This window comes from Sebastes umbrosus, chromosome 10 (assembly GCF_015220745.1).
Source record: "Sebastes umbrosus isolate fSebUmb1 chromosome 10, fSebUmb1.pri, whole genome shotgun sequence".
NCBI lineage: Eukaryota > Metazoa > Chordata > Actinopteri > Perciformes > Sebastidae > Sebastes > Sebastes umbrosus.
The window spans coordinates 7,579,152-7,651,240 of NC_051278.1; the positions used below are offsets into that span (position 1 = coordinate 7,579,152).

The following is a 72,089-nucleotide window of genomic DNA, read 5'->3' on the forward strand; positions in this document are numbered from 1 at the left end:
CCCGTCTGCTTTCTGTGTTGTACAATAAAAGCAGTTTATCTCACGTGTTTGTCATCATGACTATGTCCACTTTTCATACACAGTCTGTGATTACAGGCTTATTATAACACAACAATTCCTAATACTAGTGAAATATAGCTCAAAATGAGTTATTCACTGCTAATTTCAAGATCTGTTTTTTTCTTGATAGGCCTAAATATTAAATGTTTTTTTCACGAAATCTTACCAAGCCAATTTTCACTTGTTCCATTGGCAGATTTCAACGTATTATGAGCAAAAACGCCTTGTATTCATTGTTTGTTTTTGTTTTCATGTAGGTTTTTTTTCATGAGATATTACAGTATGACTAGTGCTATTTGTTACATTACATTTTGGTTGCCTAAAAATATCTTATTCAGCGTTCGATTGTTCTTAGCTCCACCCTCTTGAGTCACTTCTGGTTGCAAAAAACCAAGCTGGCGACGGTCAAAAACCAAGATGGTGACGGCCGAATTGCCGAACTCGAGGCTTCAAAACGTCAGTCCACAAAGCAACCGGTGACCTCACAGTGACAACATCCACTTCTTCATTGTCCAGTCTATGGGCCAGACAGACTGTTTTCCATACAAACAAGATAATGATTTGAAAACGTCACACGCACACTCAAACATTGACTTTGACTGTGTAAGATTGTTGTTGTTTGGTCAACAATGTCTTTGACACCTGAGGCCGCTGTCTGTCCTGTCTCCTATACCTTTCTTTCAACCATGATCCCAAACCTTAAAGGAGTAGTTTCAGTTGCTTAAACTTGACAAACCTCTACCACAGAGGTGGCAGATCAGTTCACACTCATGTGAATCATTTTTGTAACTGTCATATGTGTCATTGTAGAGGTCAAACAACCTATTTTGTCATGTATATAGGAGGACTTGTTGATATTCCCACGTCTCCAGGAGAGGTTGATCAATCACATACTCCCTCCATCCCTGTCACGTTTACACACACACACAGAGAGTTGTGTTGTGCTGCAGCTGACCAGCTTCCAGAAGCTCTAAATCCTCCCATCAGGACCGGTGACGTTTCTCCTCTCAGCTGCACACACGGACTGTCTGCTGCCCTCGTTTCTTCCTCTCTCCCTCCTCCCCCTCACAGTCATTATTTCAGCCTGATCTCTTCAGCTCTGCAACCAGTTGACCCTCTGAGCTCTCAGCGGACTTGTCCTCCTCGTCTCTCCATCCACCACACCTCCTCTGAGCTCTCTCGGCCCCTGTAGCCCCTGGCTCCGGCTGGGCCTCAGAACCCTCCACCCGTCCACCATGCGGTCTCTGTTGGAGAGCAGCTGGACCAAGTTTGGACCGGCCGGCCGGGACTCTCTGGACTGGTCGCCTGGACCCTCAGCTCTGCCCTCCACTGACGGACTGGCACCGGTGAGTTTATGCAAATCTAATTGTGACTAGTGATTCCTATCATTGTCAATGAATCTGTTTTTTTGTTTTGTTTTAATCATTGTATCTGTAAAATAAAAAAAAAATTAAAAAGTACAAAATTAAAGTGATCCAACAAGAAGTTTCCAGAAACATTTATGAATCTCATAATTCTACATTATTTACAAAAATATTACTACTATTTATAGCATTTTACTAAACAAAGTTTGCACAAAAGAAATTATTAAAGACAGAAATCTGCAAGATCAAAATGTGGGCTTGCACAGTGGTGGAATGAAACTCAGTACATTTACTATTGGTATGTACAATTTTGAGGTATTTGTACTTTATTTGAGTATTTCCATTTTATGCTACTGTATACTTTTTACATAAAAACATATGATATGCTTTTATGATATGACGCAGCATGTAGGATTAGTGCAGCAAGTATCTAAATTGAGTCCAAATTTAAAAACTACAACATTAAAATGTATTTGTTAGTGATAAAAACAGAAAGATAATACTTTGAAAGGAGCCGTTCTGCATAATGAATACTTTTACTTCTTGATACTTTCAGTACATTTTTCTGCCAACACTTTTATACTTTTACTTAAGTAGCATTCTGAATTCAGGATTTTACTTTTTTAACAGAGTATTTTTAGACTGTGGTATTTGTACTTTTACCGAAGTAAAAGACCTGAGTACTTCTTCCACCACTGTGTTTGCACATGCAAGTGCCTCAGTGTATCAGCAAAACAATGGCATTTTGGCATCTAGGCCAGTGAGATTAGAGGTATGTCAGATAAAGTCTTTATCTGATAGTTGAATATTGTAGGTGATCAGGGCGATGGAGAGTAAAAAAAAAAAAAAGTCTCATTTTGAAGTTTTAATTTTTAACTTTAAAACCCAAATAAATGTGGCTTTTCTTTATTTTTTCTCCATTATTTTGTAACTGAGAGCTACATGGTTGAATATACTGTAATTGACATAATAAAATAAAAAATCTCTGCATCCAATCTACTTTGTAAGAACTAAAGAGCGTTATAATCAAAGATATCCGGCTGCGTTGAAAGCAAACTGTTGATCATCTAAAACTAAAAAGAAAAAAATATTTATTTATTAAATCAAAATTTGTATTGCTTTAATCTTCAGCATATGAGAGTACAGTCTTTCAAATTGTAATAGTATAATTACAAAATAATAATTTCTTATTGTTTGCAATACATGTAATACCAGTGGTATCGGAAGCCACAACAAAACGTACAAATTTCAAAAATATGAAAAAAATTTTAATAAAAAAAAATCAAGCATGACTAGGAAGAACATCCATGCACGTTATGATAATATTAATTACTATCAGGGAACAACAATTATATTATACAGACGTACCAAACAGTGTTATATAAGTCCAAAAAGGATCAAATATTTATTTTACGTATTACTTCTATTAATCCAGATGTGATGCTCATGCTCCAAAGTCTACAGCAAAATGTAACACTACTATTTTATCAGATATTTATCTTGCATTCAGAGCGTTACCAACATTTATGACGTATTTACTGTAAATTAAACGCAAGTATGCAACATATTCAGTTGTGTGCTCACAGTAACGCTCAGCAGTGTTGATGGTACAGATTAATTCATGTAAAGAGGCCAACCAGATGTTTGTTTGTGACTGACAGCACCCTCTGTTGGCCAGATGTTATCTGAATACAATGCACAGTACATCAAATATAGATCTATTCCAAGCAAGTAAAGGCTAACTTGAAAATTTGCACACGATGTGAATATCTTGTTTATTTTCCTCACTTTGACCTTTGACATAACATGATGCCAGTTTTCATTTCATATATTAACATTAATTGTGAAATTTAATTGATTAATGCACAAAAAAAGAAGAATTGTGATGCAATGATCATGTATTAATCCATTCTCAGGAAATATAATCTGATGTTTTTGTGCTTGTCTCGCAGAGCTCAGGCGGGGCCAACATCAGTGCAGGATCCATCGCCTACATCACCATAGCAACCGTCTCCTTCCTCCTCCTCTTCAGCGTCCTCGGCTTCCTATTCTGGCGCCGCAGGCACGTCTTCAGCCTCAACGGCAAACTGGGCCTGGCCAACGTGATCGCCCTGGAGGACCTGCAGGACCCGGAGAGGAACTGCGAGCTGCTGTCCTCCATCCGGCGCAGCAGGGGGCAGCACCAGGTCCCCAGCTCCAGCTCCGAGCAGGACGTGAATGACGGCGTGTTCCTCATGGTCTACCTGCCGTCGCCGTACGAGCACACGCTCACCAGGATCGCCAGAGCCGCCAGCACGAGCAGTAGCTGCAAGGACATGGAGCTGCTCCCGCCGAGTCCTGGACCGGAAACGGGCAGCAGAGATGGAGAGGAAAGGACGAATGACAAGATAATGATAGAGGAAGAAATCAAGGACTGAATCGAGGCAGAAAAGGATTTCCTGTTGAGGAAAACATCAACAAACCTTCCTTCCTACCAAGACTGGACATCAATCTATCTCTCATCAATCTCTTTCGTACATATGTACAGATTTTTTGGATGACTGGGATCCAGAACACATTTTCTGTCTCAAAACCTCCCATTGGATGATATCCAGTGATTCAAGAGACAAGTTCAATGCTGCTGAGACTTTGATACAGAATCACTTTTTTTCATTTTTTTAGGCGTCTTTTATAGGATTCAAACCTCTAATATTCCAGTTCACTACCCTGCTGCCGCTGTACCATCCTTGATGTGGAAATTCTTCAGTTCAATCTTCACTAAGCCTCAGTTGTCCTTATTGAATATAGAAGTTCATCCATCCATCCATTTTCTTCCGCTTATCCGGGGCAGCAGGCTTAGTAGGGAATTCCAGACATCCCTCTCCCCAGCAACGTTTTCCAGCTCTTCCTGGGGGACCCCGAGGCGTTCCCAGGCCAGACGAGATATATAATCTCTCCAGCGTGTTCTGGGTCTACCCCGGGGCCTCTTACCAGTTAGACATGCCCGGAAAACCTCCAAAGGGAGGCGTCCAGTAGGATCCTGATCAGATGTTGAACCACCTCAGCTGGCCCCCTTTTGACGCAAAGGAGCAGCGGCTCTTCTCCGACCTCCCTCCGGATGTCAGAGCTACTCATCCTATATCTCTAAGGCTGAGCCCAGCCACCCTGCGAAGGAAGCTCCTTCTTGTATCCGCGATCTCATTCTTTTGGCCACTACCCAAAGCTCATGATCATAGTAAATGGACCTGTAAATCAAGAGCTCTGCCTTCTGGCTCTGCTCCCTCTTCACCACAATAGCGTCAGACTCCGCAACAAACGCTTGCCCTTGGCGAGGGAGTTTAAGTATGTAAGTTTAGCACAAAACAAATCTGATATAAGAGAAGATAGTCATACCAAAAAGATGAACTCAGCCTTATACAGTACGTCCCACGTCATACAGAATAATCACACTGTTACCTTGGAGGAAGCAAAACAAAGTTGGTCCAGACTGTTGGAGGCAGGAACGTCCTCATCTTATCTTGACCTCCAGACACCCAGACAGCCTCCTCACATGAAGCAGGCCATGTGTGAAGGCCTTTCAAAATACCAACCAACCAGATGACAATAAACAAATAATGGCAACATTCAAATGGCTTCATGTCAACAATTTTACAACAACCCTGCAGCATGTACAGTATAAAACCCTTTTGACATCATTCCTCATAACCTGGAAAGGAGATGTGCTTGTTTTGTTTGCACCCAGGATTGTAAAAAATGTACATCTGGATTGAAATCATTCTATTTTCTACTCTTACAATGTGTATCTAACACAGCTGTAGCAGCATGTAGCAGCATGCATTTTGTAATATTGATATTTATTTTTGCTGTGTGATATTCACAGTATTGTTTGTACTTCTGGATATAATGACAATAAAGTGGATCATTCTGACAGTCTTCTCTCTCTGTTAGTTGTTCTACAGTACTTTGCAGTATTTCCTCTCTCACATGTTGCACATTATGTTATAAATACATTTAAATATCACCCGAAAATCTCATGTAATCATATTTGCGGGAGTGATTTGGTCTGAGTCTAGATGCCAAACTCTACCTACGCTCTGCGTTGCAATAAACATTTGAAATGTGAATTGTCTGACTGAACTAAACTAGAACATCTTAAACGCGACAATATCAAAGCCACAAAGACAAAGGCCATGGAAGTTAATTTTTCGGTGCATACTAAGTTAATATATTGTAATTTTAGTCGTATATTGTTTTTCTTTGTAATTTTATAATATGTCTGAGGAAAATGTTGATATTTCCAACAACATCATCTTTCTCCTCTGTCATTATGTCTTTGCATTTCCTGCATTATGTTACCCGCTTGCTAACTTGCTAAATTGTTACGCCGACGGTAACGTTTATATTGCCGTTGCTTAGCAACGGTGTTCTCACGACTTAACCGCTTGAACGCCAAGCATATCGTGTACACGACTTCCCATGTTGTTAACACCAGCTCTAGGGATTTCATTTGAAGGCACCAATGATACTGAAGCAGACTGATCACTAACTCTCCTCATCCACCAATCACAGCCTGCACAGCTTTCCAGAAACACATCAGGTGAATCTAATTAGGCTAATTAAACCCTAAACACACGTATCACGTGCCCTCCTACTGTAAGACAGAAGATACTGAATACTGATACTACTCACCATTTTGGCTCTTTGCCAACACTGAGCTGCTGTGATCTGTGATGTTATTTATGTCTCTATATACTTTGTAGTTGTATATGGTGAATATATAAATATGTTCTATTTTTAGTTTCACGCTTCATTATTTAAATAGTAGATATCAGCACACTGAGTCTAACCTTTGTTACAGCGGCAACAGAAAGTTTGCTCAGCAAACGTTTAAAGTTTGCTTTTTGGTTAGCAAACTTTCAGTTGCTGCCATTGCACATAGACTCAGCCCTGTAATCCAGCCAGGAACACAATGGAATCAAATTGCTTTGCAGAAATACATTGATATAAATTATGCAGGTATTATAGAGGAGCCAACTGCCAACACAAGGAGTGGCAGCTCGCTGTTTCTGCTGCTAAGCCCTACCAGTAACTAATGTTGCCAAATAAATGTATGAAGTAAAAAGTACAATATGTCCTTCTGAAATGGAGTAGAAGTACAAAGTAGCAAAAAATAGAAATACTCAAGTAATGTGCATGTGACTCAAAATTGCACTTAAAGCTGAAGTAGGCGAGATTGGAGCAAATATGATTAAAAAAAGTTATTTTTGTAAAACATGACAGTAATACATGAAACAGGTAACCTGAAAAAAAATCAGGTGCCTCTGTGTCCTCCGGTGATCCTAACGGCATCTGCAAGGCTGTCAATCACTCGCAAACTCCGACCAAACGGTCAAACTAGGCAGCGCTGAGCAAATATGAATCAATATTATGTTACGTTAATGCCTATTTCTCGCCTCAAATGTTTTCAGGATCATCTTGTAGTGCACGGTCTAGCTGAAAAATGAGAAAGCTTGTGACGCCGCCGCCGCCGCATTGTGAAATCTGGTGAAGGAACGCCAAGTTCCCGTCACATGTGACCGGTGCACAGCCAAAAGGAACAATAGAAGGAAGGACTTTTTAAAAACCTGAAAATGCAGGCATTTCAGGCATGAAGAGGTGCGGAAGTCTAGTTTTCTCTCAGAACACTTGAAATACAATATGCTGAAAGGTTATTATGGAATTTTTAGACCAATGATGCCAAAAATATATACTGCCTACTCTAGCTTTAAGTACAGTACTTGAATAAATGCACTTAGTTACTTTCCACCACTGGTGTGCTGCAACAAAATCTGAGAATTTATGATGATTATGATAATATATGATGCCTTTTTGCTCTCTGTTTTTCACTAAAAGATGCATTTTCTGCACAGTTTAATAGTTTTTTAAAACATAAAGGGACCCACAGCTGCATAAGATCTGCTATATGTCTTTGTCTTGTGTGTGCATGAGTGTATACTGTCTGTCTACTGAAGTCTACTTTCCACCACTGGTGTGCTGCAGCAAAATCAGAGAATTTATGATGTTTATGATAATTTATGCTGCTTTTTTTGCTCTCTGTTTTTCACTAAATGGTGCATTTTCTGCAGGATTTAATAGCTTACTTAAACATGAAGAGACCCACATGCAGCTGCACATGATCTGCTATGGGCTACACCTTATTTGTCTTGTGATTGCTGGAGTCTACACTGTCTGTCTACTGATGTCACTCCTCCAGCCTGCGGCTCCTACTGTATGGCAGCCCCACCCATCAGACCCTATGAAACGCAGTCAGTGGATCAGGTTTAACCAGTCCATTGCCCGAGGACGCAACCATAAGCAGGCTGCAGCAGCTGTGCATTGCTCCTCGTCGGTGGTCAGTCAGTCAGCATGGCTCTCAACGTCCCAGGTCTGGTCGCCACCATCGTCTTCTACGCGCTGGTCCTCGGGATCGGCATCTGGGCGTCCTTCAGGTCCAAGAGGGATGAAAGCAGGACGCAGGCGAACCATGCGGACATGGCCCTGCTGGGGAACAGAGACATCAGCCTGGTCATGGGGATCTTCACCACTACCGGTGAGTGCGGTTCTGTGCAGCATGCATGCTCATAAAAACTGCATTTTAGATGCATGATCACTGGATGGTTGCTGAAGACAGAATATGTTGAAGAATTTAACATTTTTGTGTTGTATTTGGTGATCCCTGTGGACAAAAGCAGTAGTGTTTCTGAGCACCAGAGACCCTTAAGAGAAGTGGGTCTCAACCTTTTCCCTGCCAGGGACCCCTAAATTAATCAGATTTGGCTTTAGGGACCTCCATTTGAAAATATTTGGTTGTTAGATATGATTAAGATCAGTTGTCAACTACAGTTGAATCTTCACCACAACCGGTGAGTGTGTTTTTGTGCAGCATGCATGTTCATACAGTAAAATGTGCATTTTATATGCATGATCACTGGATGGTTTTGATAAAGTCTCTGAAGACAGAATATGTTTAAGTTAACTTTATATTTTTGTGTTGGTTTTGGTGGTCCCTGTGGACAAAAGCAGTAGTGTTTCTGAGCACCAGAGACCCTTTAGAGCAGTGGGTCTCAACCTTTTCCCTGTCAGGGACCCCTATATTAAGTACACTGTTCAGAATTTCCCAGTAAAATAACAGTAAAGAGCTGGCAGCAGGGTTGCCTTTATATTACTGTAAAATTAACATTATTATAATGTCGCTGAAATTTACAGCTTTGTACTGTTAATGAAAAATACAGTTTGAACTGTTTTTTTTAATTAATTTCACAGTATTTTACAGTTAATTTACTGTTTAAAGATACATTATATAGCTGTTTTTCACCTTTCTTTTACATTATCTTACTGATTTGTTTTAATGCACTATTTAGGTTTTTACATACATTTTAATAAACATTATTTTTTGCCTAGATGAATAGACTTAGCAGGTTACAGACATAGGAATAGTCACACTAAATACAATTAAAGGCACTTGTTAGGAAAAACACTATAATAGACTTGTTGACACTTTTCCCAGAATGTCTGTCTCTAGCTGGCTACAAGCACAGAATGCAAACCAGAACAACATGTGAGTGAAGAACAGTAAAGCTAATTCACTGATTTTACAATCATGTACAATGTACAAGCCTCACATGAGCAGATCAGGTCCCAGAATTAAAAAAATACTGCATGAAACTGTTACTGATGATACTTTAGACAGTTGATCAGCAGTAAAGTGATGTTTTTTAAGAATGCATTATAGTTCAGTTAAAAAACGGCCTATGAGCGTAATTTAACAGGTTTTCTTTTGTATTAACACAGTAGTATTGTTTTTAGCAATAACAGGTTAATACTGTTGAAATCCTGCTGCAAATTAACAGCACTTGTCTACAGTGTAGATTTATCTTCAGGGACCTCCATCTGAAAATATTTAGGTTGTTAGATATGATGATGGAAGTGAGACATATGATCACAATAGTCACTCTTTCTTATGATTCTTACTCACATTGGACTCACTTGAATTAAATAGTGAAAATAAATAATTCCCCATTTTTCTGGGGCCCACTTGAAACTCCCTCAAGGACCCCTGGGGGTCCCCGGGACCTCTGGTTCAGAACTACTAGCTTTAGAAAACCCATATAAAATATAAAATGAATACCAATAGAAGAGCAACTATATAGGGGATCAACAAATGGTAACTGCAGAGTGGCACAGCGCAAAACAACCTTCGGTCAGTCATCTTTTTCAGTAAAAGGAGGACATTTCTGGATGGAAATAAATATACAACCTGACCTGAAGACGTTTAATGAAACATTGGCTGAAACTAAACCAAACCTGTGATCACTGACTACTGATTGGGAACAAACATATGCAAATTGATCGTAATGTACGATGCTGTATTATGTGATTTTATGTATAATATGGTATTATGTATTTTTTATTTATTTATTAAAAGCCTAACCAGGGACAACGTCTGCAAATTAGCTAGAATTCCTATATACATTGCATCGGTTGCACTTTAATTAAGTGTAACAATGCCTACATGTATTGTCCCTGTCAAATAAATAAATAAATATGGCTTAGGCCAGATGCCTGTACTACGAAGCGAGTTCAACATACCCAGGGTATCTTCTCGTTATCTGGCTTCACTAACCCTAACAAACGAGATCCCGCTAAACTGTACTACGAAGCTGGTTATCAACTCGGTAAGTCAACCCAGGGTTTCTCCATCTGGTTATGAGCGCGTTCACATGAACGAGGCGGTGTTTGCAGCATCTGACCAATCACAGACATGAACAAGTCTACTGACGAACAGGCAGACAGGCAGATTTAACAAAGGACGAGCAAACTATATTAGACAAATACGAAGTAAAAGTAACACAGTTGAAGCTGCTAAATGCAGAAAGAACAGCTGGAAAAAGAAAAAACGTCCGATGTGTGAATGCGTAAATTAACAGACTTATTAATTTAACGGAACACTCAAAAGTCGAATATACTCGTCTAAATATAAATAGCATTTCAGAGTTTAAAAGATGAATGTATAACTTATCTTTTTACCCTGAATACGATAGTGAGTCAATGTGATGATGTTTATTAAAACAATAAAACAACGCCTGAAATGAGATACTCGATACTCCAGTTACTCCAAACACAGTTACTGTATATAACTAATGATTAAATCATAAAATGCATTTTAATCTGGCGTTTAATGTTTGTAAATAGGACTTCTAGTGTATAAAATGTTTGCTCCATAGATAAGACTGAAGCATAGACTGTAAGAAATGGACGTAGTCACTGTGGCGTCACCCGTTGGTTTGCCATTTTGTCCGTAGCCATCTTGGTTATGTGCAACCAGAAGTGACACGAGCGTGTGGAGCTAAGCACAGGCGAACTCTGAATAACTTGTAAGCGACCGGATAAACACCGTGGTAGCGACCTGTCAATCACAAGGTAGCCACGCCCTACAGCATCCCCTGCTTTATGGTCATTTAACTCTAAATGGGACCATAATTTACTGAATGAACATCATGCTGTATTGAAGAAGACTTGAAACTAGCGACTGAGACCATAAACTCATGTTAACGTTTACTGAGGTAATAAATCAGGTGAAAGTAGGCTCATTTTCTCATAGACTTCTATACAACCAGACTTCTTTTTGCAACCAGAGGAGTCGCCCCCTGCTGGCTGTTAGAATGAATGCAAGTTTAAGACACTTCAGCATTGGCTTCACTTCTCAGACCCAGAGGTGAAGGTCTGAAGACACAAACTGCAGCTGTGATCACAGTCTTATCAGTTAACACACAACATTGATTATCTTTGGGGTGTAACATTTTCTTTACTTCAAGGACATTTACAAGGACTACCGCAATAACAATTTGTAATACGTTTGTTCTGTGTGTGGGCATCATGCAGCTACCTGGGTTGGCGGGACCTTCATCATCGGCACAGCTGAGACGGTGTACGATCCAAAGTTTGGGCTGATTTGGGCCGTGATGCCGCTGGCAGCAACGTTGGCCTTCACTGTTGGTAAGATTCTCTGTTTCAACTCGTGGTTTTGACGTTTCCTTACACTTTAACTGACACTTCAGCTGCTTACTGGACTTTCAACCAACACTTCAGCTGCTTTCATTTCATCTCGTCTTTAAATGCTTCAACTTCAGCTGTTACTCTCAATAGATAATCTATGGGGAAAAAATCAATGCAATCCATGATAGATTACATCAATTTATTAAATTTTAAAGGTTTCAATTAATCAACATTTTTAAACAATTAAGCTGTTTCCATTCACAACGTGAGTAAGCGCATCCATTTACCCTTTACTTTATAGTACTTTGAATCAACTGTGTTGGGCTTTAAATGCGTTACTACAAGGTTCAGTTGGGTTGCATCAATTTCCTGAAAAACTTGACTGACTCAATCAGGCCACAAGTCAGATGTGTTAGTTGAATTAAATCCAAAACCACCAGGATCATGAAACACTGAAGGAAACTAAACACTAGAATCCAGCCAAGGCTGGAACAATGAAACAAGCAACTATTGTTGTCCCCAGTTCACACAGGACTAGTGTTACCTGGGGACATCTAGTAATTTGTAATAATTGCGGAGGTCGTCTGTGATCTTAAACCTGTGCGAATCAGCCATTTCGATAATTTGTCATGTAAAAATTCCGCCCCAAATTACACAGAGGTTATGTGTTAATATTATTCCTGTGTCACTCTGTGATTTAAGTTCGTATTGTTTGATTTTGCAATGTTTTTTGCTTTCTCCGTTCCTTTTTTCTGCCTCTTTCCGGTCGCGAATTATGGAGGCTGCGTTGGCAATTATAGATGAATATTTTGGTGCAAATTCAGGAGGCTCATCTCGCTACACAGCATGGAGACTTATTCATAAGAGCACCAGAACAAGAGGTCTTTGTAAATTTTATGTGAACATAAATAGGCCTGCATAATATAATAATATTTACTATATAAATATAAATATGTTACGGAAAGCCTTGACATCATATCCGGGGGAAAATGTCAGTATATCTTTTTTTTTTCTTTTTTTTTTTTATATTATTTTTATTGACAAATTTTAATGACAACACATACATCAAACAAAAATCAAAACCCGCAACCCAACCCGAAAGTTCACGCACCTGCACTCGCACACTCATACAAACACCCACACACTTTTACACCCGGGGAGGAGTAATACAAATACCTGTCAGATAAATGTCAGTATATCTGAGTAAAATACAGACTTCGCTTGTCCCTTGTGAATGCGCCACACGAATCACAAATATGGGGGGGGTAATTTCTGAATCTCATGAGGTTCCTTGGTAATACTAGTCTGACCTGAAAAAGGTAAAACACACAGACTAAATACACAAGGAACTAGTTAACTAATGGATCACACGTGTGATAGAAAACAGGCGGGAAAAAGACAAAGGCAGGAAGTAAAATCAAACATGACACGAGGAGAGTCAAGATAAAACCGGAAACAGACTATAGGAAAATACAGGAAATACACTTGACTAAGGGTACACCGAGTTCTTTTTCAAAATGAAAAACGGATGTTGTTCTTCTGGCTTTTGTCCAGCTAAGCAGGAGGACTTTATTTTTGGTTCAATGAAGCCTTAACAGATTATTAAGAACTCCCGTCTGTGCCCATTATTTCAAATCAATTTCTCTTGTTAACAAATGTGACAGGAATCCATCACATTAAGGACCAAAAGTGACCTTTTCAAGGAGCCTTTAAACCTCCAAAACCAATTGAGGATTGTGGCTTAATTTTTGTTGGTTTGAAAGAATGAAGAGATGAAACTTTTAACGGTGCAACTTTTGTTTTCCAGGTGGTCTTTTCTTTGCTGAGCCGATGAGAGACAGGAAGTACGTGACCATGATGGACCCTTTCCAGATCAAGTACGGAACCAGACTGAGTGGACTTCTCTCTGTGGCACCATTGCTGTCAGAAATCATTTGGGTGACATCAACTCTGATCAGCTTGGGTAACAATTTTTCTTGATCTGTTGAAACACGTGTGTCTCTGTGTGCATACTGTGCTTTTATGTACATGTGTACCTTTACAACATCTGTGATTGTGTAGCCAAAATGCTGCAGTGCCTTTTTATTTGCTCTCTGTGTTTGTTTGTATTGTTGTATCTGTTTGTCTACTATGTGTGTATTTCAAGTGTGCATGGCAACTGCATGTGTGTTTCGTAGGCGTAACCATGAGCGTGATCCTGGATTTGTCCTACGCTGTGTGCATCTGGATCTCTGCTGCTGTGGCCATCACCTACACGCTGCTGGGAGGTCTCTACTCTGTGGCCTACACAGACGTCATACAGCTCACTCTCATATTTTTCACCTCGGTAATTTGGTGTTCTGTTAATTTGGATTCACAGCAGTTGGTGACCCAAAAATAGTGGATCCTAAATTTCCCATAATGCAAATCAATAGCATCTTTTTATTATACCTTCCCTGTCTTCTAAATGCCAGTTTCTCCCGTTACCTCCCGTTTGTAAAAGAGGCTCTCTGTTAAAAATGTATGTCTTAAGGCCGGGTTGAGATATCCCTGGTGACATCACTATGACATCACCCGGGGTTATTTGCTCAGACTTTAGAAGTCTGCCTCCGCTGCTAGGGGACATTGCATGCTTTAATATTTAAACTTTTGTTTATTGAGATAAGTAGAAATGCAACGATTAATGGATTAGTTGTAAACTATTAAATACATCGTCAGCTATTTTGATAATTGATTAATCTGTTTGAGTCTTTTTTAAAGAAAAAAAAGTCAAAATTCTCTGATATTGAATATGAATATTTTCTGGTTTCTTTACTTCTCTATAACAGTAAACGGAATATATTTTAGTCATGGACAAAACAAGACATTTGAGGACACTGATCAACATTTTTCACCATTTTCTGACATTGTATAGACCAAACAACTAATGGATTGATCGAGAAAATAATCGCCAGATTAATTGACAATGAAAATAATCGTTAGTTGCTATGTACCTAAGGTGTACCTCTCTCTCCTCAGTGGCTGTGCGTCCCGTTCCTCCTCATGAGTCCCACCTCCGTTGACATCACCACCACATCCTTCAACCACACCTACCAGGCTCCCTGGGTCGGCACGCTGACTGCAGACAGAGCCTGGCTGTGGATCGATATCTTCCTGCTACTGGTAAGGTAATGAAAAGCATTTGATGCTTTGAGACTAATCGAGACTGATGAGCTCGATTTCACGTGTGACGTGCAGAAGTCGAAAAATGTGACTCACAAAATGGCAAAGTGTCGAATGACGCAGCACGGAGAAGGATCCAAATGCAGACATGAACAGTTCAGAGATTTATTAGTGAAATGAGGATACGTACATAAACTTACAAGTAAGATTAGATTCGATTAGATTCAACTTTATTGTCATTGCACATACTACAAGTACAACGAAATGCAGTTTTGCATATAACCAGATAAGACAATATATACAAATGAGGATATGTTGGTGTATGTACATAGGCATATACATATATACAGATTGTAATTAAAGTGCAAGTGATCGACATGTGTTATATTTGGATGAATAATAGCTTAACTATGTTTATATCTAAACACAGAGAGATTATGGGGTGTCTGCCGCCTTTGGTCTTCCGATAGTCCACAATGAGTCCTTTTTTCTTCTGTGTGTTGTTCCGTATTAGCAAGCCAAAACTGGCAGGCAGGTGCAGATCAGGGTTCAGGTTCAGGCTGCAGATTCTAGTTTCAGAGGCTGGAAAGCAAAGACACGAAGCAACAATGACCATCTGACTGCTGACTGTGGGAACTGGGGAATGAGGAACAGATGAAGCAGGTGCATGTGGGAGTCAGGTAACTTGGACAGGTTGGAACGGCTTAGGGTTCCTAAGAAATGCACAGGCCTGGGTGGAGTGGGCAGTGGCTGGAGGCAAAGAGAGTAAAATACAAACGACAGAGGCAGACGTTGTGACTGGAAGCACTGAAAGCACGCTAGTAAAACCCAGGATAATTGTTGTGTTCTCATTAATTGTGACATGTTTGGGCGATGTTTTGTGTAAATTGAAGTTACATTACGATGCAGCAAAAGATCAGGTTGGAACAGGTTCAGCTTTCTGCCAAGCGCATCATGTTTTTTGCCAGGCAGCACAGCAACGCTGCTATTGTTTTCACCTTGTCAGTCTGTTTGCGTCATCTTCGCAAAATCGGGAGACACCTTCTTTTGTGGGAACTACCACAGAGGCGGTGTTGTGTACTTTGCCAGGTTTCAGTTGAAATAACAAGGAACTGGACTCATTACACCGAGAGAGGAGTGTGATCCAAAAAAACATGGCTGCGTTCCAAATTGCATACTTTTTCTTTTTACTATTAGTACGTACTGCAGCTGCCCTTACAAAGCACATGCTGATGCATGCAGTATGCATTCAATAGAGTGCTGCAGGAATGAGTCCTAAAACCCAGAAATGAGTTAGCATTTTAGCACTTCTGGGTCCTTCGTCTGGAAGCCAATGGGTCTTCAGTTAGATGCCTGAAATAAGTTCTGTCGTTAACACAAGCTGAAGAGATTTTAACGTTTTGTTCTCTGATATAAAACACATCAATAAATATCACACTTGTGAACTTTGAAACTTTTACGTGTCTTAAAAAAGGTGGTTGCTAACAAGTGGCTGAATGAGACTACTAAACGTCATCACGCCGACTCGTCCGCCTTTACAGCCGCGTTGTCTTCTGGCGATTGCATTCACACTTCAAAAATCATAAAAGTGGTGTTCATTTTTGAAGATTATCTTATCTATCTCTAAGTATCATAAACGCGTGTTTGGGCCGTACTACTTCCTCATAATATGCGCATTGAACTTTGACCTAGTTGCTGATATATCTGCTGCACAGAGAATTGTGGGGTCAGAATAGCCAGAATAGCATGCTTGCTTGTATGCTGCAAAATGCGACTGGATGAAGTAGGACATCCTGGTATTTTTGGCATACTGCATTTGACATACAATGTATTGCGACATCATTATAGTTATTAATTACACCTGTGCTTTTCCTGCTTTGACATGTCAAAATGTCTACTGTGAAATGATTTTATGATATTTCCCTAAAGGCCCATTTTTATTTAACAATATATTTAAAAAACAAACACATTATCATTATTTTTGACTAAATGTGGACTAAACCTCTATTATTGTAATATTTCTCTTTCCCTCCAAGAGTATAGGAGACCTGGGTTTCCAGGACTTCCACCAGAGGACGTTGTCAGCCTCTTCATCAGCCACAGCTAAGTTGAGATGTTACGCTGCAGCGTTTCTCATCCCCACGTTTGGGATTCCTCCTGTGCTCATCGGGGCAGTGGCTGCATCTACAGGTAAATACCCGTTCAAACTTGATCCAAAATAAACTACATGGAAATAGGTGCCACTAGAAGAACTAGTACATTGAGCGTGTTGTATGTAGGCAGCTGTTACCATCATCACATCCATCATATCCTCACATGCTTGCTCTTCCAACATGGTATTATTTTAGAAATACATCACAGTGTGTTACAGTAATTACTCCTGACAACACCTAACGTACCATCCTGAACCTCTTCTGTTTCCCAGACTGGAACCTGACCTCGTACGGTTCTCCGCCTCCGTTTGAACGAGGTCAGACCGGTTTGATTTTACCCCTCTCCCTGCAGCACCTGACCCCGCCCGCCGTCTCCGTCATCGGCATCGGAGCGGTGGCTGCCGCCGTGATGTCGTCCACCGACTCCGCCCTGCTGTCTGCAGCCTCCATCTTCACCTCAAATATCTACACGAAGATCCTGAGGACCAAGGTAAAGGTGGAGAGGAGAACGGTGGACAGATAATCAAATCGGTGTACATTTGCTTTCTTTTTTATTTTATTTTTTTATTGACAAGATGATAATATAAAAAGAATTCAAGTAAATAGAAGCAGCTCATACAGAAGAGATACGAATGGTAAAATACAAATACACATGAGACATATTAAAGCATAATTACATACTAAATAGATATAATAAAATAAAATAAAAAAACAGGAATACATACTGTATATACATAGATATAAACAAATTCAATCAGAGGTTTCAGGGGAAAATTTTCTATAATAATTTTATTATCTAAGAGGCTATTACTTTTTTTATTGCTTAGTAAATTGAGTGATTTGAGTAGAGAGTTCAATTCTAAAAGAAAAAGTAAAAATTTAGGAAGTGATTTTGTGAATGAAGACTTTTGTATAGAGAATAATGAAATGAATCAGATGTTCAAGAGTGCCATCATCTGGATTATTATGGTATCAAGGAGTAGATAAAATCAGTGGCTTCTAAAAAGTGACACCAGCGGCCGTTTGGATTGTCAGGTGAAGCCACATTAATCCATCATTCAGCAGATGGAAATGTTGCTGTCAGTCCCACTTTGTTTAGCATTTGAATTTCTTTTAAACAAGCAGCATGAGTGGAAACATCTGCCTGTTCCCAAAATGACTGTCAATTCTTGAAAAGATGGATGGGGATGTAGAATAAAGATTGAAATGGAAACGGAAACACAGACCAGATTCTAATATTCATGGGAGGTCAATGTGGTTACGAAACTTAAAGCTCTGAATGCAGGCATAAAAAATCAGAAAGATTTTGGGACAAACACAAAATATTTAGAAACAAGGGAGTGAATAAGCAACACAGTTTCATGGCACTTTGATTTCGTGTACATAGACATGAATTTCCTTTTTTTTTGTGACACTCAGCACGACTTTCACCAACGTATTTTTTGTGCGTTTTCCTACAAATGTCCAGCAACACGTGACGCACGTGTCACTTTCTGCTCCAGTCCTTTCAAAATAGAACTACTTAGTTAGGCTTAGGAAAAGATTGACTTAGCTAGGTTTAGGCAACAAAACGACTTAGTTAGGTTTAGGAAAAGATTGTGGTTTGGTGCCGTAACTTAAGTATGGAAATTACGTGACAAATAAATCAGCGTTGACTTCTGGTTTCACACAGGACATGAACATCGGTGTCCTGGGCGAAAGTGCGGTGTTTTTTTAACCAAACATCCACCCCGACCTCCTCCCTACAAGGTGTTCGCCGCTCTTCATACTTCCCGGTTCACAGTTACGTGGATTACATGAGAATTGATATTGTGCTGACCATCATGACAAAAGTGCAATTCGTGTCTATGTACACGGATCAATACATACAATTGTGTGACTATTTCAAGAACTGCTCTGCGATTGGGCCGTAACAAAGGTTTGAAAAGATATAAAAACGAATTCCTCAGTCTGCTGCTGCTCACCTTACGGTTTCCCTCTTTCTATTCCTTTTCATTGTAGGCGTCAGAGAATGAGATCAAATGGGTGATTCGTATCGCCGTGGTTTTCTTCGGCCTGGCCGGTACGTCGCTCACCTTCCTGCACACGGGCGTCATGGCCTTCTGGGTCCTGGGTGGAGAAATTGCCTACATTATGATGTTCCCGCAGCTGGTCTGCGTGCTTTTCTTCGACATATCCAACGGTTACGGCGCCACCGTGGGCTTCCTGTTTGGGTTCCTTTTAAGACTTTTGTGCGGGGAGCCCCTGCTAACGCTGCCACCTGCCATCCATTTCCCAGGATGCACCCTTGAAGACGGTGTTTACGTTCAGTATTCCCCTATCAGGACCATCTGTATGCTGGTGGCTTTTGTCACCATATTGCTGGTCTCCTACCTGGCGTCTCTGCTCTTCAACAAAGGACTCATACCTGAGAAGTGGGACGTGTTTCAAGTTAAAGTTCTGCCGCAAACACAAACAACAGCAGATGGCGCCAGCATCAATGAAAACCACAACACAAAACCTCTGTGTGAGGACGGTGGAGTCTCAGATCCAATGTTGGAATCAACATGTTGATTAATATTAACTGAACACTAAACACGGTATTACCTCTCCTACCAACATAAAGCTCTTTAAGATAGTTTTTTTAAATGACATGATGAAACAAATGATTCCATGTTTCTCTGAATCAATTGGAGGAACCAGAGGATTAACTTATTTGTGTCTTGTGGAGAATAATAAAGGTGCAGCAACCTCTGAAAAGTGAAGCCAATGCTGAAGTGCCTTAAACGTGTATTCTTTCTAATAGCCAGCAGGGGGCGACTCCTCTGGTTCCAAAAAGAAGTCTGATTATATAGAAGTCTATGAGAAAATGACCCTCCTTCTCACTTGATTTATTACCTCAGTAAACATTGTAAACATGAGTTTATGGTCTCAATCGCTAGTTTCAAGTCTTCTTCAATACAGCATGATGTTCATTTAGTAAATTATGGACCCATTTAGAATCAGATAGACCATAAAGCAGGGGATGCTTTAGGACGTGGCTACCTTGTGATTGACAGGTCGCTACCACAGCGTTATCTGGTCTGGGAGTTGTCACTTTTTTAAATTCATTTTGCCAAATAAATCCTGTTTGATTAGAATAAACATGTCATGGAAGCGGCAGTTTTGATGGTAACTTCACATCTGCATTTGTCAAACCATCTATACATTTGGCAAAAAAAAAATCCCACTATTAGCTTCCGGAGCTTTTGATCATGATCGTCATCAGCCAGTTATCATAGAATTATAGATGTTCCAGTTTTTCTGAGCACTTTAAGAATTGATTGTGGCATTATTTCCAGTCATTCTTGAGACATTTCACACAAAACTACAAACCTCATGTGGGTGCTGCCAGAAAAGTCAGGTGATCAACAACGTTATTAGGATAGATGCTCTGGGACCCTTCAATGTCTGAACCAAATTTAGTGTAAAGGTACCAAATTCAGGTACAACAAAGTCTCTATTTCCTCATGGTACATATCAACATACTATACTGTACAACCCAGACCTACTGTTACCAGCGAGGGGTTTGAAGTTTCTTATTTATTTGCAGTTACCAAATTATGTTTTCTCTCTAGTTTTCGTACATATATATTTATTTGGCAGAGTCTTAGTCTTAAGTGACACGTTGGTACATTGAGGAGTTTGACCTTACTTGCTTTTGTCTGTCTGTATTTTAAGAAGCAGACAGGAAGCTGCTGCGGCGGCTGCAGGGGATCACTGATACCATCTCTGCATTGACATTTAAAAGCTGTCATCCAACAGCTTTCAATCACTAAAGTTATACACTAAAGTTTATGCGTTTACGTCTTAAACCATGTGTTAAGGTAAATTGATTATGCTCCTTTTCAGGGTCTAATTTGACTTGAAATTTAACTTATATTTTTGTAGATGCAGATTAACTTACTTGTCACTGTTAGATTGTCATGATGATATTTACATGCATGATTGTGCTAATACAGTCAGTGCTGACTGTACAGCAGTAAATCGACATGTGACATGTGACATGTTTCAGGACATATTGTTCTCAACTTTCAGACTCAGAATTGTGGTCCATATGTCACACTTTTTGCAGAGAACTACAACTTCCTGTAATGAGGTCAATACCTGCCTACATGTCATCAGTGCAGAGGTCTCTATGTATAGAGACTTCTTTACATTGGGTAAAATTAACCACCCTTTTTGGTTTGACCGATGACCCAAATAAAAACTTTAAAAACAACATTATACTGGGTAAAAGTAATCACCCCTTTTGGTTTAATTTTTAACCCAACAAGAATGTAAACATGACTTTGTTACTGGGTCAAAATAACCCAGTGTTTGGGAATTATTGTTGACCCAGTGTTCTTTATACCCATTGGTACTGGGTAAACTTTACCCAGTACTGGGTCGGTGCTGGTTTGACCCAGTACTGGGTACCACGATTGACTCAAATTGGGTTAAAATTGACACAGTATTTTTTAGTGTGGCGTAAATTAGCTTCATAATCTGTTTTAGTAATTCATCGACTTTACACAAGATATGGTAGGCTCAAAAAAAGCAACAAGCACCTTTAATGTTTAGATATATAATAAACAATTGACAATAGTGCATTTTCTATAGGTACATCTGAAACTTGCATGGAAATAATATTACAGCAGGATAGATAAAATGATCCATATGATCGAGTACATTTAAACCTGCAACAAGCTGAACTACTGCTGGCCAATCAAAACGGAAAGAAATCTTGAAGATATAACATGCTGGGCTGATCACTACGTGCTTTGTGGCTTTTTATCTACCCATCAAACCCCCGCCCCCTTCTCACACATGCTATATCTGGGCCTTACTAATTTCTTTTCTCTTCCTGAGGAGATTATCATCAACCCACTGCATGTAATAACTTACTATACTTATTATAGACTGTTTGAACACACAGGACAAAACATCAGACATTGGTGTCCGGAGCTCATCCAGGAAATCAAAGGTACATTTCTATGAAATTATATAGATTATTTAAAAAAGATAAAGGCACTGCAAACAGTCATGAAAATGAATATGCAACAAGCCGACAGCATTGGACTGTGTAGGTGTACAGACTGCTTTGTTTAAACAAACTATATTTTATTTATTTGGATTTTATTCACTCTCTCTCTCTCTCTCTCAAGTTCACTCTCACCAGAACTTATTGTACTATCTGAAACTGTATTATTTGAATATTAGCATTAGATTATTATTAATGTAACACATTTTGAGTAATATCAATAGAAACAGAGCATTTTTTTAATTTGCTTTGATTGTGGGTATAGGTGTACTGTATTTGTGTGAACTTTTAAATTATATTATTATTATTATAAGAATGTGTTCCCTTTTTATAACCTGATCTCTTAAACAGGGTTTCACTCTGAAGAATGGAACATTTCTGCAGCTCATCACAGGACAAAAGCTATAATTCCAGCAACGTCACCGTCAACGACAACGGTTCTAATGAAGAAGTTGAATTCATGTATGTGGTGACATGCATAATCGTTTGTATCGGCCTTCCTTTGACCGTCGTGGCCATCTATGCTGTTTATTCTCTGGTATGTACATTATGACTGAGATCTATTTATTCACTGTATGTTTCATGTGTCTGTCTGTAAAGGATCTTGATCTGTGTTGGGGGTCCAGGTGTCAGGGGGGTGGGATGAATTGTTGTAATGACCTATACGTTAAAGGGCTGCAGGAATGAGTCCTAAAACCCAGAAATGAGTTAGCATTCCCTTGTCTAGAAGTCAATGTTTTTTTTTAATGAAATAAGGTCTGTGGTTAACACAAGCGTAAGAGATTTTAACATTTTGTTCTACGACATAAAATACGTCTGTAAATATCCCACTCGTCAGTTTTGAATCTTTTACGCGGTTGCAAACAAGGGGCTAAATTAGACTACTAAACGTCATCACACCAACAACTAGTCCGCCTTTAGCTTAGTGGTGGGGACATGAAGTCATGTGACCGTGGTGTGGTTCGTTTATAGCCTAATGTTAGCTTTTTGATTCTGGCGATCACATTTACGCTTCAAAGATCATAGAAGTGGTGTTCGTTTGTGAAGATTTTGTTGCTGAACAAAACGTATAAGTATCATAAACATCTGTTTGCCACAGAGATTATTTTATGCAAAATCCAATGGAAAAATCTCATATATTTTTGTCAATGGAACCTGTGTGATGCTAACTCCCAAAAATACGGGTCATGTCTTGAACTGCATTGCGAAAGCTTGCAAAAAACTCACGCAAGAATCGTTGCCCAACGACCTTTCCTTACCGTAATCATTTCAGGTCAATGCCTAACCATCTTGCGAGAGTTTCCCAAATTGTGGGTTACCTTCCCTGCAGCACTCTATTTACTCCATAATTAAAATGTACATAAAACTGATTGGACCCCGCAGACATATTTGGGAGGAGGTGGAGTTCAGAACATGTAGCAACACAACTGCTTTCTTTACTTTTACCAATGTTTTTTCTGCAGGTGCGAAAAGATCATGTTGCTCCGATCTATGTCATCAACCTTCTCGTTTCCGACCTCATTCAGCTCAGCTGCATGATGGTTTCGGTAGCATTTCCTGAGGATTCGAAGGCGTGTCCCGTCTTTATTATTTACTACTTTGGTCTGGTGGCCAGTGTTTGCTTCATGGTGTTTGTCGCCCTGGAAAGGTAGCTATCTGTCTATCCACCTCTGTGTCTGAACCCCATAGACTGTAAATAAAGATGGACGACATGACAGCTCCCCATAAGTGAAGCCAAAACATCTTGACCACCTCCTGGTGGCTGGCTGCAGTATAGGTCATAAAGCCCGCCTCCTCCATGTTAGCGGACGGGTCATGGGCCAAATAAAAAGGTCAAACTACACGTTAAATACATTTTCCCCAAAGATGGTTTCTGTCATTTTAAGAAGTTCTTATCACGACTTTTCTGAAAAGTTTGGTTTTAATTAGTTACTTGATGCTATAAAAAGGGAGTGAGACGTCATGATTGACAGCTGTGAGTCTCTCTCGCTGACAAGCTGCGGCCGTGCTCGGCTCACGATTGGTTTGGGCGGGTGTGTGGGTGGCTCCACTACTTCACTACTACGCAGAAATTATGTAAAAATCTCAAGATGGCAGTTCCCGTATCCGGGATATTTTGGCTTCACTTTTGTACAGTGGGTGGAAGTGGAGACGCGTCATCCATCTTTATATACAGTTCATGGTCTGACCATTGCATTACTATAGAACTCTGAATATGTGTCTGTCTTGTTTTACAGGTACTTGGTCATCGCCTACCCGCTGTGGTACCGCTTCAGACGAAACATAAAGATCGCTGTGGTGGTCTGTGTTGTGGTCTGGGCCCTTCCTCTTGTCTATCTCCTCACTCTCTTTTTCTGGTATATTTCAAGGGTCTCAGAAATCCTCTCCTTCATCTTTTTCCTCCTTCCACTCCCACTGCTCACATTCTTCCTGGGTGGCACCCTCAAAGCACTGTCTTCCTCCATCTCAGTGACCTCTGACGAAAAACGACGAATTGTAGGAATGCTGGTCCTGGTGCTGCTTACTTACACGCTGTTGTTCCTGCCCAACATCATTTGGCTCATGGCAAAGGGAGCCAGACATAACGATACCTTTGACAACCTGTCGTCTGTGTTTCTTAGGTTGAGTCCTCTTGCAGACTTAGTTCTGTATGTGTTCTTGAGGAAAGGGATCATAGACAAGCTTTTGGCCTCTGTGTGTTGTTGCAGAATGGACAGCAATGATTTCAGCACTTCAACAATATGAATGATGACAACACGTCCACGGTCAGCTTCATGTAGGCAGAGAAATACGGAGAGAGAGAGAAAGGGGAGAAAACAGAAGGTGAAATGTCGGCAAATAGAAAGGAGACGAGACAGATTCTGTCATACATGGTTTCCAATACGAAACCTGACTGTACAGTAAATACCAGGAGGAAACGTCTTGACTGTGCTGTGGGAGTTCTAGTTGCTTTGGTTCACTGCGATGGCTTCAACAAATGTGTTTTTATTAGTTTGTAAGCTGTAAATTGATGTCTCATTTCATCACAAAAGCAAATCAGATATAACTTTTTGATTAACTGAGCTCATTATAGCCGCCACACTGGTCTTAATGCTCTTTTTTCCCAGTTAACTAATATATAAAACTGTGTTTGTTTGGCTTTTTTAGTTACTGATAATAAACTAAACTAAGATTTATCTTTGGCGTTTGACTAGATTTTTAGGATGTGATTCAAAGCATATTCTGCAACAGCTGTTGTGTGCTTGGCAGTATGGATAACGTCCTATATCACAGTATATGTCATTTTATATGCAATTAAACATTTTCTGAAAATGCAATTAAAAATCTGTTTCTAGACAAAAAATGGGGAATGTCTACCTTTGGCTAACTCACTGCATTAAGGCAGGGCATGGCAGCTTTATTTATACAGCACATCTCAAACAGGCAATTCCAAATGCTTTAAGCAATGAAGTACAGCATCACTTCCTTGAATATCTCTTAAATCTTCCATTAAAACTAAACTTAACGTGAAGGCAGTCAATCTCAACTGTCTTTCTTCAATATTAGACTTAATAAATTTAATTTCAAACAAAATCCATGTACAGAATAATATCCCAATCAGACAAAGCAATAGCCTTCCCTTCAATAAAATGGGAACATGTTTTATTCAACACTCCCAATGATGATTTCTGGAACCAAATCTGTAAGAACAGCTTCCCTATGAGCAACAATACTAACATGCAGTTTATACAATACAAGATCATCTACGGAGTACACCTCACCTATACACCTATATATGTATATATATATATATATATATATATATTTTCTGTATATATATTCTGTATATATACTGTATATATGTATGTCACAGCAATGTCACTCCTCATGGCACTAATAAGCAATAATGACCAGGCTATTTTTTAATTAGATGAAATGAAATAAAATACATAAAATGAAATTCACAAATGGGGTAGACCAGTAATACGGTTAAAGTGCAGTAATAAGTTGCACCAAATTCAAAAAAGGAAATAAAAGTGCATTAGATAAACCGATCACAAGACTCAGGAAAAAAAATTAATCTAGATTTGAAAGTATTTTTATTCTGTTCTTGATTTTATTTTATATACTTCTATGTATTTATTTATTTAATTTATGTGTACCTTTCTCTATGTTATAATATAATATAATGTTACGTAACACAACATAAATAACAAACATAGAAGAACAGGTTTCCAATTTTTTTTTCATTTTGTCTTTTAATATTTTTGACTGTTCTTTTAATGTACTATAACTCCTGAGTTTGTTAAGTTCTTCAGTTTTATATCCCATACTATATCATAATTTGCCATTTTATATTATATTATATCATATTATATTATGTTATGTTTAGTTATGTTATGTTATGTTATGTTATGTTGAAAAAACATAACATCAGCCAAAATGAAAAAAAAAACTCCACATTTTTTTTGAAAATCCAGACCGGAAGTACGAACACGCCCACTTCATGTGTCTTACTCTGAAAGGTCTGACCGGATGTGGTGTTGTTATGGATCTGTCTCTAACTTGACGGTTGGTCCTCCACTCTGTGTCTCTGAATGAATGACATCATGCGGGCTGCTGTTGGTCTCCATCTGCGACATGACACCTCCAGACACTAACGGTGAGACGGTCATTACAACATCTACCCGTTAAACCGGTAAAGAGCGGCTCGTTAACGGTTAGACGTTTAATAACGATCCAGCGACTGTTTCTCTGTTAGCTAGCAAGCTAACATTAGCATCAGAGCTAGCAGCCAGGTAGAGCTAACGATGCTAATAATGCTAATAATGCTAACGATGCTAATAATGCTAAAGATGCTGATGATGCTAACGATGCTAATGATGCTGATGATGCTAACGATGCTAACGATGCTGATGATGCTAAAGATGGTGAAGATGGAGAAGATGGAGAGAGGGATATTTACCTGTTACTTGGTTTATTAAATGGACTGTGAAGAGGAAACATGTTTGTTTAATGTTTGTGTGGAGAAACACCTGCTCAGGTAACCTGCTGGCAATACAAGTTGTCCTCTTTGGCTTAATAATCAAATCAATGTGCTGCTACATGATGTTATCTTTGATTATACAGTAATATATACCAACTAATTTATACACAAGTTTGTTATGTTGATGTTTTTCTTCTTTCCTTCAATAATGGCTATTTTAACAGACATAAAACAGTATAATTCAGACACCAAATTAACATTTGAGGTAGTTTTGGCCCCAAAAGAAGTAGAATTAAATGATTATTTAGTCGATGTCCCAACTGTGTTGCATGACAGGGAATGAAATTACCACCTTTCATTCACGTTGGGAAATCAAATCAAATCAATGTGCTGCTACATGATGTTATCTTTGATTACACTGTAGGGAATATTATACCAACTAATGTATACACACAACCAAAAGTTTGTAATCAGCTGTTGTATTGATGTTTTTCTTCTTTCCTTCAATAATGGCTATTTTAACAGACATAAAACAGTATAATTCAGTGCAAATGTACTACGGAGTATTAGGGCCACATTGAGGGAAAAAAATCTGAGATTTCCAGATTAAAGTCATAATATTACGAGAAAAAAGTTGTATTATTACGAGAATAAAGTCCTAACTTTACGAGAAAAAAAGTCGTAATATTACGAGAATAATGTCATAATTTTACGAGAAAAAAAGTCAATATTACAAGAATAAAGTCATAACTTTACGAGAAAAAAGTCGTAATATTACGAGAATAAAGTCATAACTTTATGAGAAAAAAGTCATAATATTACAAGAATAAAGTCATAACTTTACGAGAAAAAAGTCGTAATATTACGAGAATAAAGTCATAACTTTATGAGAAAAAAGTCATAATATTACAAGAATAAAGTCATAACTTTACGAGAAAAAAGTCGTAACATTACGAGAATAAGTCATAACTTTACAAGAAAAAAAGAAAATAACACGTGAAATTACTACTTTATAATATTATGACTTTTTTTCTCGTAAATCTATGACTTTATTCACAATATCTCAAATTTTTTTTTTTTTCCTCAATGTGGCCCTTATACTCCGTCGTACCGTCGTACCATAGACCTACAACAATGATCAATAAAAATTAAAATGTAAACAAAAAACAGTTATTCATTTCCATTTTTTTAAATCCCCAGGGAGCAACTGGAGAGAGGCTAAAGAGCCGCATGAGGTTAAGGTTGCTGACCCCTGCTCTAGACTAACCTTCTGTTTCTATTGTGAAGTTTGGAGAAGAGCTTTTCTAAAGCAACACACCTGTTAATTCCAGTTTGTTATAGACTACATTATTGTGCTCTTGACACTGAAACAGGAAGCTGTTCTAATTTAATTCTGCCCACATTTTGATGCTCCAGTTTCTTTCACCAATGACTGGTGATGTCTTCTATTCTTATTGAACTGTTGCTCAGAGGGATCTGTGTCTCTCTCTGCCCTTTCAGTTGTCAGTCTGGTTCAACCACTGTACAGTGTTTTGTTCTCCATGTACAAAACAAATCCTTCATACAAAACGGCATCTAGGCTATTTGGAAAGGGGACTTTTTACATCCTAAAAGATCAAAAGATGCTCAGAAATATAAAGTAACTTTCTCAGCCATCCGACTGGACCGAATCAAGCTGTTGTGGCAGCAGATTTCATGTGAGAAAATGATACGGGGGAATATTTGGCATTTTTTGCTCGATAAATGACTTAAATGATTAATGGATTGTCAAAATAGTTGCCAATTATATTTCTGTTAATTGACAAATTGATTAATCAACTTATTTTTCTTTACTAATCAATCAGTTAATTGTTTAGTCTATAACAATTCAGAAAAATGTCAGTTCCCAGAGCTCAAGAAGACGTGTTTCAATTGACAGTCTGAAACCCAAACAGTTTACAATGATATAAAGAATAAACTTAGATATACATTTTTGCTTTTAAAAAAATTAAAGGAATAATAAATTCTCAAAATATTTTTTTGTGTATTGACTAATTGCTTCGTTGAGTAATTGTTTCTTCTCTATGTTCCAGGTGTAGAGTGATGCAGCAGAAGTTGTGTTCCAGAGGTTCTGGTTCTTTCCTCTTGGAGAGGAACGGCCAGGCCTGCGGCGCCGTCACCGTCACCTCCTGCGACCTCCCCTTCCGCTGCCCCCGCTGTGGCGAACAGGAGCGCTTCCGCAGCCTGGCCTCGCTCCGCGCCCACCTGGAGTACCGCCACTCGTACCGCTCTCCGGACGTGACTACCGGTGGCTTCAGCATCACCGGCAAGCTCCCTGACCCGTTGACGGCGGCGATCCCCTGGCACGACATGAGCCTCCCGACCCGCAGGGGCCTGCAGGGCGTGGGGCGGCCACCTCACGTCCGCTCCCTCAGTGACAGCAGAGACAGTGGGTACCTCCACTCCTACAGCTCTGTGAGGAGACGCACCCAGAGTGTTGGGGTGGGGACGCAGGCTGAGGAAGAGGAGGATGACGATGAGGAAGAAGATGAGGAGGAATTTGGGACAGATGATGAAGGAGAAGAGGAGGAGGACGAAGGTGAAGAGAGAGATGGAGGTAGAAATGAGGAGGACATCAAAATGGCTATCAAAAAGTCAGACGCATGCTGCCATCACCTCAACCACCATCACCTCCCGTTCCCTCTTCCAGCCCCTCTTGGTCCCCCGCCAGACCCGGACCTGGACTTAGACCTGGACCTGGTCGGTGCGTTCAGATTTACGTACTTACTTTACTTTTCAGAACAGAGTTATATTGTTATAAAACTGTGAGAGGAAATGAACATATTGTATGGGGACATTTCAAACATAGTTCAGGAAGTGGTTCCGAGATCAATAATCATGATTACAGTATCAGTAACAGTAGTCATGGTTACCGCCGCAGTAACTCGTCTCCTTTGCTGTAACCACCAGAGCAGAACGCGTACTCTGGTTTGGAGACGGCAGCAGCCTCGGCCGCGGTGCGCCGACGACTGGCCAGCATCCTGCGGGCGGCCGACAGCACCATGCAGCGCCGGCTGGCCAAGGTGAGCACGGAGCTCGCCCAGACCGACACGGAGCTCCTGTGTGAGCGTGCCCACTCGCAGCACCTGGCCCAGGAGAGGCAGGAAGTTGCAGACAGGGAGAGGTCGCTGAGCCGGCAAGTCGACGTGGCTGTTATGGTGATCGCCGCGCTGAGGGAGCAGCTCAACGCCTCAGAGAACGAGCTGGAGAGACGAGAGAGGTAAACAGGCAACACAGGTGTCTGCATATGTATTAACAGTAGTTCAAAGCCTTTAGTGTCTCCAGAGGGAGCTGTATGAAGTCTGATAAATGTCCTCAAGTGATGTCACTTGGGTCAGCGGCGGTTGGGACTGAAGACTACAAGTTTGAAAATGAAAAATATCTGGAGTTGTGGAATTAGAGAGAAGTGAGATGACCAGACCTCTGTAGTCCGCTTCTCATCTCTGCTGCAGGTTAAAGGCTCCAGGCTACATAGCTGCTCTCTGGACCAGCCCGAGGTGAAAAGCACATTCATTCGAGTGCTGTACTTAAATATAATTTTTATTTTCCAGGGAGGTGATAACCATCCAGAAGTTTCTGGAAGCAGCGGCTCGACAGGAGACGTGCGGTAAAGTTCGAATCCAGCGCTTCATCGAGAATCTGCTGAGACGCATCGCTCTGGCCGAGAGACTGGTGGAGTATTACCAGGTCAACGGCAGCCCGCAGCAGTGCAACCACTACAAGGTACAACACCAGTGGTGGAATGTCAAACAAGTACATTTACTCAAGTAATTTGCACATGTATTTCCATGTTATGCTACTTTATACTTCTACTCCACTACATTGCTACAGTAAATAAATACGTACCATTGACAGGGTTTGTTCTATATGAGTACTTTTACTTTTGATACTTTTAAGTACGTTTTTCTGATGGTACTTAATATTTTGAATGCATATGAATACTACGTATTTTCTGCTTGTTAATGCTCAGTGACTTAAACTTTGACTTTTTTGTGTCCTCATCAGTACCAGCAGCCAAATGATAATGGTCCTCACAGAATCACTAAAAGCAGGTGAGTACCTGCACACTGGCTCATATGATGTTGTACACACTGTTGTAACTCAAACATGGGTCAAAGGTAGATTTAATAATAACAGTTAGGGCCGGGTCACACCACAATTTTTGACAGTCAAATTCTGTGGAAAACTAAAGTGTTCATAATGTATTTATTCATTCTAGAAGCCAAGCATGTAATATTATACTATGAAAACAAAAAACAGAAAGTTCAGCAGACTGTCAATTTATTAATTTATTAATTCCACTAATTCACATCCATATAGCCAAGTTCTTGAGGTCTCGCTCATCGTTTTAACCTTTCAGGTTTGAATTTAGCGAGTAGTCTGTCCGAATTATAAACAATAAGAAATGTGCTTATATAGCTAATATGTTTCAGGATTTTTTTTAAAGAAATCTATTGCCTACCTTTTCTGTTAAGATTTTATTTTTATTATTGTCTTTTCTTTACCATAATGTCCTGCTACCATGAGAGTGAAGTCATGCCTGTGGTGTTAACCTTATTTTATCCATGTTTGTTTTGTCTTAATGTCACATATTGCAAGTGTTGACTGCTATAATAAAGACATGAACTATAATAATAATAATATAATAATAATAATGATAATTAAGACACTCATCGGAAGCTCTTTTGCAACTTTGGTTAAACCTTTTTTTGTATATCTAGTCTTGTTTGCATTCACCACAACCTCCTTCCCACCTCCTGTGCTCATTTGTTCATAAATGACTTTTCCAGGTCAGCGGGAGGTCAGCTGTCCTCGTCTGGTCTCCATGACAACAGAAGCCGCTCCTCCTCGCAGTTCAGCGGCCGTCCTCTGTTCTCCAAAGCGGGCGGCGGGGAGCGAGACCGGGAGCGGGAGCACCGGGAACGTCTGGCCCAGTCGTCCAGGCTTTTCTGCCGACCCGAACACAGAGACGACATCTGGAACCACCAGCGCCGCAGGTCCGCCGGGTACGAGGCGTAGAACTGTAGAGAAACACCGGGGGAGAGGGGCTGTCAGCCGGTAAAACTTAATTTAACAATGACTTTATTCCAGTGTGTTAACCTATGGAAAAGTACAGCAAGGTCACGTTCACACCAAGCTTCTGTGGAGCAGTTGATCTTAACGCTCCTTCAGTATAATTCTTCCTTTAAAGGTGCAATGTGTAAGATGAACTACCGTCATCAGCAGAATGTGAAGAGGTTACAGTGCTGACGTTATGTTAAAGATGACTGTGTGTTGTGTTGCAGAGATATCCACTGAAATGAGCATGCTAACCAGCTAGCCCCGGCCCGTCCTGTCTCGTAATAGAGAGGCGATAGTGAGTCAGTGTAGCGTCCAGTCTGCCCTCATGAGAGGACGGAGAAGTAGAGCTGTCCCGAGAGCTTGTCAGTCACGTTGAAGGTACGTTTTGATAGTTTGTTTATAGGATTGAATCCAAATGGCGTCGATATGTGGTTTTTGATGGGGCAGTTTTCTTGCTACTATGGTCTCGCTAAAACTGAGCTAAGCAAGCTATAACGTAAACTATAGGCCGACGCCACACTTGAAGATTATGTGTGTGGACCCAGTAGTAGGGTTGTCACGGTGAGGACATTTTCCCACCGGTTAATAAACTCATGACAGCACCGGTGTTACCGATTACACCTGACATTTTACAAGAAAAGATGACGCTAAATATCTGCTTACTTGAGTGCTTACTTTGATCTTTAATGTTGGATGTCTGTGTGTCTCCGGTCCAGCTTTAGCTGCGAGGCCGCAGGTTTCCACCTGATGTTGCTGCGCCACGCATACCAGCTGTGGCCGCTCCATCCTTAACATTATGGTTCCTTTATAGCATTGAGTTTAAATCTGAAATATTGCCAAATAGGTTCTTTTGCTTTTCGCTTCGACACCGAATCCTCCGCCATCGTCTTATCTGTCAACTCTCTCTCGTCCCGTGTGTGAAATCTGACTCCTGCTACTCTGAGCTGAGACTCCGTACGGAGCAGACACTTTCACTTTCACTTTCAGTCTGTAGCGTCTGTCGTCCGTCTATGTATTGATAACAAGGCGCTGATCCTGGCGCTGGTTTTTATTTCTATGAAAAAAGCGGTGGAAGGCAAGTAATGTAATCAGTGTATGCCCGAACACCGTGTAACACCAGTAACACCAGTAACACCGCGGCAAGCCTACCCAGTAGTAGAGGTGAAATGCTGCCCCCTATGTGGCTACATGTTACACATTGCACCTTTAAAACAATACACTTACACTTCAGTAAATGTAATTACATCTGGACTGATGCCCTTATTAAGCTAGAAGGGCACAGACGGGTCTTTATGCTAAATAAATATTATATATATATATATATATTAAAATATTATTTTGACATGTAAATGTTTGCAAATTTAGACAAAATGTAAGTGACTTTCCTGCATTCATTTTACAGGATGTTCAAAAACGGGGAAAAGTTATCAGTTATTGGTATAAGGATTTAAAAAAAACAACTAATTTTAAGTTAAAAAAAAAAGAGGGTACAATATGTATTTTTCCTTCCAAATGTTATCAGTCTGATTAACAACTCCCAGAAAAACATATTTTCTTTTTCCTTTACCACTTTACTTTAGTATTATGTAAAGTCATTTTGCATATATTACATTAAATGTTTGTATAGCGTGATTGGATACAATTGCTCCTCCTGAATGATGCAATTTATATTAAATTATTTTTTATAAATCAAGAGATAAGATTACACTAAAGTGTAAATCAAGAACTCTTTTGTAGATGTCAGCTGCTCGGCTTCAGGCAGTCTGATCCCTAATGAGAGAATAAATACAAAATGCACATCACAGGAACTATTACTGCGTAACAGGGTTTAAGAACATAATGCAATAATTAATATTACTGCATGACCACATTGCCATCACATTGCATTCAAGTATTTCCAGCTCTGTGTTATTGAATATTTTGTACTTTTCCATAGATTATCATACTGAAATAGACGATTGTGAAGTGTTACACTGGGTGCTTTTTCAGCGGGACGTAAGAGTGGGTGAACTTTCAGTATTCAAACGTATCAATTAATGACAGCTTCTAGTCTTTTGTCTCATTTGTCAGCACAAATCACAATAATTAATGCAGTATAATTAACCTCGGTCTTTAGTGATACCTACTTTCTGAATCCTCTCCTCCGTATTTTAGAGAAACTTCAGGTAAAAACGTGCTTTTGTATTCATCTACTGATTTTAAGATTTAATTACAGTTGATCGTGGAAACAAGTTGTTGAATTGTGAAGAAGGTGGAATGAGGATGAATAGTTCCCGGTGACGTCGATGACACGTCCTCTCCTCTGGTTGAACCTTTACATCCCGGCCTGGTTCCCCCCTAAAGTAACTGCCCTTCAGTCCAGTTATCTGATCTCTGTCTGTGCTTTTGAGGCCAAATGGTAGCGTTGAATCCCTCCACATGTTGAAGCAGTGCACACGGGGCTGTAGTAAAGGGAGATACTGGAGTTTATTAAGAGTTTGGATGATGCAAAAGCTTATGGAATGGATAGAAACAAGGTCTTCTAATATAAACTGCAAATGTTAGCATGTCTGGCTAGCTCATTACCTACAGTAATAACCTCGAGATCTTTCCAACGCCAAGGAGCATTTCATACTAAGTTAGTTTGTGTTGTTGCAGGTCAAAAACATCCACTTTGTGGGAGCCGGCCCCGGATGCTGTCAGAGTTTAGGCTTTTTGTTGGCTTTTGGAATCGTTTACATACTAAGATTGTTATCCGAGATAGTGTTTACTCTCGTAATGTTATGAGTGAAAACATACAGTTTGAAAATAAGTTGTAAGCTAAGCAGCCGGTACAAACTTGAATTAATTTTTTCATCATAATTACACCACTACGACTAAGCTACGCGACTGTTTTAAAGGTGCTCTATACTATGTCCAGAGCATTAATATAGCAGCAAACAACTATTTGCTATGTAAAGATATAGATGAGTAAAGTCTCCCTGAGCAGAGAATGAAGTCACTCTCCCTCTGTGTGTGTTGTAATCAGAGCCTCTCCATGCTTTATTGACAGTGCATGTGAGCATGCCCCACCGGCTAGCTCACAGCCGCCGCTCTGCACTGCTCTCATACGGCGGTTACAGGTGATAACGTCGTTACGACCGACGGCGCCGTTGCGGGTTAACACTGTTAGCTCTATCAGCAGTGTTGCCATTGTTTTCACTGTTAGCTACGAGACGCCGGCGACATGTTTAGAGCCATGCAGAGGCAATAGAAATGCTCCGTTTAGCACCTTTAACTGGTTAACTGGCACCTTTTACCTGGGAGCTGTTAGCTTTAGCCACAGTCTTTTCATATGGTATCATGTATGTAGCCGTCAAGTGCATATTTAAGACCCCTTTTACAAGATTCTCATTTTAAAACAAGAAAAACAGTTTAGTTAGATTTGATTCAGTTTTGAATGTGTGCCTCTTTTTTCAACATTTCATAACAGATACAATTGTCAGCTGTACCTATTCATCTTTAAAAAGATTTTAAAAACGTATACCTAATTGTTAGCTGTATATATACTGGTACTTAATAATCTAATCTGTACAGGAACATTATTTTGTAATTGAGCTGTCGTTACGTACCGCCCCTTGCAGCACTGATTTGGTTTGTAAAGCACAGACAGGAGTTTGATGACACCAGACCTGGGTCAAATCTACTCTGCATTTCATTATTGGCTTTTGTTTTGAAGAGGCTTCAAACAGCAGATGGGTGGTTCACTACATCAGGACCCAGTTCAGACACTGTCTGATAACTGTACATAGAGAGAAAAAAAGTTTGATATGTTGACTTGGAAATACTTTATTGTGATATTTATTTAGTTTCTGGCAGTCGTGGTCCTGTGTAGCCAATCACACCCATCAACCTGTTATATCACTTTTTGTTTTGTATATATTCCGCCTTCCCTCTTTGTGCGTCCACTATGTGTTAGCCTAGCTTAGCATAAAGACTGGAGAGCTCCATCAAAGGTGAAAACAAACACGACTTTCAAGCAAAGCTATCTGATCGAGCCACCAATTAATTAATTAAGGGGACAGCTGGTCAATTAGTTTTGTTGTTAAAAAAAAAACATTTTTGGGGGGACTTCAGGGGCCCACCCAGAGATGTGGGCCTTTAATATATTATCATATTTGCTGATATATATCATATTTAATAAGTCGATCATATGTTTTGTTTGTAAAATCAAATTAACTAACGCATTAAAATAAATGTAGTGAAGTAAAGAATACAATATTTCCCTCTGAGATGTAGTGGAGTCAAAGTATAAAGTGGAATAAAATGGAAATACTCAAGTAAAGTACCTCAAAATTGTACTTATATTAACTGAGTAAATAGTTACTTTCCACCACTGATAACATCAGATTTATTCTTTTGTTATACAAAGTAGAGCATGTCAATAAAATGTGTTTGGAAGGTGTTTTTGTGACTCTTGGTGGAGCTAATCAGTTCCAGTCTTTGAGCTGAAAGCTTTGGAAAACTGCATATTTTTCCCTCCAAGAGAAGCCATGTACATGCAGGTAGAGTTTGTCCCAGTGTCTGGAGGACACCACACATATAACGAATGTACTCCTGAGTTAATGTATAGCTCACGCTGAAGAGATGCCGTGTTTTAAGACCTGACTTTTGTCTCGCCGTTCAGGGCTTAAACTCGCACTCATTCACACAGAAACGGGTGGAGATTCTCCGATCACAAAATGAATGACGTCGTATCAACGCTTTCATCCAAAGTGACTTACAGTGCCGTGAATGCATACAGTACATTTGCAGTATACTAAAAAATTCCTTTTCTCTGCATCATCCTGTACGATCTGTTTACACGTCATTTTTGCACTCATCCAATGATAAGAATGTAAATGTAAAAGACGGTATTCGGTGTAAAATGTATCCTTGCTGTCGTTGGTTTAGGTTTTGTTGACGGTGTTAATAGATATTTTGTATACAAAGCTATTATGTGTCGTCGAGTGGGAGTAGTAGTCCTACAGAACTTTAACTTGGCAGAACATTTATCTGGGTCACAAACCTGGACCCGTCTTTTTTTCCCTGAAATTATGTTTGACTCTCTTCTGATGTTTTTATTTTCTTGTTGTTTCAAGTTAGTTTGTCTTATTTGAATTTGTAATTTGCATTCATGCAAAGTCTTACATTTTTTGGATCGTGGATCGAGCTTACAGGCATCCTTTTCAAAGACCCGACTAGAAGTTGTGTTAATCATAATTTAATCCAAATTTATTGGAAGTTGCCAGTTTTTCTAAGCCAAATAATGTACTGTGTTTTTCCATCAGTTTAACAAACCAGTCAGCCAGATTGATCTATTACAGTTTCAGTAATACCTGATACCATATCTTGAATATTACTGTTTAACGGTCTAAAAGACATTATAGCCATCAGCTGTTTTAATGGCTTCATGGGCCCTAAACGCTGAGAGTAAACCTGAGTTTTGTCAGGTTTACTCTCCACTGCTTCTTACCGCATTAAAACCTGATACATTTGGACAAATTGTATTCCAGAGATCCATCGTGTGATCAGACTTCTGAGTCCTTTAGCCCCTTTGTGAATTAAGGCACTGATGAGCTAAGCCCAAATGTTACTGCTGCTGTCAATTAAAAACACAACAATTCTTAGTTTCATGTGATTATGCACTAATGAAAACACAGGCTGTGTCCAAAATCATTCACTCATTCACTACTCACTATCCAGGGAGTTCTATGTAGAGTTATATTTAGAGGACTACAGTATATAGTGAGCTCATTGGCAAAATGAAACAACACTTTCCGCACACTACTACTGGTAGGCCATCCATAATAAACACCGGCATGTATTTTTGTGTGTTATAAATACATATTTAAACCATTTTGTTGAGTTGTCTCTTAGCAAAATCCTCTGAGTGAATTTAAGTTAAGAGTAAAGCGGTGATGCGCTGCCATCTGCCGTTGTGGCAAGCGTATGTTCTCAAATTAATAAACACAAAGTACTTTGTGGCCGTTTGTGTTGTGATGATCTGCTCACATTAAATACATTTTATTGGCGCCACAGCTTATGGATTTGTCTAGAATCACGCTGCTCTCTCTCCTCTCGTCCATCTGCCAATTTTTTTACTTCAGCGCAACGCATGATGGTATATAGTGCTCGGTTAGTGACCATCGTTGTCCACTACTTTTCACAATACATTGTGGGATATACTTTGAGTCCACTATATGGGGTATAATAATTCTCACTATGCCGTTGGACAGCACTATAATACGGCAAACTCACTATATAGTGAGTAGTGAGTGATTTGGACACAGCCTACAGTTATGAATATTATATGTCATTTCTGCTAATAGATCCCCTACACACTGTACCTTTAAATGCATCTGTGAGGTCACTTCACTTCTGATTGCAGCGGTTCTATTAACATGACCTGAAACATTTTTAGTCCTGTAAAACCTTGAATAATCACTGAAACTGAACTTGTGTTTTTTTTTATGCAAACAGCAGAATAACTCTTGAAAGACGTGTGTGTAAAGGAGCATGCGCAGTGCTTCAGGTGTGTACTGCTTCCTGTTGTAGCGCTCAGTCATTGGAAAGGTGGTGGAAGATGCATGAGGCAGCCCAACTACTACTACTACTACTACTACTACTACTACTACTATAACTACATATGTAGCTATTGTGTTACTGTGAAAGCATGCTTCATATGTAGCAAAAAAAAGCAAAGTACTTATACTGTTATCTTGTACTACTATGTGTACTTTTGTAGCAGAGCGAGGTCTATTTTAATGGTACAGTATTCGAAGGAAAGTTGCACTAAACCAACCGAGAGCACTTAGCTTGGAGCTGTTGGTTTCATATGAAGGGAGTGTCGTAAACTGGACAATCAGCAGGAAAAGTCTGGAAAATAAATTTTATTACTTCTGTGTTTTGAAATGTTTTTTGGGGAAAATGTGCTCTGAAACGAGAGAGAGAGAGAGAGAGAGAGAGAGAGAGAGAGAGAGAGAGAGAGAGAGAGAAAGAGAAAGAAGCTTGAGAAAGTGGATGAAAACATAACCGAACAAGTATTATAACTGCAGTTAATGTTAGTTTGACACTACTACCTTTCTTGCCGTGCGTCGGTAGAGATTAAAGTTAGTTTTATGTTGTGTAAAAAAACTGTTTCCGCGCCAAGTTGGATATCCTTGAGTTCATCACGTTTGTCTGTAGGGATTTCGTTTGCAGAAGTAATCTCTAGTTTTGTGCCTTCACTGAGAAACTCTGTTGTCTGTATAACACTGTGCAAAATGCAATACTGTGAAGAACTGGAATACTTTTTATGTTGAAACTTGTCGGTCTGTAACCATCGAAGATTAAAGAACAAACATGACACCGAGATTATTAACGTTTTTATTCAAGTGTTTTGGATTTTGTTGCAAAATTATCACTAAAAATAAAAGTCATCTTTACATGTCATTGGTAAAGTCTAACACAATGAATACAAAAAAACGAAAAAGATTTGTGTAGTTTAACCTTTAATTTGTTATTTATGTGTGTTTTGTAGTTGTGTAACTGACACAGTCTTCTGTATATTGTTGAATTTCATTCAAGGCAGTTTAATTTTCAATTTGGATCAGATTTTAAGATCTGCAAAAATAAAACGTTGTCGTATGAACCTGATTCGCTTACCCAAACTAAACAGTTCTCATGCGACTAAAGGTTACTGAACTTTATTCAGCGATATCTCTGTGAATTTTACTGCTAATGAAAAGATAAATGCAGCGATTGAAAGGTGTAGATCTTACAGGTGGTTGTCATTATCATGAAGGCAAGGGGGTGAAGTTTGACCCTGAAGTGACCATGCTCCTTTTATTTGATTTTCACATTTTTCTCAGATTAAAAGATTAAAGATTAAACATTGAACATACTTTGGAAATCATCAAGAGTCATAAAATCATATTTCTGCAACATTTTGGAATATTTAGCACCTATTTGGCAGCCGTTTTGAAAAATGGGGCCAAATTTATATCTATATCTTTTCATAACATATAAACCTACATCTGGGCCAAATGTGTTGCTGTTATTGCAAAATGCACAGTTGTTATGAATATTTCAGCTTAGCCGCCCCACTAATGTTGAAGTCCTAATGTTAGTGATCGTCTATAATTTGTAAATTTTTTATCCAATGTTTTATTTTATGGTAAAATAGTAGATACATTTATATAACCGCTGATTCCAGAAGAGTATTATAATACTGTTTGTTGTTTTTGAGTGTGATGTTGGGATTAGATTGATTTTCTTGGCCTCAAATTGAATTTGAAGAAACTTTGCTCAACAAAGAAACTGTTAAGAATTTATCACAACATCAACAACAACATGGAAAAGGAAAACACTGAAGTACTATTTGCTGTAACTTAGACCTGTATTCAATTGCTTTGTTGCAGTACTCACAAATGGCCACTTGATGTCACTCTCCTGCTAAAGGAAGGCAGAGGCTTCTCTGCTCACTGAGTGGGTTGCATCAGGATTGCCTCAACATGACTTCTTCTTATATAATTGATTTCCAACATTTCCCAGAATGCCCTTTTGTGCCCATCTGTTGTGAATACTTTACATTATGTTGACCACTTTACAAAGCACATCATCGGTTCTTATCCATGCTAGCGGTGTGGCTCTTAGGAGGGCAATGTTGGGCTGTTGGTCGGGCTGTTGGTTCATCACTTTGGTCCAAACATTCACACCCACTTTACGCTGTGATTGTTCAGATGTGTGGAGGTGAGAAAGGAGCCAGAGTTTGAGCTTCTCTCTCAGCTCTCTTTTTTTATTCTTTACACAACTATTTCTGTCACTTTTCCTGTGAACAACCAAGTGCAACAGTATGAATGTCTTCCAGGAGAGACGCTCTGAAAACGTGCTCTGTTATCCCCACATTTAAACTATCTGGCATCTGATGAGAAATGTGGTCTTTAATTTAGGGAATGCACAGCAGTTATGTTTACAGTGATAAAAAATGTTGTTTCTATGAGTCAAAGGTATCATGTGGTGCGTAACGGCGTGAGGGCAACCACATTTTTCATTTGTGATGATGATGAAAAAGCACAAACAAACAAACAAACACACCCACACACACAGACATACACAGAAACCCACATGATGATGATGATGATGATGACGGCAATAATGTCTCCACAATAGGCTATACTTACCATCAGCTGATAATATGACACATGCACATATGTTTGCATCGTTTGTATTTGTGAACTAATAAATAACTTTAAAATTAAATTTTTTTAACATTCCTGTGTACAAATATCTTGGTTTAATTTGATTTATTGCAGTTAAATGTTTTATAATATTTTGAGTGTAAAAATGTGGTTTTATTTCACTTCCTGTTAGAATTAGAGCCCAACAAATACTGATATATATAAAAAACATATAATAGCTCATAATTAACATAAACACATTACAAACCTTTTTGATAAGAATTCCTAAAATGTTATTCAAGAGTTTTGACTAAGATACGTACAAAGCGAGACATTGACATTTTTTTATTGTAAAACAAACTAATAAATATAATACTAACAGCAAATATAGCTTTTATATATATATTTTAAACAGTAAACATAACTGGAAATTAAATCTAAATTAAATGTAAATTTAAAAAAACTATAAAGAACTCAAATATAAGACAATATTATTAAAGTTGACATAAGGAAAATAAGCTTATTTTAATCAGAACTAAAATAAACTATAATAAATATTAAATTATGTTGTGTATTGGGAGAAGCCTTTATTAAAACATTAAATTCATTTTTTGTTTTTTTTCTTCAAACAGCCTTTATGATTTATCTCCATGTACCACTACCTTTATTTATTTATTTATTTTTACATTATTCTGGTTTAATTAGTATAATATAATAACACATTTTATTATTTATTTATTTGCTTTTTTGGTGCATACTCCCAAATATGGAAGGAACCAGGGATCAGCCACAGCTCAGTTTGCCTCCTGGTTAATCTCACCACGCTTGTTGGTGGGTTTGTGTGTGTGGATGCTGCGCGAGAACATAAGGAAGCGATCACCATGACAACAGTGTTTCTTTCCCTCCCTGGCGTTGGTGACTGTTTCTCAAGTCCAAACTCTCCGAAGCTCGAGGGAAAACACAAATATGTTGAAGTGGTTAAACTCAAGTTTTTATTACAGTCTGGACTTCACTAACACAGCTGCTTTTTCTTTATGTTGGAGCATCCGTCCATCATGATTCATCCTGAGGGGAACATGAATGTCTGAATCACATTTCATCACAATCCATCCAATAGTTGTTGAAGGACATTTAATTTCTATTATATGCTATTATTCAACTATATTATGAAGCTGAAGTGTTCTGATTAAAATGTATTCCTAAAGATGAGTTTTGCTTTCATGCCAGCAAGCCAGATGTCGATTTGTCCACCAAATGGTTCATTTTCTCAATATTCAAATGCATGATTTTATTTATGTCTTGTTTTCTTCTAGTTCAGCAGACCATCTGTGTATTGGGAAAAGTAGGTGGGAGATGAACTGGAGGGCACGGCAGAATGTTAAATGTCTTGTTATGTTATGGTTCCTAACTGCATAACAGCGTGTCAATAAATACTGCAGGCTGCTGTTGATCTTTCATGGAGAGAGTCAACACGATAACACAACGCTTTGACGTCACACGCCGCTCTCGGTCCACACGCTTTGGCCGTGAAATCATCGCTTTGACGTCGGACAATCTCACGCAGCCGTTATCAGTCAGAGCATCTACAGATTGTCACCCTGCAGGCCCGCCACCGTCCGAGGCCATGTGGGCCGCAGATAACAGATTTCTGTAAGCAGAGACACACAGCTGACATGAAAATCAGACACTGAGCCGAGTTGTTGTTATGCAGGGAGAGGGGAGAGAATGCAAAAGGCTGAGGAAGCAGTTTATAAAAGCTTTTTAGCATTATTTGGACTGTACTGTTCACAGTATTTGTTGCAGGATTACAGTATCAGTATCATAGTTTTATTAGGATACAATAAAGCCACTAATGCTGTTGTAATTAATGGCCCAACATTTGTGAATTTGTTTCTGGGGTAAACCCCACTTCATTGTCCACTTCCAAAGTACCTCCCCAGGGTTATAAGTGATGTCAGTGGCCGCAAGTGAAGCTTCCCTGTGGGACTCTTTGGCCTCCGGATCCAGTTTCCTGTCTATCCCTTGCGGACCAAAGCCTCTGTCACGAAACACATTTGGATCCACTCAAATTGAAGTGTCTGATGGGACAATGGCACGCAAACCGAGTAGCCTTATTTAGCTACAAAAACAGATCTTTGATCAGCACGGCGCCGTGGTTATCAGGAGAAACAAGACTGTTGCGTAAAGTAGAAAACCGGTGGAAAAAGAAGACCTTTAGCTGATGTGATTGAACAATCATTTATTACAAATCAACTAAACAATATAATGTTGCAAACTGTGTTGCATTGGTAGGTTTTGTGACTAATTGTTGATGATTTGTTAGATGTGGGAAGTTCTGTGAACTCTTCATTCAATCTTAATTTCCCACGATCACTTTCACATGCAAATTAGTTTTCATCACACGATGGAAGAAACCGCCCTGCGTCCGTAAAAAAGAGAACCTCACGCCCAAAGGCTGCAGGTCAGCAGGCCAATGAGAAGACAGTAGAGTCCTCAGTGTTGAGATGCGCGGGAGAATGCTGTTTGCATGATCCTTTTTAAATTGATTTAAAATAAAAAACATAATAGCAAAAGCATTCATTCTTTTTGCAGCAGAAACCTATAAGGCTTCGGCCTTTCACAGCATCACATTGTACACATTGTGCTCATAATGACGTCATTACGCTACGTCACGGGCAGAACGGAACGAAACTATCAAAACGCCCTTGCATGTGATCTGCTCATAAAAAAAAGGCTCAAAACTAAAAAATGTGCATAGCCCCAATAACTTCTGGAGTTTTAAGAAATATTTTGTTCATGTTTCTACTTGAGTGTATTTTTGTGAAAAAACATGTCAGATTTTTTTATTTTTTTATTTATTTATCACACAATTTCAATACCTTTGTCAATTATTATGGTTTATTGGCTTTATTGACCTTTTAGCTTAGGTTGTAGAGATTTTAAGGATATGAAGTATTTGAATATTCTCCAAGAAATGACATCACAATAACAAGAAATACCAATGTAGGCACTGGTGGACCATTTCTATTGCAGAGTTCAAAGGGTTAAATTATCCAGGTGACTTCAGGTGTTTCTGTGTGGTGGAGATCATTAAAATAAAACTTTAAAGTGAGGAAAAACACTGCTCCAACTACACAACTTTTAACTTCTTTGACAGGTCTGTCTAAAACAATAATCAGGTGCCCGTATGAACATATAAACAGGTGTTGCTTGCTGTAATCATTCCCCCTGTTCATACTGGACATTGAGAGATCTTTTTGGTATAAAATTCCCTCTTTGTGTTTGAGCTGCAGTGGAAGGATCGTAACAACAAGATGTCTCTAATTTTGGAAAACCCTCACTTGACCGTTGAAGCCTCATATAAACTTCAGATGCTCTTTTGAATGCACTTTCATATGGGAACCTGACCTTTGTTTTTAAGACAGAGTCAACATCAAAGTGACATTAAGACCACTTACATGACGGCAAACCTCAAAAGAGTCTGTCGCCTACACACAGCAACATGCATAGCTTCTGCTGTTTACTGTTGTGTTATAAATATACAAGGGTGTGTGTGTGTGTGTGTGTGTGTGTGTGTTTGGCCCACAGCCTGTTGCGGCACAATAATTCATCATGTTTATTTGATTTGGAGGACGACCTACGCAGGGCTTCCACAGTTTGGCTCGACATCAGGTCTAAAACCGTCCGAGGTCTGAATCACTCCGTCTATTTTCAGCCCGCCTTCACTTCACAGTAATAAAAACAACATGTTGCTTCAGTAGAACTGCGACGTCACGCGCAACACTGCACGCACACACACACACACACAAATAAACACACACGAGGCCCCCGTGTCACATTGTGAGTAGGTGGGTATCAAGCTGCAGATTGAAGAGGAAGTGAGGAGGTGATCTGTGTGGGAGCGGGTGACATCTCCATGGACGGATGGAGCTGTCTGTGTCCTCATGATCAGTAAAAACGTCTTCATTAAGTTCTACTTTTAATGTTGCGGGTATTAAAAAGCGGGGGCGTCCTGGTGGCTCAGTGGACGAGAGGAAGTAACACATTCTGGATTCAAATCCGGCTCCGTTCACACTTCAACATGTTGTAAGTGTAAATGATTTGTGCCCTCAAATTTAGTGATTCACACGCTTAGATTACATAAAGGGCCACTCTGCTGATTTTCAGTGGTGGAAAGTAACTAAGTACATTTACTCAAGTGTTGCAGACTACTTTTGAGATACTTGTACTTTACTTGAGTATTCACATTTTCTTTATACTTCCACTCCACAACATTTTAGAGGCAAATATTGTACTTTTTACTCCACTACATTTATTTGACAGCTGGAGTTACCAGTTACTTTTCAATTGAAAATTTCACAGAAAAAAAACATTTGATACGCTTATAGAATTCAACACATTGTTAAAGATGAAACCTTTTTGGTTTGTGACCTCTTACATAAAAGTGTGTAGCCTACAGTAGTTGTATCTCCCTGTCATGTCATTTACCCTCTAAACTTTTCAGATATTTTCATTTAGATAACTGTTTGAGACTTTTACTTTTGATACTTTAAAGGTTCTCATTCAGAGCATTGATATAGCTTCAAACAACTATTTGCTGTGTACAGATATAGAGGAGTAATGTCTACCTGAGCAGAGGATGAAGTCGCTCTCTCTCTCTCTCTGCGTGTTGTAATCAGAGCTTCTCCGTGCTGTGTTGACATTAGCCTGCCTTAGCCATAGTGTGCCTTTTAGTGCATGTTTAGTGCATGTGAGAGTGCCCCACTGGCTAGCTCACGGCCGCCGCTCGGCACTGCTCTCATACGGTGGTCACAGCTGATAACGCCATGCAGAGCGACGGCGTCGTTGCAGAAGCGTACCCGCCCAAACCTCTGGTTCAGCTCTGTCAGCAATGTTGCCGTTGTTTGCGCTGTTAGCACCGTTAGCTGCGAGCTGCTGGCTCAACCGTTGCCATGTTGAGAGGCAATGGAAATGCTCTCAGTTTTGCATTTAGCACCTTTAATTACATTTTGCTGATATAATTTTAGTAGGAATTTGAATGCAATACTTTAACTTGTAATGGAGTATTTTTTACATTGTTGTATTGGTACTTTTACTTAAGTAAAGGATCTGAATACTTCTTCCTCCACTGCAGAATTAACACATCAACCATGTTTACCTGTCATGTTGAGTACTACTGTGCCTATATAAACAGTTGTGTGATGTCCTCTGAGGCTCTAAGGCTGCATTCACACCAGATCACCGATTTGCCGCAGGGTTGTGCGGAGGTATGGGAGTGTCACTGATGACCCATTGACTGCACGACGATTAACGTCTTTTGCTCACTCATGACTGGGTTGTACAGCTCTGGATTGACGGTTACATGATTGCCCACCACAGAGTGACGCTGCGTTGCTTTTCTCCAAAAGTTGATTCTGTTTCATCTTTCCTGCAGCAGGTCGCTGTGCTTTTTCAAACGCACTACCCACATTTAAAATGAAAGGGAGGACTGGCGGTTTTGCTGCACTGCCAGATCTGGTCTGAATGCAGCCTAATAAAGGAGCTTTGGTCAAGTCTGTGAAAATTACCCTAATGATGTCATAGTGGTGTTGCATTATGGGAAGTGTGGGATCCAGTGCTTTGGGCGCTTGACCCCTTCTAGGGATGAAAAGGCAATCAATTTAGACCTTTTTTTTTAATATGTCTCACTAAATCACTCTTTTAATGGGTTTCCTCAAGTTAATATTTTTGCCCTCAAATTAATTAATCCCCTAAATTCATTCAATTTGTTAAATTTTGAATTAGCCCACTAATTCGATTGAAGAACTGAACAGTTACCACACATATCCTAACCTCCAACCAAGCGTTTCAGTTGCCTTCCTGTTACCATACCTTAAACTTTGTTTTTTCTGCAATAACCATGACCTTTTCCTAACCGTAACCATGTCGTTGTTGCCAGTTTTAAAAACGTTAAGATTAGACATGTTCCAAGGTTTTGCAGAGTCCTCCATATAGGCTACTGGGAACAAATGCAAGATCTGATCACTTGGATCTGAAGACAAAACACCAGATCTGAATAGGGTCCCCGTCACATCAGTCCTCCCCCTCCCACTGCTTCCTGTTTCTCTCTGCTTTGATCGCAGTAATAAACACAAATAACTCAAAATAGGCCGACAAATTCCACCAAACAAATCTCTTTCTCAGGTTGAATTTCCATAAAGTGGGCTGTCATTGCTGTCTTTTTATGAGTATGTGTGTGGGTGGGTGTTTCCCAGTAGAAAGACGTCCAAATTAACTGCCTACGTCTAATGAAATGCCAAACACGGATGCCACAACAAGTGAGTCACGCTCACAAACATGAGTCACTGTTGATCTTGTGGGGACTAAAGTGTGGTTCTTCTTACCCACAAGGAAGGAAAAAAATCATACTTTTTTTTTATCTTACTGATCTTCCAGTTGGATCAGCGTGATGGAAAAGCAGTCATGCGACCGACCTTTTGACCCCAAACAGCTGAACATTTTCATAAAGATGACATCCACTTCTGGGTGGGATTATTTTAGTGTGCCTTCGTGCACTTCTTTATCAACATCACCTGTCATCAGCCCTCACATCCTAAATATGTTCATTTGAATTAATTTATAACTGGAAGTTTGGAAATTTACGAAAGCGAATTTTGTAACAATATATTTTATGCAACTGAACTGTCAACGTTGGTTGTTTTGGTCAAGTTTGCATTTGTAGCCAACTAGTCAGACCTGCAAACTGTAGAGTGGAGAAAAAGGTGACATAGAAGATGCAAAACTGAAAAAAAGAGGACATTTTAGTGATTTTAATACGTAAAGGAAGCCTTCTGAATCTTTTTGTTATTCGAATACGAGAAAAAAAACATCTTGTTTTGATAAACAAATATGTTTTATTACATAATATTATATTATTGGATAATAATTATTGATGCATTAATGTGTTCACCACTTTAATGTTGCAACTGGGTAGGTGGAGGTAATTTAAATGTATTTATATATATTTGATATATTAGGCTGCTGGGTAGCTTGTGAATTTCCCCCTGGGGACCAATAAAGCTTAATGATATAATAGTATCATAATTTATTTATTGATTATATTTTGTAGGCCTATTGTTAATCTGAGTCTGCAAAGTAACTAGTAACTAAAGATGTCAGATAATTATAGTAGCTGTTTATCCATTGCTTTTAGCTAACTATTTCAATTGTTAATCCAAATAGCTAACTATTTTAACAGTTTATTCATTACTTTTAGCCAACTATTTCAACTGTTAATCAACAACAAATTGTGGCTACCATGTTAGCAAACAACTGCCTACATTTAGTGTAACTTTATGTTGTTGTACTGTAAACATCAATGTTTGGTAATGTTAATCCCACCAGGGATGGACCATGAGATGGCAGGACATTTAAATAAATATAAATTATTTATCTGTGCAGTTGAGACATTACATGTTGAATTTGGCATTTAGTTGGATTTATTTATAATAATTATAATAATTTATTTTTATTCATTCACATGGAGACCATCCTTGGTTATATCAAGCAATGTGACAAAAATAACAACTATTATTTTGTCAATATTTGAATATTATATTATATTATATTGTATTATATTATATTATATTATATTATATTGTATCATATTATATTGTATTATATTATATTATATTGTATTATATTATATTATATTATATTGTATTATATTATATTATATTATATTATATTATATTATATTGTATCATATTATATTGTATCATATTATATTATATTATATTATATTATGTTATACTATATTATACTATACTATATTATATTATATTATATTGTATTATATTATATTATATTATATTATATTGTATTGTATTATATTATATTATATTATATTGTATTATATTATATTATATTATATTATATTATATTATATTATATTATATTATATTGTATTATATTATATTATATTATATTATATTGTATTATATTATATTATATTATATTATATTATATTGTATCATATTATATTGTATCATATTATATTATATTATATTATATTATATTATGTTATACTATATTATACTATACTATATTATATTATATTATATTATATTATATTGTATTGTATTGTATTGTATTATATTATATTATATTATATTATATTATATTATATTATATTATATCATATCATATCATATCATAGCATATCATATCATATCATATTATATTATATTATATTATATTATATATATTTGTGTGTCAGTGACCACAGTGTTGATGGCCGACTACATGTCCCACAATGCAATAGGTGTAAACTGGTAACGGCTACCTGGTGGCTAAATAACTAATGACCCGCCCTCCTCTGCCTCTGATTGGCTAGTAGTCCTTACCGTCGTTGGTTTGATTGGTTCGATTTTGGCAGGAGACGTGTGATTGGTTAAAATCAGGTTAAGCATATCCAGGACAGCCAATCAGAGGCCGAGTAGGGCGGGTCATGTCTTCCTAATCCCAGGAGGACGTGCGGACGTGTTTGACAGTTATCCAAAAATGGGGCTCTGAAGTTGATGAACTGACCTCTCAGGAGTCAAATCCTGTCTGAAAACCACCCCCACAGATTAATATCAATTTATAGTAGTTGTGTTGTTGTTCTAACGTGTCCATAAAATAGAAAAACACGAATGAATGAACACGTGAAGGAGCAGAAAGCAGACAGACAGACAGACAGAGAGCAATGAACGTGGTGCTGAGCTGAGCAAAGAGGAGGACAAAGAGGTGAGGTCTCACTCCTGTCAGATTTGGACAGACAACAGAAAAGCGTGAAGCCTGTGTTGGATTGTAGTTTCCACGCATTATTTGTGTTGTAGGGAAAAAAACAGTAGACCTAAAATATCAAATATTTGATTAACTCACTCTATTTTTTGTTTTATATATATATACTCTGATTTTACATTGTGGTGTGTTCCAATTTCTGTGGTTACAATTCCAGAAATTTGTACATGTATTTTTAAATTCATAGAAGTTTTTTTGTTTTTGTTTTACCGCGTCAGTCCTTTTCCTCACTGTGTGCAATTCACTGGGATCATTCTCTTATTTGTAAAGCAACATCAAACTTGACATAAACATTGCTTTTCTAACTTTATAAAACAAAATGTAACAAATACATACATAGATTTAATTTAATTTATTTTAATTTAATTTAATTTATTTTAATTTGATTTAATTCAATTCAATTGACAATAAAAGGCCAGATGTGCATCTCAACTTGTGTACCAAAAATAACACACCGTTCAGGATTTATAAAAAAAAAAAAGAAATTGTAAGAAAGATCTGTACCACCTTTAAAGACACTGCAGCCACAATTATTTATTTACACTTGGGCTCCGATTTGAGGGAATAAACGTTATTTTTTAATTTATTTTTATTTTGTATTTATATATATTTTGTATTTATATATATTATATATATATATACATATATATATATATAATATATATAATATATATAGCTCCTCCTTCATATATGATGGTTGTAGTATGAACCGTTTGTTATGAGATTGATTTAACCAAAGAACAAAAATATTTGTCACGAAATGAAAACAATAAAATAACTTAAACTTACAATATATATATATATATATATATCTTTTTTTTTGTTTAAGTTATTTTATTGTTTTTCATTGTTTTAAAAAAAAAAAAAAATAAAAAAAAAAATATATATATATATATTTTTTTATATATATACATATATATATAAGTTTAAGTTATTTTATTGTTTTATTGTTTTCATTTCGTGACGAATATTTTTATTCTTTGGTTAAATCAGTCTCATAACAAACGGTTCATACTACAACCATCCAAACGCCCGAAGAAGAATCTCTGCGGAGTGAGTCATCCTGTTATAACAGACGATCTTCGCCTGCTAGCTGCAGAGCTACTGCTAAAGCAGCAGCGACTAGAGAGACCAGAAGGTTCAGACCGGGTCTCGTCCTCAGCTCCTCAGCTCCTCTGCTCCTCTGCTCCTCTGCTCCGGTATGATGCCCAGTGACACCATCATGACCTCCATCGTTCAGAGAATCGCCCGCCAGGCTCTCGTCACCTTCAGGAGCAGCGAGGAGGCCGGTAAAACCTTCCTGGAGAACCAGAGCAAGCTGCGGAGCCTGATGACGGAGGTGCGCGCGGCCGACCTGAAGCTGTCCCCGAGGAGAGCAGCCTCAGACGGCCACCAGCAGCTGCAGCTCCACGGGCCTCCGGTCACCTACATGCACATCTGCGAGATGGACCACTTCAGCATGGGGGTGTTCCTCCTGAAGAGCGGAGCCTCCATCCCGCTGCACGACCACCCGGGGATGCACGGCATGCTCAAAGTCATGTACGGGACGGTCCGGATCAGCTGCTTCGACCGGCTGGATCCTCCTCCTCCACCGGGCTCACCTCCTCCACCGGGCTCCCTGCGGCGCTCCCTGCTGCGCTCCACCGAGGTGTACACGGAGGACAGCGACCCCTGCGTGCTGTCCCCGGACCGGGACAACCTGCACCAGATCGACGCCGTGGACGGTCCCTCCGCCTTCATGGACATCCTGGCTCCACCGTACGACCCGGAGGACGGCAGAGACTGCCACTACTACAAGCTGCTGACTGAAGCAGAGGTCAAACACACAGAGCAGGAGAAGGAGAAGGAGGTCTGGCTCATGGAGATCTCACAGCCTCCGGATTTCTGGTGCGGTGGGGAGCCCTACCCGGGCCCGGAGGTCTGCCTCTGATCCACCTCTCTGGTCTGCAGCCTGCAAAACATCTTCTTTTCTCGGGCTGGTTTATCAGAGGTCAAAGGTCAACTTTATTATCCCACAAGGGGAAATTCATGTGGTCTTATGCACCCTGTAGCGGCACAAGGCCGGGGGGCTTTTTGTGGACTTGCTTGGACAAACTGGGCTCAATGAAGGGGTCTTTATCTAAATCATTAATCCATGTGAAGCCTTTAGAGCAGGGCTGCCCAAACTGGGGCCCGCGGGTCAAAGTGGGGACGCCATAAGTTTTGATTTGGCCCCGCCAGATGTTTGCAAATTTATTTATTTTTTATTAAAGGGACTGTTTGTAACTTTTTACACGTATAAATGTACCGGGTCGGTGTCCCATACGCGCTCGCATACGCGCTCCATTCTCACGTGCATGTGCGCACACTCCACACTGCAGAAGAGTTAGTTTAGCTCTGAGAATATCTAGTGAATGTACAGTGGACGTTTGTGAAGAAATGACTGCTGCAGCTCCTCCAGACCAACAGAGGTTTCCCCGTGTCTTGTGAAGTGACGGGGCTCCGCAGCGAGAAACGCTATCGTCTCCGACCGGGTGCCGGTTTCTCCCTGCGGGCGCAGTCGGGAGACGATAACGTTTCTCTTCCTGCCGACCCGCTTTTCCTGCTTCAGCATCCGAAAAGCCAACACTAGGATCAGCAGTGATTCATGGAGAGACCTCCGTCTGGTCAGCTAGCATTACTGCCAAGCAGCTGAAATAAAGAGTGATATTGTGGTTTTAGCTGACGTGTGTCGCCTCACTGTTTTGAGCGATGCTCGTTCAAGTCTATGTAGAGCGAGCAAGCTCGAGCCCGACGCTGACTTTCGTTGACTTAACGGCCACAGGTGTCGCTGTTAACAAGCATTTCTGAAAGTTACAAACAGTCCCTTTAAAAGACTCAACCGACTTTACTGTCTTTTGGAGGCCGTACCAGGCTCGGGTTTATGGTTAGAAGATAGTGGCATCATATGAAACTAGAAAAACCTAAGGACTCCATTAGTACCAATCATGTCATGCTATAGCTTGTCAGGAAGGAGGCTATCACTTACTGGAACTTACTCACAGATGAAAAGTACCTCAACATGAGGAAATGTGCTACCTCCTTGCCTGCATTATTCGGCTCCACTTATTTATGCGAGTCAGCTTTTTCCCACATGAAGATTATTAAGTCCAAATACCGTTCCACCTTGACTGATGATCATTTGGAAGTGTGCTTGAGGCTGGCTATCAGCAGCTACTCCCTGGCTGATTACATTCAGTGCAAGTCATCAGAGTAAGGTAATGACAAAAAATGTACAGAGTTATATTGTACAATATGGGTTCATGCAGTTATGCAAGGTACACCAAAAGAATACTCAATATATTTATAAATAAATATATGTTTTGCATTTTTATAGTAGGTAGATCATTTTGACTTGGTCATTTTATAAGTAGCTCGCATGCTGAAAAAGTGTGTGCACCCCTGCTGTAGAGAAACCACACAGTTCACACATTAGGTGACCTCATTTTTAGGTATTGTTAACAATGCTCTGCCCTGCTATGGTGAAACAGCTGTTGCTCTGTTTTCCAAAGGTTGAAATATAATCTCTCAAGTTTCCATTTCACCTGAAAGATTGGAGCCTCGGGCAATACTTAACAACATCCTGTTTGCACGCTCTGTGTGTGTGTGTCGGATAGTATGACCAGGAAGGCTGGAAAGCTAGTTGAGTAGTTTTACTACTTGTAATGGACTTGTGTACACAATGAGTGGTTCTCTAAATTTCAGATATTACTTTTACCTCCAGAAAGGGATTTGTAATCACGTTTTCATGATGCATTTCTTTCTTAGTCTCTAATTCTCTGATGTCCATTTTGTCCCATTGTAATCTCTAAATTATCCCTGACTAGGGCTGACCCGAATGCTTAGATGCTTTGACTGTTGTCGTGGTGATCGACCTCCAAATCAGTATTCGAATGCTTTGTTTTGTTTTGTGTAATGTAATAAGTAAGGGATATTGTACAGCTAGCGGGTCACCCTGACAGCTGTTCATTATCTCGCTTATTACACGGCTACCTACTTAAGAAATCAATAATTTGACACACAAAAGGTCCGCCAGAGTCCGTCATTAGAACTGCACCCATAGCAACGGTCTGTTATAAAGAAAAAACAGACCGTAATCAACAGAGCCGTGTAATAATATTGTATAAATCCCAAAATAACCCATGAAATCAGGAATCATCCCACAATATTATTCATTATTCACATTCAACAGTAATTATTACTAGTTATTCTCAGATGAATATCGCTGTTTGTTGTGTGTAGAAGTGTGTGCGTGTGTGTGTGTGTGTGTGTGTACAGTGCAGCAGTGCTGAAACGGGGGAGATGGAGACAGACAGACAGAAGAACATGTCAGCCCTCTGCGCTGCAAAGCGAAGCTTCGAATACCTTCAAATATTACTCAGCGAAGCTTCAAAGTAGGGATGTGACGGCGAGGACGTTTTCCCACCGGTTAATAAACTTGTGACAACACCGGTGTTGCCGATTACACTGGACGTTTTACAAGAAAAGACGGCGCTCAATATGTGTAGAGCGCTTACTTTGATCTTTAACGTCGGGTGGCGGTGTGTCTGGCCTCTCCGGTAGAGCTTTCACTGCAAGGCCGCAGGTTTCCACCCGGCGCCGCTCCGCCGCTTGCACAGGCTGTGAACGCTCCGTCCTCTGCATGGCGATTACCTCATTAACGTTATGCTTCCCTTATAGCATTGGGGTAAATAAGAAGTATTGCCAAATAGGCGCTTTTGCTTTTCGCTTCGACACTGAATCCTCCGCCATCGTCTTGTCTGTCAACTCTCTCTCGTCCCGTGTGTGTGAAATCTGACTCCTGCTACTCTGAGCTGAGACTCCGTATGGATGCTTTCACCTTCAGTTTGTAGCATTCGTCGTCTGACTATGTATTGATAACACGGCGCTGATACGGCAAAATGAACTAAATGGGTTTTATTTATGTAAAGAAAAAGCAAAACGACAGTGGGGACGGTTGGCATGTAATGTAATCAGTGTGTGCCCGACCACCGTGTAACGACTACTGTGACAAGCCTACTTCGAAGCCTACTTGGGGACAGCCCTATCCCAGATCATGTTGGAGAAGGCATTTGAGTCTCTGAGTTCAGATACAAGTTGACATCTATAACAAGGGAAAGACAGGACACGAGAGGCGTCGAGTTCACATGTTGCTTTGCCACTAAACGCCTCGTATACAGTATATCTCCTAAAATGTTTCACCACATGCAAATCTGGCTTGATCCAATGGATGTGGTTTAACTAAAGGTGGTATCATTGTGTAAACCAGCATATAATCAATCAGCTGAAAGATTTAAACACTCAAAAGCACCAAAATTGGAGCGACAAATGATGTGAGCAAAAGGCCCCTGAGAGGATAGATGTCAAGAAATTGAGGATGAGCAGGGTGCTGATGCTGCGTTTAAGAAAAGTCAGGACGTCTGACTTTGCTTCTTGCACCTTGGTCGAAGCCGTTGCTTCAAGTTTTGTTTCCAAAATGGAAATTTTGGGGAAGACTTCTGAACCTTCACTTTACACAGTAATACTTTTTAATAACCTTTTAAATACATTTCAGCTTTCAGTATTGCATGAAGTGCTTGCTGTTGGTAAAAATATTTATTCAAAATGCGCAGTTATAACGATGGCTTTCTGTTGCGTGAAGGCAATGCATGCATTTTTTTCCATGCTGCAGCTCTAAAACATAATAGTTGGAGAGATATGATGTTGGGAATTCCAGACTTCTGACTGTATCTTGAATGCAGCATTGAAATCAAACCTGAGCTGAGGTGTGGAAGTTTCCCAGGACCATGAAGGGACTTATGTCCTTGTGTGTTTTAAATCGTCTTCCTGCTTCAGGCTTTGTGAGGTTTTGTTCCGGCCGGATAAAGAACTTTATGAATATTCAGGTCTCTCTTAGAAGACTGGAAAATATCTAAAACTGCAGGTTTATTCTGGCGTCCTGTTGAGGACTCTACACTGTAGACTGCCTTCTTTGGTTTTTCTGGGAAAAATTTGATCCTCAGGTTTGTGATCCGTATCGCTGACTGATTTTTCCGGAGATTGTTTGAAAGATATGCACTAAATTAAGCTTCTCGACACTAATTGTGACTGTCTTTTAGAAAAGAGAGGGTTTCACTATTAGGCCAAAAATGTCAGTGTGATTACAGGAATGCAGGGTGAATTTGAGGGTTGCGTTTATCATGACGTTTATAGAATGAAATTTGGGATGATTTCCAGCTCAGCAGCAAAGAAGTGAAGCTAAACACTTACAGTAAAGTAACATTGTGGTTCAATATAAAGGTTTCTTTCAATCATGTACATGTCATGTTCAAAATGTACAGTATGTATGCGCTATTAAAAAATTGAGTATGAATTATTATTTAGTATGACTTATAGTCATACTAAAATCTCTGCAACAGTTTGGAGAATAGGACCGTTTGAAATGTGAAATTATGCATTTCGAATAACTTTTATTTCAAATTATGTCGTTAAAAAAACCAAACTTGTCTGGAGTTGCTGCAAATTTAGATTTGATAAGAGTGAATAAGAGTGATGTGCTGTATGAATGAAGGCTATACAGGTCTTCTAATTAGCTGATGTTTCATCAACAGAAAGCTCGAATCCAGAATCTGATTGTGTGTAAAATGATCAGCAACTGTATCGATGTGTTTTGCCTGTAATGAAGGTTTTTCTGTCAGTTCATATAAAATGTGCTGTTTATTTTGCCTGAACACGTCTGCTTTATTTGTTTCAGATTGTGATGAGTGTTATTAGAACAACAAACATTCAGGAAAGCAACTTGATGCCGTCAATACATTTTATTGCTCCGACATGTTTTGGAGAAGTTGCTCGGGGCGTTTTCTCTGAAACATGTTGAATCAAGTTGTCGACCTAAGCTGCTTTACATTTTCTATAAAACGTTATATTTCCAACTCAGCACTCTTTTAGCAGGTTGAGGAAGAAAACTCTGTATCTGTGTCTTTGTTGGAAGCCTTAAGTTAAAAGTTTAAAGTGCCTTAAATGGAATTGTCTTTCACACAGCAGCTGTTGAAGTGTAAATGAATACGACAGTTTTTGTTGAAGAATTCAGGTAATTTTCCAACGCTTCTCTGCATGTGTGTCTGCATGGTGTCCACAGAACCTATTGTAAATACCTAAAATGGATTTTGGATGTGGGTGTTCAATAGCTTAAAAAGTTTCAAAGTTCATTACTGACAAGAAAATCTCAACCTCGTGGTCCATTTAGTAGTTGTTGCACCTGCAGCTTTTGATAATATGACATGATCTTCATCAGCAGATGGAGTTTCGTTTAAATATTTCAGAAAAAAATGGAAATTTGAACATCTACATAGCCAATATATGTACCATATATATCATTTAACATACTTTTATGTGTTTAAACAGTAGTATGAATCTTTTCGAACATACTGAGCAGTAATTTATGTCGTCACATCCTGAGAGCCTCCTTTCCGGTTGGAGACGTGTAACCATGGCAACCCGTACCTAAACGACGGTGTGTGAGAATCAAAGTCTGAACTATAATTTAAAAAAATATATTACGTCTAGCAAAGTGAAATCTTATATTTAATCTAAATTAAAGCGTTATTGATGCTACAGAGCTGTCCGTCAACGTCCGTTATGAATGTTGTCATTACTACCGCATTGCATTGTGGGATATTTATGCCGCCGTGGTGTCCAGTGTTTGCATAATTTAATATTTCACCAGAAATAGTGTGCACTTCACGTACTATTGGTTTCATACTAAGGTTTTGGACATACTAAAATATCTCACACTGCATACTGATTTGGCGTACTAAGTGTTAGTATGGAATTTCGGACGCTTGTGCCGTTGCAGATCATGTGATGTGACCAAAAGATCCAGAAGAATCTTTAATTAGACATTGAGGTGATATTGTTTTTATATAAACAACTTAATATGCCAAATTAAAGAGCAGACACCACAACTCGACAAGTCAACATTTATTTGCATTGACAAGAAGCATCAGTCCAGCAGAATAAAAGCTTTAGTGCTCGACTTGCTTGCATAAAACTTATAAAACACAAAAACACAACTTTTATCTGTCCAGTGACTCTCTCTCTCTCTCTCTCTCTCTCTCTCAGTCTCTCTCTCTCTCTCTTCAGCTCACATTCATCAGGTAGAAATGCTGGTCGGATCTTTACAAGTATCAACAGGTCTGTGCATACACCTGAAAATAAAATCTAACCAGAAGGTAACAGATTATCAGGCTACAATCTCATATAATCCCAACACGTTCTGTATGTAATAAACCAAAAGCAAACATATCAATATCTGTAACTGTTTCAACATTTCTAATATGATACAAAAACCAGGTTTAAAAAAAGCTTCATTTTGCTGCATCTATAGCTTAAAGTTTCCCACCTCATAGCCCCGCCCTGATTTGTGATGTCACCTTGAGTGCACTCTGACATCACTGCCTCGTTTCCTTCCTCCAAAAAGCATATTTTTAAATACGGCGCAGCAGGCAGAGTCGTACTAAAATAGTGATGCAACATTTCAAAGTGTTGCATGGTGACACATTTTAGTGCCTACAGTGTAAAAATGTCCATTTAGATAAATAAGCATCACTGGTGACGGCCTATTTAGTGTCATCGGACATCGATGATGTAGCTAACAGTGAAGGAGAGGATGTGAAGATTCCCAGTTTACGATTAAATTAGACTTTAGATCAGAGATGAATCCTAAATGACGTTTTCCTCACTACAAAACCAAAATGCTAGGTGGAGAAATTCCTGTAACATTGTTGTTTTCAAGTGAAACTACACAGATTTTGGGAATAAATTGTTGGAAAACCTGGTGCATACAGTTTAAGTGAGGGTCCAGAGATCCCCTCTGATACCACAGTGACTTATATTGTATTTTTCTGAGATTAACTGCAGTTGAAGCCAAACCACCCACAGCTTGCATCCCTCTTGCATCACTTGCATGGTTTTGGCCTCATGTTTGCAGCCTGAATTACAATTGAATCCCTGAGAATATGAAGCATAGACAGTTAGACACAATGCCTTGCCACAGAGCACTAAAGCAAGCAGCTGCAGGTACACTGTGTTTTAAAGAACGTGGTTATCGGCTTTAGTGTAAACCAGACTCCCTTTACATTTTGTACAATTTAACGCCAGAATGTGCAGCTTTGTTTGTGTGGACGTCCTGTACATGTGTCTGTTGATAAACTGGACCCCTGACTCATGAGGGAGGAATTCTGTTTTAGTTGCTGTGATAAATAATGAAGGCAAACATCAGTGTGAACTGATTCTCCGTGATTTTTCTTTCTTTTAAAGGGACTGTTTGTAACTTTTTACACGTATAAATCTACCGGGTCGGGATCCTATGCGCGCTCGCGTGTGGCCGGAGTCCATGCTGCTCTGCCTGCTTGCCTTCATCGGCCCGCTTTTCCTGAAAAGCCAACATTATGATCAGCATTGATTTAATGGAGAGACCTTCGTCTGGCTTGAGTGATATTGTGGTTTTAGCTGACGTGTGTCGCCTCACTGTTTTGAGCGATGCTCGTTCAAGTCTATGTAGAGCGAGCACAAGCGCGAGCCCGACGCTGACTTTCGTTGACCTAACGGCCACAGGTGTCGCTGTTAACAAGCATTTCTGAAAGTTACAAACAGTCCCTTTAAAAGACCCAACCGACTTTACTGTCTTTTGGAGGCCGTACCAGGCTCGGGTTTATGGTTAGAAGATAGTGGCATCATATGAAACTATAAAAATCTAAGGACTCCATTAGTACCAATCATGTCATGCTATAGCTTGTCAGGAACGAGGCTATCACTCTAAAGTTGGGTTAAATTTTGGCGAGGAAAAACTGTCATGGCCATTTGTCAAGCTGTCCCTTGACCTCTGACCTCAAGATATGTGGCTGAAAATGGGTTCTATGGGTACCCACAAGTCTTACAAACAGTCCCTTTAAAGATATGGCTTCCAAACACGATCAGATTTGGGCTCTTTTGGCAGACAGACTGTGACAGGAGCCCATCATGTTCAGATTCAGACAGTTTACATTCAGCAGCATCTGGGGCCGTGCATGGTGAGGGTTATTTTAGGAAGCAGAGGACTTTTTCTCCTTCTGCCGGAGGTGAATCTTCATGTGCCTCCTCCTCTCGTCACTCCGGGCGAACTTCCTCCCGCACTGGTCGCAGGAGAACGGTTTCTCCCCGGTGTGCGTGCGGATGTGGGTGGTGAGGTGGTCGCTGCGGCTGAAGTTCCTCATGCAGATGCGGCACTGGAAGGGTTTGTGGCCGGTGTGGATGCGCAGGTGTCGACTCAGCTCGTCCGACCTGGAGAACCGGCGGTCGCAGCTCTCAGCCGGGCACGGGTACGGCCTCTGATGCACAGGCGTCTTGCTCGGCCGGTTCGGGTACTTTCTGGGTCTCAAGATGGGTCTAAGTGGGAGGCTCTGGTGGGTGGGGAAAGCTGCGGCCATGGGACCCTCTGAGGCCGCACCGAGCGTAAAGTTCCTGATGGTGTTGAGAGGAGTGAGAGGAGGAGGCACCCTGAGGGAGTCCAGCGGGTACGGGAGGGATTTCCTCTCCTGGATGTCTCTCTGGCAGCTCTGCTGGTAGAAGCCTCCGTACTCTGGCATGATGGACAGCAGCGCGGCGCCGTCTACAGTCGGTTTAGGTACAGGGTTGTAGGATGGAGGAGGGTGGTAGGACACTGCACAGGTGGACGTCGCCAGGTAACCACCTGCTGACTGGTCCTGGTACATGTCTCCACTGCAGGAGTAGGACGGGTGGGGGTGAGGATGAGGATGAGGATGAGGGGGCGCGTACATGTGGCTGATGTCCGGATGGCCGTGCGCCATGGTGCCGTCTCCTCCTCCTCCTCCTCCTCCTCCTCCTCCTGAGTAAATATCTGGCGATGCTGAACACGACCCAGACAGGTGCTCACTTCCCTTCGAACAGAAGATCACCTTGAAAATATAGAAGTGCACTTGGTTAGAATGCAATATAAAGGAGCATATTAACCTTTTTTATCTCATGACACGGTTGTCATTTTATGCGCAACTCTTGGTTGACTTATCATTACCGCAGGGATCATTAGAACAACTGTTCTCTATGAATCTAATGAGCTTTAATGAAGGCGAGGAGAGAGACATGAGACTGAGTCCACTCTGCAGATCCTCTGTATGCAAAAGACTTCATATCCTGTTTATGCAACACCTTTTGTGACAAGAACTTTTGAAGCAAGGTCTTCACCATGGACTTAAACCTTAAAGGTCCCATATTATAAAAAAGTGAGATTTTCATGTTTTTTTATTATAAAGCAGGCTTAAGTCTTATATAAATACTGTGAAAGTATCGAAACACTCAATCCACAGGGAAATACACACAGCCCGTATTCAGAAACTCTGCATTTGAAACCAGCTGTCAGGATTTCTGTCCATTTGTGATGTCACAAATATACAATATTTAGACCCTTACACGGTTTTAAACGTAAACATTCTAAATGTGTCCCAGTTTATTTCCTGGTTGCAGTGTATGTAAATAACATCAGCTGACAGGAAGTAAACATGGACCCAAGCTGTTGCCTAGCAACGCAATTCTGTTGCAATTCCTTTAAAAAAAATGCGCTAAAACGGAGCATCTCAGACAGAGGGTGAATACAGGCATATTCAGGCTGACAGTATGAGGAAAATAAAGATTTTTAGAGCCCTATTTTTTTGAAATAATAATATTGTGTCTGTTTTGTACAAAAATTACAAAAATCCCAACAAAGGCATCTCATTTACGTTTTAGTTTAAAGGTCCCATGTTGTAAAAAGTAAGATTTCCATGTCTTTATATTATAAAGCAGGTTTAAGTGATATATAAATACTGTGAAAGTATCAAAGCGCTCAATATAAAAAGAAATACACACAGCCCGTATTCAGAAATTGTGCGTTTCAAACAAGCCGTTAGGATTTCTGTCCATTTGTGATGTCACGAATATACAATATTTAGACCATTACACGGTTTTTAAACGTAAACATTCTAAATGTGTCCCAGTTTATTCCTGGTTGCAGTGTGTATGTAAATAACATCAGCTGACAGGAAGTAAACATGGACCCAAGCTGTTGCCTAGCAACGCAATTCTGTTGCAATTCCTTTAAAAAAAAAATGCGCTAAAACGGAGCGTTTCAGACAGAGGGGTAAATACAGGCATATTCAGGCAGACAGTATGAGGAAAATAAAGTGTTTTTTTAACATTAAAGCATGTAAATATGTTCTAGTAGAAACACAAAATACAAGTATGATCGAAAATGAGCACGATATGGGACCTTTAAAACCAGTCTGGAAAACGAAACATTGATTGATTGAAAACTGAACCTACAGTAGATGCGTCTCCTCCTCCTCCTGCGTAAATATCTGGAGATGCTGAACACGACCCAGACACCGGGGCCGGTCCGATGTCAGCGCTGATGACGTTGATGACGTCTTTAGATGTCCACGGTCCTCCTGCTCCTCTGGAATCCACCGAGAACTTGCCGGTAAACGCAACGGGCTGCGTGCGTAAAGTTGCCACGTACTGCGCCAAGTCTCCGTGGAAGGACAGCTCAGGTGCGCACTTCGCTTCGAACAGAAGATCACCTGAGAAAAATATAAAAGTACACTCTGTTAGAATGCAAATAAAGGAGCATATTATAAGATTAGATTTATTTTTCATAAACTCTGAAATGAAGACATTTCATCTGAAGAATGTAAGATTAGATTTTTTTTTTGTCTGTGCAACAGGATCCACTTTAATTCTTCAACTCAAGCCTATATAATTGAACACCCATAACCTAAAAGGTGGCACATCACTTCTTACTTCATATCACTCCGCCAATCTTAATCAGTATAAACTGTATAAAATAAGTCTTTAAAAAAATATATATATATAATCTTACATTTTTCCCCCTCTTCAGATGAAATGTCCTCATTTCAGAGTTTATGAAAAATAAATCTAATCTTAACAATATTAACCTTTTTTATCCATTGCCATTTTACGCACAACTCTTGGTTGACTTATTAAAACATTTTGGTGCAATAAAACTTTTGCACTTTTGCACCCAAAACCACCACCTCAGAACAAATAACACAAATTCTTACCATTTTCATTCTCTTCATGTTCTTCCTCTCCTACAGCCTCTTCTTTAAAAACAATGGAGCTCTCTGCTGTGTACACATCTTTAGGAATACTGTCTACAAGACTGCACAGAGATACTGAAACTTCATCCGCTATTTTAGCAGTCATTCTGGAAAATCAGGCGATTTAAACTCAGAATAACAGAATAATGTTATTCAGTAACTACATTTAAGTTAATCTCAATCATTTTTCAATCTCTTCCTCCTCTTCTCATCTCGTGTAAATAGCTCCTAGATGGTGCAGCATGGTTATAAAGGGGATCTCTTTGGCGCGTCATTCACCAAATATGGACTTGAGTTTAAAAAAAACAAAAAAGAAAGAGGGAACTCCAGAAATAGGACTGGTGGAGCTCAGAGTGACGAAACGTGGAGGAAATTAAAATGACATGGAGTTTTAACTAAATAAACTCTCAAATCTGAATTTTGGTTTTTTTTTATTCCAACATAAATCACAGACATCAGCACGTGCTTCATCATCATCATCCTCACTTTAAGGAGGAAATATAAAAAAAAACCTCTCCATCATTCGGAATTCCGGTCACCCTCTTCTCTCCATAAATGGATCCTCCGGTGAGGTGAGAGGATCCTCGGTTTTGCTTATATATGGCTGGTATCCGGGTAGAATTGCGTTGCATTGTTTTGTCTTTGTGCCAGCTGAGCCCACACACTGACTGCACAGACCCATTTGTTTTCTCTCTTCTTGCCTTGTCAGGAACAGATTACTGCTCTGACTGAGTCTTTGCTATTGTTGGCACCGTGAGATAGATGGGGTGATTAGGGACAGAATAATCATTTAATTCATTTCCTCCTGCAGGAGCTGCTTGGTCTTGATGGTGTCTCCTTGTTGTTCAAAGAATGGACTCATGATTTAGTGTAGTTTTGATGATAATGTAAGGCACACTATAGTGCAGTTATAAGGCTGTATGTTGCAGAGAGAAAACCTGCAGCTGCAACCTTCTGTACTCTGACATCAAATCCACTTCATACACAGGTATATCCTACAAAAACACACATTTTAACATAAACATATTTGAAAAGGCCCTATTTTTTTAAATAATTATATTGTTTCTGTTTTTTTACAAAAAAACAACAAAATTGCCATCACAGGCATCTTGTTTGCGTTTTAGTTTTATGGGTTAAACTTGCTAAATTCGATATCCAGAGCATTAATATAACAGCAAACAACTGTTTACTATGTAAAGATATAGAGGAGTAATGTCTACCTGAGCAGAGAATGAAGTCACCATCCCTCTGTGTGTGTTGTAATCAGAGCCTCTCCATGCTTTATTGACAGTGCATGTGAACTTGCCCCACCGGCTAGCTCACGGCCGCCGCTCTGCACTGCTTTCATACGGCGGTTGCAGGTGATAGCGTCGTCACGACCGATGGCACCGTTGCGGGTTAGCTACGAGCCACCGGTGCCATGTTGAGGGCCATGCAGAGGCAATAGAAATGCTCCTAATCTCGCGTTTAGCACCTTTAACTGGTTAACTGGCAATCCGCACTTCTCCGTGCTTTGTTTACGTAGCCAGGCCGGCGTGCTTTTAATACAAGTTAGTGCATGTGAGCGTGCCCCCCCGGCTAGCTCGGCTGTTGCTCTGCACTGCTTTCATTCAGAAGTTACAGCTGCGTCATCGCAAAGTGTAGCTCCGCCCTCCGGTTCCCCCGTCAAGTTAACACTGTTCTCTCTGTCAGCACTGTCGCTATTGTTAGCGCAAACTGACGGCTTGTTGTCGCCATGTTGAGAGCCGTTTAGAGGCAATAGAAATACTCCCTATCACGTCTTTAGCATCTCTAACGTTGGGAACACAGGACACAAACAAACAGCCGATTGTAAAGTGAAACTTAACGCACGGAACACAAGCAGCGGTGTCCCGTGCATTAAGTTATGCTTCTTTTTAACTCCACACCTCCAGATTTTTTTACTTTTCAAACTTGAAGTCTTCAGCTCCAACCGTCGCTGACTCAAGTGACATCATTTGAGGACATTGATCAGACTTCGCACAGCTCCCTCTGGAGACACTAATGGCTTTATACTACTTTTAAAACATGAAGAAGTGCACCCCAACAACTCGAAACACACTGACGTGGAAAATCGGTGGAGTTCATGAAATCTACTGTGGATATTCATGGTCCCCAGAAGATGAAACCCTTGGACCTTTCCTCTGAATTTTTATTTCTATGTATAAAACAACCCAGAGGATTAACCATTTTTTATTTTGGACGCATCACAAGTTTTCCTCATGCCAGAGATATCATGACTGACTTGCTCATCAGAAGACGAACCCTTTAGATCTTGAAGCTTTCCTTTTGTATGTAACAGATTAGCCTTGAATCCTTTTAGATGTCTGGAGTGTCAACAGAACATATTTAAATCTGTTTGATTTGTTGATGAGCTGATTAGAGAGCTTGATGGAGGCGAAGCCTTCTGCTGCATCACTGAGCTGTAGAGACGAACACAGCGAGCAGGAGGACCGCCGCTCCTCCAGCCTTTTGAACGCCCACAGTTACAAAAATGTTGGTGTGTATTGTCGTTGTGTGGCGAGCCGCCCACCCTGTGGCAGATGGGGGTTTGGCCGGTCCACGCACACACACACACACATGCACACACATGCACACACACACATACACATACACACACACACACTGCAATGAACAGGCTCAGAAAGCAAATGCACACACTTAGGAAACACACTTTCTCACAAACACACATACACTTTCACTTGGTGTCTCTGTAACAAATATACACACCAACACACACACACTTTCTCTGTCAAAATCTGTCGAACAAACACACACAAACCCACCCACACACACACAATCTTTTTCCTCTTCACACACACAAACACACACACAAACACATACACACACACACTGCTCCGTGGGGACGGTGCCCTGCTTCCACCCTTCGCCCACGCTCCTCCGGGCCGCCGAGGCTCTGGGGGGTTTTTGGTTTTGTGTTTGGTGGCTCGGGGTGTCAGCCGGGGGTCCGGGCGGCTCGGCAGACCCCACCACGCCGATTAATCATCTGTCATCTGCAGTTTTTGTTAATATGGATCTTTGTCTTCGTCCTCAAACAACGCTCGGTTCGAGCCGGCCTGCTTACCGCCTGCCGTCCTCTTTTCTATTTTTGCAACCAAAAAAAACCCAACAAAAACAGCCAAACTGCCTCTTTCTGTGGCTTTCTTTCTCCAAATCGAACAGTCATCTGCTGCTCGAGCGAAATGTGTGACCTTTGAGACCCTATACTGACACCTCACTTTGTAGCATCAGAAATACTGAAGCAGTAACAAAACAATAGGTCGCTTATTCCTCCTTTCCAATTTGAAGATATGCACCTCAAAATCCCAACGTCTTTCACACAGTCCTGCAAGTTTGTCTAATGCTAACTGCTGCTAGCTGCTTGGGACATCAAACATTTACGTATCTGAGAGGCTAAGAATCGTTTTCTTCAGTCCTCGACAAACTTTCATTGCCTTTTTTTAAACTTTCCATTTATACATTTATACATTTATTATTTTAAGGCCCCAAAATGTGAGTTCTAGATCAGTGCATGGTTCCCAACCTATTTCCTTTGAACTCCCTTCTTCTTGTATCTAAAAAAAGCTAAGCCTCCCGATGTCATCCCCCTAAACAAAAATTACAAATCCTTGAACAAAATCCTCAGATTCACCAAGTGAACGCAGATAATAATGTTTTTGTTTTTAAATTAATTTACAATAGTGTTAGAGACAATTTTTTTTTATATGTGGTTAAATAAATTTAATTTGTTGTGTTGTTAGACTGCTGCTAGACCGCCCCGTTAATACTGCCTCCCTTTGTGCGCGTCAAGCGGGAGAGCAAATAGGTTTTTGACTGCAATGAAAATGTTGTTTTCGAAAGGCTAAACACCAACAATTAAGGATTGAAGCAGAATATTTCATTAGATTTTGCTACTAAGTAGCAAAAAATCTATATTTTTAAATTATATACAGACTTTTGTATAAATGATCTAGTAAGTGTGTTATTGTGATTTTAGTTATACATGAGCAAATCTAATTTTGACAATCTCAGAATAGACAAATCCTGGCGTTCCCCCTGTGATCTTTTCCGCCCACCCTGGGTACCCGGACCCCAGGATGGGAACCACTGTTCTAGATGTTTCAAACTTGATTTTATAAATACTAATTTGATCACTTCTCCTTTGCTGCATGCAGCAATCCAATTACTCCACATGAAGCAATATAGTTTCATCCTTATTTTGCCTTTTATACACGTTATTGCATAGCAAGACCGGAGAGTTTTAGATGTTCTCTGAAAATACATCAAATCCATTTCTGAGAAAGAAATCCCTGTCTTCTGAAATATGTCCCCATCAGGTTGAATCATTTTTGGCAACAAAAGACGCTCAGACTTTAAATAAACACCATAAATCATCTGAATGTTCTGCTACCATTGGTGTCGGGATGGTAGGTGTTTTTTTAAATGGTGGATGACTCATTTAGGAAGGAAACTCTTCTGCTGGTTCATCCTGAAGAACATGTTTGAGTTAGAGTTTGATTATGAAATACTACAAGTAAATGTTCCATCGAGGCCTGAAAGTACCTGATAATCCGCTATGAAAGTACGTTAAACCCGTAGGCGTTGTTTAGTTTGGTGAAGGGAAACTCTGGGGCCGGTTTAGCCAAAGAGATGACGGGGCGTTTGCATACCGAATAAGCTCCATAAATCATTCTGATACGCTCCCATGCCTCATATTAAATCTGTAGGTATCTCATTCTGGGATGAAAGTCTTGATCAACCTGCAGATGAGTCAGGGTTTGGGAGGTTTTGGCGATGAACCCTCTAACCAAGCCGTCAATAGAAGCGATTGCATATTCATGGGAAACGTATTGACTGCTGAGCGTCAGATAATAGACAGGCACGTCAATGAGCGCCGGGCTGCAGTGAATGGCCTCAACACTATCTCTGGGACCCACAATGTGTCTTTGGTTCCTCTCCGAGCTCGTCGACCGATATCAAAAAAGCATAATTAGCTTTCAAATCACTTTTATTTTTTATGAAGCCAGAGAAACACGGAGGGAATAAAGTCCTGCTGTGTTGAGCTGTTTATAGCTGACTGTTCGGGCCTCATCCAATAAACTACAAGAACACTGTCAAACACTTTATTAATATTCATTGTCTGGTGGCGGAAGCACAAAATGAAACAGCTGCACCACCGTTTTCTTTTGCAACAGCTGATATGAATAGAATTATTTGCTAATTCGTCCCAAAAAGGCACAAAAACAAAGGAAATGTTGGCGAAATATAAACAGCGTGAAAGCAGGAACAACAAGCAGGCTGCAAACAAAAAGATAATGCAGTAGTGCAGTAAATTAACTACATTTCTTTCTTCAAATTTCAAATCAAAGTTGCTTTCACCAACCAAATGTTCAACATTGCTGCTCTCAGAAATAAGCTTCAACCAGAAGATTTCAATACAAATGCATTAAATCTAAACTATATATACTAATCTGCACAAAATCGTCGTTCAAACCACAAACTAGGGATGCAACTAATGATTATTTTCATTATACATTACTTGATTTTTTTCTCGATTAATCAATTAATCTTTTGTCTATATAGCGTCAGAAAGTAGAAAATAAAACACACCCAGAGCCTGAGCCAAATATATTAAGTTTACTACCACAGAGAAAACAAATCCTCACATTTAAGAAGCTGGAATTGAAGCATGTTTGTCAGTTTTTCAAGAAAAAGTGACCGAAATGATTCAACAACTATCAAAATAATTGCAGAATCTTCCCGAGGATCAACTCATCAAATAATCGACTAATAGTTTCAGCTCCACAATAAATCAAATATCTACTATTTGCCATTTTACAAAATGCTGAAAGGAACCCAACTAACAACTACATTTAGGCCTTTTGTTGACTCCTGGCGTCTTTATACTCTGGAGATGTTAGAGTTGGCATCAAACTTCAATACTGATAACATGAAAACATCTATTTCACCCAGAAAACACACTACAGAAGCACCATAGTTTATAAAGCTGACTACCAGAGAAGAACATTGATTAACACTAAATGTTTGCATTATCTCCCCTTTTAAAATACCAGTTTATCATATTGAAAACTAAAGGCCTGAAATTGTGAAACATATTTGACTGGTCTGTTTTTATTTGAGCTGTTATTTAGACATCTTTACATCTTTTTATCTTTATCACACACAAACACACACATCCTCTAATGCTATTTGATGTAAACATAAAAAGCAATAAACAGATCTTAAAGTTGAGCATCAGGAGACACAGAACAACCAACATGAACAGAAATCAAGCTCTGAAAGGAAGTGATGTTTGGTTTTTCACTTGTGTTTTCTATCTTTTTTGATGCCATTCAATGTGATTTGTACTATAAATTCATTTAACAAAGCTATTCATCACCAAAAAAAGTCCAAGTAAAGCTAATTGTGAAGTAACTCCCTCCAGTATCTCCCTGCTTCTACACCCTCATGTGACAAAAGAGCAAACTCACTTTAAACCTGCAGTGAAGGCAAATCCTCCTTGTCCTCCGTCAGGGTCCCACCGAGACGACGTCCAGCGGGCCTCCTCCTCCAGAGAGATGGAGGGACGGGTGGAGAAAGAGAAAGAGAAAGAGAGGGATACGATGGAGAGGGCTCAGAGATGCTTCTTGAGGTGAGTGAAGCCCCAACGTTTGTCGGTCCGACCACAAAGTTACCCGCTCTGGATTTTCTGGCTCGCCCCCGGAAAGGGTCATCATCACCCGGGGTCTGAGTGGGCTGTCGATGACAAAAAGAGAGAGAGAGAGAGAGAGAGAGAGAGAGAGTGTAGGGGGGGGAGAAACAATACGATTGTTCCCACCTCACTTTGCTTCCACCCTCGCAGTTAAAATTGTTATGGTAATGAAGTGGATTTTTGCTGGACAGCAGATTGTAACAGAGAGATGTTTCTTTGACTGGAAGTGGAGGCCGGAGGTGTTGGAGGAGGGCAGCTGCTGCTCTGGACACCATGATGATGATGATGATGATGATGATGATGATGATGATGATGATGATGATGATGTACAAACACTTTAAAAGTTAAGGTAGAAGAAGGAAGAAGTATTCAGTAAGATCCTATGTTGTAAAAAGTGAGATTTTCACGTCTGTTTTTATTAATAAGCAGTTTTAAATGCTATATAAATGCTGTGAAAGTTAATCCATGGATAAATACACACAGCCTGGATTTAGAAACTGTGCCTTTGAAACAAGCCGTCAGGATTTCTGTAATTTTGTGATGTCACAAATCTACAATATTTAGACCATTTCGCAGTTTTAAATGTAAACAATCTAAATGTGTCCCAGTTTGTCCCAGTTGAGCTTGTGCTTACAACATGGGAAGTCGTGTACACGATACGCTTGGCGTTCAAGTGGTTAAGTTGTGAGGACACCGCTGCTGAGTCTCGGCAATATTAACGTTACTGTCGGCGTCTAAAAGCCACAGACGCTAACAATTTAGCAAGCGGGTAACATAATGCAGTAATGCATAATGACAGAGGAAAAAGATGAGGCTGTTGGGAATATCAACATTTTCCTCAGACATATTATACAATTACACAGAAAAACAATATACGACTAAAATTACAATATATTACCTTATTATGCACGGAAAAATTAACTTCTGACAACGTCAATTTCTCCATTCCTGATATCGTCAACAAACACGTCTCAACCAATAAAGCAACACTTCAAGGAACAGAAGTTTATCACCAACATTAAAATCTGGAGACACATGGTTTTCACTGGACAGGAAGAAACAGACAAAGCAGTGAAGTTTAAGTACAACATTTCCTCTGAAATGTAGTGGCGTAGAAGTATCAAGGATCATAAAATGGAAATACTCAAGTAAAGAACAAGTACAACGTATTTGTACTAAAATACAGTAGAGTACATGTACTTAGTTACATTCCAACGCTGCCAAACGGTTACAGATCCTCAGTTTTTAAGGTTAAAAGTGAATTCCAGAGGACACTGAATGTGACATGTTAGCAAAAGCACAATTGTGGGTTCCTCATTAGACTTTCATGACAGCCTGCACCAGCTCGTCAGCCAAAATGTTTGCATAGTCGTGTTTCCTGCTTCCTAGGACACTGTGGGATGTGCACGATCGGTTTATGTTGTGTTCAATTTCGTTCATTTCTGGTGGGAATCACCAGAGGCCCCACGATACAATATCATCACGATACGATCTTATTGCTATTTTAAACATTTTACGATATGCTGAGTATTGCAATAAGATATATTGCAATTTATTACCTTTTTTCAAATGCAAATTATGCAGTTGGTCAACATCTGTTTTATCTAATAAGATACAGTTTTCGCTCCGTTCATGTCAGAGTTCTCATTCACATATCTTGAGGTCAGAGGTCAAGGGACCCCTTTGAAAATGGTGTCAGTTTTTCCTCGCCAAAATTTAGCGCAACTTGGGAGCGTTATTTAGCGTTCTTCCCGACAAGCTAACATGACACGGTTGGTACCAATAGATTCATTAGGTTTTTTAGTTTCATGTGATACCTTCACTCTAGCTTCAAGACTGAGCCTGCTACAACCTCTGAAAGACAGAATAGCAGCCGGTCCGATTGTTAAGAGGTTAATAATTTAAATAATAAAAGATTGATGCTTAATGTCCGTGTACAAAATTGCCATGCAAAATATCATGATACTATGCTGTATTGATTTTTTCTTCTACCCCTAATTTACATAGCTTGATTTGGATAATAGAGTACTGTTGGCCTAGTTACTTTAGCAAGACACTGAACTACCTTCTGGCTGAAATTGTACATTTTCAAGTTTCCACAAAATTAAGCACCAATTTTAACCAAATTTCCAGAAATTCTGCAAAAGAAATGTGAATTTATGCTTTTGTGTTTATATCCACTACTGTTGAGTGAGTATAACATGAATGAACAGCTGGTGGAGCTAAAGTCGGTGCCATTAAACCAACTTTTACACCTCAGAGGAGAGGAAAATGTTTTTGTGATATTATTATTAGGGCAGTCCTCGACCAAAGAAATTCTTAATTTACGAACATGATTTTGTCGACTAATCGATTATTTGATTTAATCGACTGATCTGTAAGTTTCTCCAC

At 39.6% G+C, this 72,089-nt stretch overlaps 4 protein-coding genes, 1 long non-coding RNA gene and 1 pseudogene across 9 annotated transcripts; 5 read left to right on the plus strand and 1 right to left on the minus strand.

Moving 5' to 3' along the window:
* Positions 1-7,808: 7,808 nt before the first annotated feature.
* Positions 7,809-19,568, plus strand: LOC119495911 (high-affinity choline transporter 1-like). Its single transcript, XM_037782826.1, has 8 exons — positions 7,809-7,992; positions 11,325-11,438; positions 13,246-13,401; positions 13,616-13,764; positions 14,436-14,579; positions 16,616-16,769; positions 17,005-17,222; positions 18,734-19,568. Exons 1-8 carry the CDS (start codon positions 7,809-7,811, stop codon positions 19,283-19,285), a joined length of 1,671 nt encoding a protein of 556 aa, XP_037638754.1. The 3' UTR covers positions 19,286-19,568.
* A 2,482-nt stretch (positions 19,569-22,050) lies between these two features.
* On the plus strand, positions 22,051-24,865 carry LOC119495916 (annotated as a pseudogene).
* A 1,422-nt stretch (positions 24,866-26,287) lies between these two features.
* znf365 (zinc finger protein 365) lies at positions 26,288-38,272 on the plus strand. 5 transcript variants are annotated; one of them, XM_037782827.1, is made up of 8 exons: positions 26,288-26,415; positions 28,812-29,482; positions 29,689-29,998; positions 30,330-30,501; positions 30,784-30,830; positions 31,569-31,836; positions 32,064-32,217; positions 36,485-38,272. In XM_037782827.1, exons 2-6 carry the CDS (start codon positions 28,822-28,824, stop codon positions 31,795-31,797), a joined length of 1,419 nt encoding a protein of 472 aa, XP_037638755.1. In that variant the 5' UTR covers positions 26,288-26,415; positions 28,812-28,821; the 3' UTR covers positions 31,798-31,836; positions 32,064-32,217; positions 36,485-38,272. The 5 variants fall into 5 exon arrangements, with proteins under 5 accessions (XP_037638755.1, XP_037638758.1, XP_037638756.1 ...); XM_037782830.1 differs by having other exon boundaries at positions 31,569-31,784; XM_037782828.1 differs by lacking the exon at positions 36,485-38,272 and adding an exon at positions 34,055-34,377.
* Positions 38,273-49,485: 11,213 nt separating this feature from the next.
* adob (2-aminoethanethiol (cysteamine) dioxygenase b) lies at positions 49,486-52,218 on the plus strand. The gene is made up of 2 exons (XM_037782835.1): positions 49,486-49,763; positions 50,814-52,218. The coding sequence occupies exon 2, from the start codon at positions 51,022-51,024 to the stop codon at positions 51,748-51,750; it is 729 nt and encodes a 242-aa protein (XP_037638763.1). The 5' UTR covers positions 49,486-49,763; positions 50,814-51,021; the 3' UTR covers positions 51,751-52,218.
* A 1,021-nt stretch (positions 52,219-53,239) lies between these two features.
* On the plus strand, positions 53,240-56,545 carry LOC119495917. The gene is made up of 2 exons (XR_005208591.1): positions 53,240-56,366; positions 56,411-56,545. It is a non-coding gene; the product is annotated as an uncharacterized LOC119495917 (long non-coding RNA).
* Positions 56,546-57,775: 1,230 nt separating this feature from the next.
* Positions 57,776-63,171, minus strand: LOC119495913 (early growth response protein 2b-like). Its single transcript, XM_037782832.1, has 3 exons — positions 62,930-63,171; positions 62,172-62,428; positions 57,776-60,772 (listed from the first exon to the last, which is right to left on the minus strand). The coding sequence occupies exons 1-3, from the start codon at positions 63,072-63,074 to the stop codon at positions 59,900-59,902; spliced, it is 1,275 nt and encodes a 424-aa protein (XP_037638760.1). The 5' UTR covers positions 63,075-63,171; the 3' UTR covers positions 57,776-59,899.
* Positions 63,172-72,089: the final 8,918 nt, after the last annotated feature.

Bases quoted from the DNA above. Each gene is read 5' to 3' on its own strand.
- LOC119495911 (XM_037782826.1), top strand. From the start codon at position 7,809: ATGGCTCTCAACGTCCCAGGTCTGGTCGCCACCATCGTCTTCTACGCG. The intron at 11,439-13,245 runs GTAAGATTCTCT...TTTGTTTTCCAG, and splicing joins AACGTTGGCCTTCACTGTTG to GTGGTCTTTTCTTTGCTGAG. The intron at 13,402-13,615 runs GTAACAATTTTT...TGTGTTTCGTAG, and splicing joins ATCAACTCTGATCAGCTTGG to GCGTAACCATGAGCGTGATC.
- znf365 (XM_037782827.1), top strand. From the start codon at position 28,822: ATGCAGCAGAAGTTGTGTTCCAGAGGTTCTGGTTCTTTCCTCTTGGAG. The intron at 29,999-30,329 runs GTAAACAGGCAA...TTTATTTTCCAG, and splicing joins GAGCTGGAGAGACGAGAGAG to GGAGGTGATAACCATCCAGA. The intron at 30,502-30,783 runs GTACAACACCAG...TGTCCTCATCAG, and splicing joins AGCAGTGCAACCACTACAAG to TACCAGCAGCCAAATGATAA.
- adob (XM_037782835.1), top strand. From the start codon at position 51,022: ATGATGCCCAGTGACACCATCATGACCTCCATCGTTCAGAGAATCGCC.
- LOC119495913 (XM_037782832.1), bottom strand. From the start codon at position 63,074: ATGACTGCTAAAATAGCGGATGAAGTTTCAGTATCTCTGTGCAGTCTT. The intron at 62,429-62,929 runs GTAAGAATTTGT...TATTTTTCTCAG, and splicing joins ACATGAAGAGAATGAAAATG to GTGATCTTCTGTTCGAAGCG. The intron at 60,773-62,171 runs GTAGGTTCAGTT...TATATTTTCAAG, and splicing joins GAGGAGGAGACGCATCTACT to GTGATCTTCTGTTCGAAGGG.